The sequence below is a fragment of the Medicago sativa genome, chromosome 8 (genome assembly GCF_051527215.1).
Source record: "Medicago sativa cultivar Bolivia chromosome 8, Bolivia_mono, whole genome shotgun sequence".
Classification (NCBI taxonomy): domain Eukaryota; kingdom Viridiplantae; phylum Streptophyta; class Magnoliopsida; order Fabales; family Fabaceae; genus Medicago; species Medicago sativa.
The window spans coordinates 17,446,119-17,518,207 of NC_140756.1; the positions used below are offsets into that span (position 1 = coordinate 17,446,119).

At 32.6% G+C, this 72,089-nt stretch overlaps 3 protein-coding genes, 1 long non-coding RNA gene and 1 pseudogene across 5 annotated transcripts; 2 read left to right on the forward strand and 3 right to left on the reverse strand.

The window, feature by feature from the left end:
* Positions 1-6,407: 6,407 nt before the first annotated feature.
* LOC146897451 (rho GTPase-activating protein 3-like) lies at positions 6,408-10,371 on the reverse strand. The gene is made up of 5 exons (XM_085731937.1): positions 9,671-10,371; positions 8,682-8,802; positions 8,459-8,578; positions 7,704-7,934; positions 6,408-7,314 (listed from the first exon to the last, which is right to left on the reverse strand). The coding sequence occupies exons 1-5, from the start codon at positions 10,123-10,125 to the stop codon at positions 6,757-6,759; spliced, it is 1,485 nt and encodes a 494-aa protein (XP_085588063.1). The 5' UTR covers positions 10,126-10,371; the 3' UTR covers positions 6,408-6,756.
* A 3,339-nt stretch (positions 10,372-13,710) lies between these two features.
* On the forward strand, positions 13,711-14,209 carry LOC146897452 (uncharacterized). Its single transcript, XR_015023280.1, has 2 exons — positions 13,711-13,786; positions 13,936-14,209. It is a non-coding gene; the product is annotated as an uncharacterized LOC146897452 (long non-coding RNA).
* A 9,482-nt stretch (positions 14,210-23,691) lies between these two features.
* Positions 23,692-27,563, forward strand: LOC146897453 (protein MAINTENANCE OF MERISTEMS-like). The gene is made up of 5 exons (XM_085736422.1): positions 23,692-23,710; positions 25,263-25,384; positions 25,470-25,715; positions 26,082-26,662; positions 26,909-27,563. Exons 1-5 carry the CDS (start codon positions 23,692-23,694, stop codon positions 27,561-27,563), a joined length of 1,623 nt encoding a protein of 540 aa, XP_085592548.1.
* Positions 27,564-59,230: 31,667 nt separating this feature from the next.
* Positions 59,231-60,144, reverse strand: LOC146897454 (auxin-responsive protein SAUR32 pseudogene; annotated as a pseudogene). Its single transcript, XR_015021699.1, has one exon. The product of XR_015021699.1 is annotated as an auxin-responsive protein SAUR32 pseudogene (transcript).
* Positions 60,145-68,985: 8,841 nt separating this feature from the next.
* Positions 68,986-71,776, reverse strand: LOC146897455 (uncharacterized). The gene is made up of 2 exons (XM_085734688.1): positions 70,687-71,776; positions 68,986-69,250 (listed from the first exon to the last, which is right to left on the reverse strand). Exon 1 carries the CDS (start codon positions 71,748-71,750, stop codon positions 71,130-71,132), a length of 621 nt encoding a protein of 206 aa, XP_085590814.1. The 5' UTR covers positions 71,751-71,776; the 3' UTR covers positions 68,986-69,250; positions 70,687-71,129.
* Positions 71,777-72,089: the final 313 nt, after the last annotated feature.

The following is a 72,089-nucleotide window of genomic DNA, read 5'->3' on the forward strand; positions in this document are numbered from 1 at the left end:
AAACAGATAAAAATTGCAAATCTCTAATCCTTTAACTCTTTTATTTTCTATCATTTATTTTTCCGCATTTTATTTTTTTGTTTTCAAAAATACAAAAAATATTTAGTCCTACTTGAGTCATTTTATTTTTAGAGTCTAGTTTATCATATAGTTTATTATTACTAACGCAGTTTATTTTTCTGTTTGCATTTAGTTTGTCTTTTCACATTTAGTACTAACCAATTTTCTTTTCTTTTTGTTTTTCCATTTAGGGACTAACCCATTTATTTTCCTTTTATTTTTAGAGTCTTAGTTAGCTTTTTAATTTTTTTCATTGCATATTAGAGAGTCGTAGTAAAAATAATGGTTATTATAATATCTACATTAGGTCGAGTCTAGTTAGTATTAGGTTATTTATTAGTAAGTTTCAGTCCAATTAAGTTTACATTTAGAATTAGGATTAGTATTTAGTAAACATAGGAATAGAGTAATAACTAACATTAGGTAATAACTATAGTAGTTAACTTAAATCAAGTCTGCATTACATTTAGGGAATTTTTTTTTTTTTTTGAAGAGACTAAAATGGAATATATTATCAACACAAAATGTCCTTCCTAGCACAAGGTGTGCCCAGGAAAAACATAAAAGTCTGTACAATATTTACATATCGGGAAAAGGAAAAACAACAAAAAGAAAAGCGAAAGAAATAACAACTATATGTAGCCAAACATTGCGAGAGGACTAAGCCATTAACCATGGTAATTGAAAGAGAACTGAACAATTTTCTCCTTCAACCACGAGAAGGAAAGAGATTTTATTTTGTCCACAATACGCATAATCGAGCAAGGATTTAACGCCTAAGCTAAGCTAAAAGATATTTATCAAGCACAACCTTATCTTTGTTAGGAAATTTTATCGAACTTGCAATTATTGTGTGAAATCGGTAACAATGCAATCAACTAAAGACGCACAAGTAAGGACAACCAAAGAGTAGATAGAAGAACAAAACTGGGAGAACTTGATCTCATTATTCAAAAAGGTAAAGGTGATGACATCCTTTCTGGAGAAACTAGAGAAGGAACCAGGATATCTCGATTTTCAAAAGAAAAACAAAACCAACTGCAAAAGTATAGCAGATCAACACTATTGAAGTAGGGGAAGACACTCGTCAGTCAGAGATTAAGCAGGCAAAGAGATAAGTAGCTGAAATCTTCAAGAAGCTCCACTAGATTCTCGAAAAATACCAAGCTCATATGCCAGTAGAGAAAATGGCGAAGCAAAGTCCGTGCTGCATAATTTTTTTTGCAAGAATTGCTAACAACTATAGTAGATTCGTCTTAGGAGGAGTATGTTTCACATACTGAAGAGTGTCACTTGAACTTCGAGGTACCTACATCTGTCAAGTTTAGTGGTGAAGGATGCTATACACTCCCTGTGTGCATAGAGGAGACATACATAGGCGAGGCCTTATGTGACTCTGGAGCCAATGCAAACCTTATGAGCGTAGAAAAGGCAAAAGAGTTAGGGAACCTGAAAATGAGCCCATATAACGAAACAATTGGATATTCTAATGGGCATGAAGAAATGGCAGTCGACATATTGTATGACTTTTCAATCAACATAGGGGGTTACAAATTCATTCTGAACATCGTAATAACTGACAGCAGAGGAAGGTACGACTTCCATCTAATCTTAGGAAGAGGGTTCTTTTCCATGGTTAGTTGAATGAAGTCACAACACTACTCTTACAGAGCCATCATTAAAGTTTCTCCACACTATGTGAGCTTTTGGTGGACTGTATAATTTTTCAAAACCAATGGCTGTATGTTAAATGAATGAAATCTATGAGTATTTCAATATTGAACATTGATTACATCTCGAATGAGAAGTTATTCTACATGTATACGTCAATTTAGAATTTGACAATCTTTATACAATTTGTCGACTCAGAGAGTATAAACCTTCAAATATCATCATTCCTCACTCAATATTTTTTGATTGTTTGCAAGTTTTTATTTGTTCAATTTTTAATTAAATCCAGTCACTAAGCAATATATTATTGCATGTTTTTATCGAACTTCTATAGTATAACTCATAATTTTTGTATAGTTTATTTGTTTTTTTCTTCATATCACAATATATAATTGCATCTATTTTGTTGAGATTGTCAAGCATCACCTTTTCGCAGGATACCAATTTCATAACCTTTTAACTATCTAAAGAATTCATAGCTTATACCTTTTTAAGTGTTTGTTTATTTTATTTGGTCTTTGACAAATAATTCCTTTTTAAGGTGTGAGGATGGGTCCTAGAATACACTTCTTCTTTATGTAGATTCACTTGCATTCAATGACCTTTGCATGGATGATGGATCTCAGGTTGTTTCACAAGCTTCCAAGCATGATTTTTACCCATAACTTCCTTGTCTGCATATACTTCTTGTAACAAATTGATACTATCCTTTCTCTCCATAGCCTCTATAAAATCCATAGACTCTGACTTTATAACTTCTTCAGCCACATTCAGAACATAGCTCATAACTTCCTCATCATACTATACCTAAGTCTCCTATATTGTACAATGTTCCTCCTAGTCCATCTCTTATCAATTGATAGTCTAGCCTAACCAATGATTGAACTATTTCTTGCATTGGTTGCGATTTTTCCTCTCTAATGTCATTGTATGAGACTCCGCCTTTCTCGTTCACTGTTTATGAATTGCTTCTTTTTAGACCTTTACAAATCATCCTCATTTGTACCTCAACAAATTTGACATCCCTTTTTTTGAAGCATTGATAAAAGATGATTTCATATTTCCTAAGCACAGTGGTATGTCAGTTTTTATCGAAAAATAAAATATCAAATCCATAGAGACTGCGTTTAGCTCAATTTATATTTTTAACACGGATTTTCTGAACAAGAGTTTATAAAGTTGTGTTGGGATTGAATTTCAATAACTATTCCTCATATGTTTCATCTTAATCGATTGTATATTTTTTATGCTTCAGATATAACTCCACCCTTTCCTCGGCGCACTTCTCTTGCTAAGGTTAACGACATGAGATCCATATAAACGACTGACTTATGATGCACAAGTGGAAAAATAGTCGATTGTTTCTATGACATAAGCTTGAAAAGTTATACATGAAGATAGACCTACCCACGATTTCTTGGGTGATAACACCTATACATAATTTAAACCATGTCCTTTCGATATCCAGATTTACTCGACTAAACTAAATCAATAGATCAATTGCGGAACACTGCATCGTTGGCAAAACATTAAGAACATATTTAAACTAAAATTATATTGAATATATAAATCATATACAACGATCCAGATCAGGAGTACTACATAGATTCCTAGCTATTTACATCCAATCCCAACACAAAAGCGAGTTTAGTTACACATGAGATGCATGACTAACACAAAGAGAGTTGATAGATGTTGGAGAAGCATCAACACGCTTGTCCCCAAGCTTCCCTACTCCCTAGCCCTCCAATGACTTCCTTTCCTCTATGCACTCAGTCTCTCTCTACAATGTTTCAAAATTTACAATGGATTAGTTTTTCCAAAATGAAATACGAATCTATTTATATAGGCTATGAAATCTTAAGTTCGCTAGGCAAAGTCAAGCTCGCCTAGCGAGCCGAGGTTTCTTTAAAGGAGGAAAAAATCAGTTGTCTTCAGATATTTTTCTTGAACCACCTGAGTTCATTTAGTGGACCAAATCTCGCCTAGCGAACCGCTTTTGACTTTTCCTTTTGGAACTCCCTGTTTTGGCTCGCCTAGGGAATCAAGCATTTCCCAAACTGTCTTTATGATGTTTGGCTTGGCTTCTGACACATGTGATTTCATTCTTTTGCTTGGTAGTGGTGTAGTCATTCTCAAAAACCTATAAAAATGTATAAAAAATAAATGTAATAACTTTCTGACGCAGTTTACAAATATAAATGATATTTATATCACATTGAAATTTTTTTTATTATGAAAATAATAGTAATTTGACATTTATTAAACATCTTAATTCTTCAACATCCAACTTGTAGCCCTTAACACCATTTAGATAACTAATGAAGACACACCTCGCAGTCCTAACCTCAAGCTTGTCGTGTCTGACCTGAGCAAACACCAAAGCCTCGAATATCCTCAAATTAAAGTAGTATGTCAGTTTACCACTCCAAACTTCCATAAGTTTCTTGAAGTCCAAAGTTGGCGAAGGACGTCTATTACACTGTAGTGCTTGCACCTCCACCCCATAAATCTTAGGCATTTCATCTCCCCAAGGTATTGGTTTGGGATCTAGAAGTATGCTCCTCATCAAGGTTTCAAGTTCGATTTTCCCCGATGCTAATTTGAGTGGGTTAATTTAGCTTCTACGAGAAAGAAAGAAAGAAAAAGTGAACGGAACTCATATATCTTGTACCTTGCAAATAGGGGTGGGAATAGGTCAGGCCGTCCGACAAGGGCCTACGGCCTAGCCTATTTAAAGTCTAACTCGGCCCAACTCGTTTATTAACAAGATCAGGCTCAAGCTTTTTATAAGGCCTATTTAATTAAACAGGTCAGGCTAAGGCTTGCAAAAAAGCCTATAAAGCCCATCGGGCCGGCCTATTAAGTTTTTCATATATAATATATCTTCCATTATTGATATTTTTGAAGTTTTTTTTTCATAAACACAAGCCTTCATATGATTGGTTATTTAGTAGCTGATATATTGGTGTGATTAGACCTTCGTAAGAATTCATTATTTAGTAGCAAACATATTTGTGTGCTTTAGGCCTTAATAAGTTTTGACCTATTTAGGAGTAGGCTTACATGTGTTGCCAGACCTTAACATAAAATAGGCTTTTAAATAGGCTTTCAGACTTCATCAAGCCTTTAAAAAGGCCAGGCCAGACCTCGAAAATGAGCCTATGACGGATAATAGGTCAGACTCAGGCCTAACATTTTTGAAGTAGGCCAGACTTAGGCCTTACAAAGTCCGGCCCGGCCTAGCCCATTTCCACCCCTACTTGCAAACCACTCCACCTTTTAGATCCAAGGTCTAGAAGTCATCATTCCTCCTGTAGCTTTTGAAGCTCCTTGGTCCGAATCGAGGTTTGAACCTCATCCAAAGCAATGGTTCACTCGTTTCCATATAAAAAGTATCATGGAAATTCTCAAAGGACTAAGTTGAGTAGGAGTAAATCTTTGTCTTCATCATCAAGCTTCACATCAATGTTCTCTGAGTCGTCAAGAATTTTATTGAAATCTACTAGTTGCTCCACAATCAATTTTGACTCCACCACCTTAAATGTGTAGAGACGTTACTCTTTCAAATGAGTCACTATAAAACATTGCGGTCTCTCACAAATTTATTAGGCATCTTGAGCCTTTTCTTCTTTGTTTTCGTTGAGCATTGCTCATTAAGGGATTTAATATGGGAGAGAGAGCTACTTTTACCCCCCACCCGTCCGGAAATGCACATACGGATGGAAAAGAAACATAATTTTTGCTCCGGATGCACCATCAGAATGTGAGAATGACTATGTTTTTTTCCCCGCCCGGATGAGTACATCCTTTAAGTGTGAAAAGTTGCGATATACGAAGAAATGGTCACTGCATTTTTCCCTGCCCGGACGAGTACATCCTTTAAGTGTGAAAAGTTGCGATATACGAAAGAAATGGTCACTGCAGTGGGTTACAGAAGATATTATTTTTTTTTGAGAGAAGATATAAACAGTGGTACGAAGATTTGGGAATATGGGAGAAAAAAGAGAAAACTGAGTGAGGGATCAAGGCTTTGAGAGAAAATTCAGATGATGAAAGTTTTGGACATTGTTGAATGTTCATGTTGAACATTGAATTGAACAATATCAAGGATTTTATTTTCTTGCAATCTTGATCCGAATTCTTTGATTGATAGTAGAGGAGTTGGTCCCTCTCGGAAACATAGATATCTTTTTTGGGCCAAATTCTGTAGTCAATTCTCGCGTGCTCTCCTCCTCCCTTAATCTTGCAATTATTTGAGCAAGTTTGATCTTTCAATAGTGTATGCATGATGGTGATTTTGTATGTTTAACCCCACGGTACATAATCTGTGTTTCTATCCTAAATTTGACTTCTGTATATTTATGTTTCTGCTATCAACGGTTTTCTGGTTTATAACATGTCTGCATAATTGCAATTCTGGATTATGCATTGCTGTTTTACTGTCATAGCGTGTAAATCACGGCCATGCACAATCTGATTTATGTGATACTGTTGCGTGAATGTTTCTGCTTCTGTGCAAGTTTCTGGTTATGCAGCTGTCTGCTTGCACTACCGCTGCTACATTAGTGTTTCGGTAATTCTGTACTTTTACTGATTTATTTGTAGTTTCTGTTTTTTCATTTCTTGTTGGAGGCAAAACTGTTGCAATACTAAACATATTTGAAGCTAAAATCTTTGAGGCAGAAACTAAGATTTCTATTGAACAATCATTTGCAAGATCCTTTGTTAACATTTTCAAACATTTTATAAACTTACATACATTCTTCTAAAAATACCAAGTAGCTGTTACAACTTAAACTATGCTTATGCTAAGTACAACTACACACACACACACACACACACATCTATCACAGTCACACAAGCCATAAAACAAGGCATGCATAAACAAGGTTTTAATCGGTCGACCTACAATTGTTAACATTGTGCGAAACTACATCCAACTATACCTGATGCGGTTGCAGTTGTAGTTGCGGTCACAATTGTGTCGCATTACGTTATTTAAAACCTTGTAAAAATGCATTTTCAAGCCCAAGCTTCTCCTCTTCCTTCCCTAGTATTTACAATGGCAAGACTTGCAGGCTTCTTAGATGGCTTGCTCAATTGAAATACCGGGTGCCTGCATAACTTGCGCACGCCGTTTCTCAATCGTGACCAATGTTCGCTGTCATATCTTCGTCGATAACTATAACTATTTTCTAAAGGACCACTTTCGTATCTTGGAGTTACGCCATCACTTGAAAAAGATCTGAATACCTCGTCTCGATTCCTTTTTTCCTCGGAGCTCCGAAGTTTCTCTACACTCCATTCTATTCTTCCTAAGGTGGAAGTCCTTGAGAATTTTCTTTTGGTAGTTGATGAGTTTTTGTCACAAGCATCCTCAATTTGTTCACATGGTGACTCCTCTTTGTTGAAGTTGAAAGGAGGAAATTCATCATTGCAGGAGGCAAAGTCCATGCTATGTGAGAGCAATCTTGCATTATCAATCGATTCTTCTCTTTCTCGAAGCGTCTTCAAAATCAATGTCTTTAAGAAGTTCATAACTTGTACTGCATGAATCAATGCAGTTAAGGGGTCTGCCATCTGGATTTCACAAGAAAGTTTGTTCTTAGTACTCGTATTTTTCATTTCACTTTTGGAGTATGCAAAATTGATTTTAGAGATATAGAGTTGATTTTAACATGCTTGTATATTTTCGAGTAGAATTTCCATCGAATTTTTCAGCTTATTATAGTTCACCGATATGCCATGCTAATTGTACAAAATATCAGGGTTGTCTAAAAGCAACTTGAATTTGCTACTGTTGTGTCAAACCATGAAATATGAAATTTAGATGCAAACTCAGATAATAAATTGGTAAATGAGCGAAACGAGATTGGTTTATGAATAATCAACCAGAAACATTTCTGGTTTTAAAGAAAGTAAGAAACGAAAACAAATATTATTTTCTTAATATGATATTGTTAACAAACCTGTGTCATGTTGGGCGCGAAAACCATAGCTACGTTGCGCGCATTCATCTTATTGAACTGTTCATTTTCAACAACATCGGCCATCAAATTGATTGCCCAGTCAAGAAGAGCAGCTTCTGTGGAAGGAAGTAACTTGACAAGGTTAGTACAATCATCTTCTGTGTTGCATTGCATCACTTGCTCCGGTGTGAGAGAATCAAGTACACCAGTTGGAAGCTCTCTAAACCAGGCCTGAAATAGATAATGATAAAAAGATATGACAAGGTAGTTTCGTTAACACCAGTTTGAGAAAAATAATCAACTTATTTAACAGCAAAAACTCATTAATGCAGTTGTACTTTGTTTTCGATAAGAAAAAATGTCTTTAACTTACTATATCTATTAGAACAGCAACCAGGTTGAAAAATAAAAAGATACGGAAAAACACAAACAGAGAGCACGAGATGTTTGATCACGGACTTCGGCCATTTATGCATAGGTCTCCAGCTGTAGAGTGGATGCAGTACCTTCCTATTAATCAAACTTAGTGTTTTATGTTATAGTTTAGTTTACAAGATTACCCTTGAGCAACCTTCCCCGCTCAGACAAACTGCCCACTTATCAGTAAATTATGAGCCATAGCCAACGCATACAAAATTTTAAGGCATCGTCTACACTCTTTCCAAATAATTTACAAGTTACGCAAATAACCGAAAGGCTTTGGAAATGTTAAGCATGAGTTCAGTCAAATGAATTTTATAGGAGTTCGTAAATACCTTAATCAAGCCGGATAAACAATGAACATCGATTCCATGTGGCACTATCCCTTTGTTTAACTGATCTCGAACGAATGCTTCTTGGCTATTCTCAGCAGTAATGCGGAATATTCCTTCTGCCTTCATCCATGGAAAGCATGAAATTAGACCTTAAAATTCACATGTAACTATTATCAAGCCAAATGAATTTGACAAATACGACAACACAAATTACAGAACATACTTTAAGGCCTCCTTCAGAATACAATTGCTTTTGCATCCTTAGAAGAATTGTTGGAACACTGTTCCCTCTATCATCATAAGAACACTGCATTGACTTTGCAGAAACTCCAAATACCTTCACACTGCATCATTTAAAGACGGTATAGAACAAAATCAAAGAGAGACAATATGAGAGAAAAATACAGATAATCAATCAAGGACAATCTGTTATTGCAGCCACAAATCTGACAAACTAGTTTTGTTTCTTCGTAAGTTGCAAAATGCAAGTGCTGAAAACCTTGCATTGTATTTTGAGTTGGAAATGCAGACATGTTTACAAACTATCTACTGCCGCTTAGCAGCGTCTGAACTCCGTTTAACAGTGTTTTCCATACATAATAGTCAGGATTTAAACCTCTCACCACTAGCTTAAGGTGTCCGAGTTCCTTACCACGCAGATTAACATGTCGAAAGAAATGCATGCATAGTAATTTACTTTCAATTACATAAATTTAATCCTGTTAATATCTACATCAGCTTAACCATTCTACCATTTTATTATAAGTACAATAAAAGATTCATAGGTTAACTGAAGCAACCTACAAGAAGAAATAAAGCATTTTGATGATATCAATCTACTACATAAAAAGCCTAAAATTTTCTTAAGGGGAATCTTCATACTTTATCTAATTTCAAGGGAATCATTCATTCAGAAACTCACAAATTTTTTGATGTGACAATTAACACTGAGTAGATAAATCATCCAGAATCTTCTATACCAGAGACACAAACAAATACTAAACATATATGATTAAAACATTGACACACACACATACTAATCCAAAAATTCTAAACAAAATTGAACAAAACATAAACTAAAAAATCTACACAAAATTGAACAAGACATAAATTAAAAATCTAAGCAAAACATAAATTGAAGAATCTAAACAAAATTGAACCAAATTACATAAATTTCATGTTCTATGAACAACATAGATATAAAAAATTTACCTGGCACTAGGTACCCTTGTAGGAACCTCAGGCTGAAACTCAGAAGGCAAACCAAGAAAACCATTGAATCTATCAAAAGTAACATGTGACACGTGTCTCACTTCGGTTGGCCAGCTAATATCCAAGGAAGAAACATCTTCCCTCTCCACACTGCAAGTTACAATAGATTTCTTTAGAGCAGCAACAACTATATCCAATATTGCAAACTGGTTTTGATGATTGTTGTTGGATCCTTTTGTGAATTGTCTTGAAACATTGTTGCTTGAATATTTCTCATATTCCTCATCATCATCATCATCATCATTGTCATTGTCATCACTTTCTAGTTCTTCTTCCTCTTCTTGTTCTTGTTGTTCATCTTTCTTCTTGTTGATGGTTACTTGTGCAACAGGGTTGAATTCAGACACACTGAAACCAGCTATGTTGCATGATTTTGATCGAAAAAGGCGAGTCATTTGAGTTAACTAACAAGAAAAAAAAAATGAAGGGTTGGTCTTAAATAAAGCTGAAAGGATCTGAATATTTTAAGGTGAGGTAAAACACAAAGAGGGTTGGTTTGTTTTTGTTACTTGAATGAAAATGTGATATGGTTTTGGTTAAGTAAAGGTTGTGGTGAAAAATGGAAGAAGGAGGAATTGAAAGTAGAGAGAAAATGAAGAGTTTGGTTGAGAGGGAAATTATGAAAGACAATTGGATTGGGTGGTAAGATGGTAAGATTGATGGAGACATAAAACATGATGTTGGTTTTCTTTTTGTTTGTTTTAGGATCATGTTGGTGGGAAGAATAAGAAAAGTAAAGTAAAAGGTAAAATGATCAAGGGAGAGAAAATAATCTAGTCCTTAAGAAAAAGACTTGTATAAATATTTTTTTAATGTGTATAATATGGTGCTAAATTAAGTGGTATTAACAATGTGGTGTTAGAAGAGTCGGCAACATGACTTTCCGTCGAAAAAAACTCTAGTTTAACTTTTGGAGTCGCCCATTTGATATGTAGTCTAGCTCTCGTAAGAATAAAAAATTAAATGTTATGTGTTACCGACTTGAGGATTAGTCTCATAGTGAATCCAAAAAGTTTAAATCGTGGAGGTACATTGTGCCCTCTACTGGAGGTCACAGATCCTAGGTTACCGTAAACAATATTTTTTTTTTGGGTACATAATTAAGTGGTATCTACACAAATAATATTGATATTGTGATAAGATATGCACAAAAAAAGAGTAACCAAAAAAAGATATGAACAAAAGATTTTATTTTTTTTTGGTACAAGAAACAAAAGATATTATAATTGCAACTGAAGTAACTTCTAAATTCATTGTATTGCAACTAGAATTTTTAAATGGATTTCATACTTTAATTGCGTCACATAATTATAGACCTCGGTCTTCTGATCTAATATTGATGGGATCGAAATTTTTTAAAATTAATTTGGTAGTTGGGTTATTTGAACCGCCCAATCTATCATTAATAATCAAGATGTTTACTCAGCATAATTTTACCAAACTTCTAGTCTAGTAATGTATGATCGTTCGATCAAGATTAAATGTTCCAAAAAATAAACAGATTTTGATATTCTTTAAATGTGAAATTATCTAACTTGAGATCTATGTTGTTCGATCGAGATCAGATAGTCAAACCTCAATCAAACAGTCACAAATCCTCTAACTGCATAAATGCATGCAATGGTGACAGCAGGCTTCTGGTTCCATAGGTTTAATTAAAAACTAAATATCATTTTCAATATGAATATTTGTTAGTAAAGTAATTGGTTAAGTACACTGCACACATGTGTAAGTTCATTGATCGATTCTGAGCATAAATTTAAGTGTCTCTTCACTAGATCCAACTTTCATAAACATAAACATTTTTTTTTCTATAGAAAAAATTGGCAGGTAAATGAGTGAGTTGGCTAGCTCGTGACATGAGAGAGATAGGCAAGGACAAAAAAAACAGTGAAAGAAGACGTGAGAGTGCGTGTATTTTTGTGAGGTTTTTAGTGACATGTTTTAAGGCTATTAGATACGTGTACCCATCACACATGACACATACTTGCTTAGGAGTCAGATTTCTGTGTGTATGATTGATACTCTCTTGTTTGACTTCATCACTATATTTGTTACTAATTGTTACTGATGCATTGAAATTTGAGGGACTAAAAAGTATGATACCTTACTTTCCAAGTGAAGTATTTGGAAATTGGAATCAGTGATGAGCTATGTGATATTTATGATCTAGAAGAAGTTACCACTTTCTCCAACTACTAAATGCTACTCCCTCCGTCCCTATATGTAACCACCCATTTGATTTTATATTTATCCCTAAATGTAAACCCCTTTTCAAATTGCTAGATGCATTTATTATTTTTTTTCCTAAACATGCCTCTAATTAATACTACTAACTTGTCTTGAAATATGTAAACTCAAATTTAATACACATACAAACAAATGACAATTTGGTAATATTAACACACAAAATAGACACATTAATTACACTAACAACTTTTCTTAAAAAATGTGAAAAAGGCAAAGGGGGTTTACATATAGGGACGGAGGGAGTAGTATATTCCTTTCTCCGTTTACAAAGTTACCTTGTAATGCGAAGATAAATTAACTTATTTAAATTGGTTGGTACCAAAAAGAATCGAATATAGGATTTTAATGATGAGCACACTAAGGTCTTAAGCCTCAAGAAATAATGTTCTTAGTATCAAGATTTCCTGCCACAATGATTTCACTCCTCACCAATGCCCACATTTCTGCTAAGAGAAAGCTTTTAGAACTGACTAACCCAAAAATCTTTTATAAAACGACCATGATGATCACGAATAAGACCACCACAAGCTGAAGCTCCATTAATAAAGAAATCAGGCAAAATAATTAAATATAAAAAAAAATGACACTAAATAATTGGACAATGAGTATGTACTCGATCATAACACCTGTGTGACATATCATTTGGTGATATTAATGACATTGGTCAACCACAATGTCACAAGTGACTTCTCTCTCTCTCTCTCTCTCTCTCTCTCTCTCTCTCTCTCTCTCTCTCAAGGTTTGCGACATTGTGTTAAGAATCCCACATCGGATAGGAGATGATCTGACAATGTGTTTATAAGTGGGGTAATCCTCACCTCACAAGCCGATTTTGTAAGGATGAGTTAGACCCTAAATTTCAACATGGTATTAGAACCTCTTCAAGATCCATTGGACCACATGCTATCAGGTTTCCGCTATCGGACCACCCACCACTTATGTCCACGAACCAAGCCCAATAGTGCTGGTTGTGAGGGGGTGTGTTAAGAATCCCACAGATTGTCTGACAATGTGTTTATAAGTGGGGGCAATCCTCACCTCACAAGTCGGTTTTGTAAGGATGATTTAGACCCTAAATTTTAACACATTGTGGTTGACCAATGTCATCAAATATTATGTCACTCAAGTGCTAGCCCTAAAATACAAGAGTATTCATCTTATATAAATATTATACTCCTACTACATATGTCTCAATATCGTAAGGCTCAATTTGTAAACTTTATTAAGTAAACTACCGTATATAATGATCCACTTATGATTTACAAAGAAATATACTACTTATAACTTACACATCAAATAACTACCCACACCTTATTCTCTTGGATATGGTTGGAGATGTCTCAATTTTCCACATGATCACCTAAGAATATAGTTAAGTCACCTCTTCACAAATCTCTCTATTTATAGGAGATAATACTGCTCTTATATTCATGCATAATTTTGTACGTACATTTTCAGCTACGATCCCTTCATAATAGTGAAATTCACAAGAGTCAAGACTCTAGATACATTCATTCACCTCTTAAATTGTATCTCTTAAAGTTTGTCTATTTACATCAATATTTGGAAATTTTAATTGATTTTTCAACAACAATAAATTATAATTCAGATTGAATTTGGAAGTATTATTATTATTAAAGAAATGATGAATAGTAAGGGCAATATCTCTATATGAAATCTTCGATCTTTTATGTCTTGTGAATAATTCCTTCAAAAAAAAAAACTGTCTTGTGAATAATGGAAGTGTTGGAGTTGAAGGCAACTCTATTATCCTGTTTCGTCACGTTTTCATGAATTAATGATAAGGTACTTGTGTCATCTTATATTACCACGAATTTCCTTTATGTATACTTATGTTGTCATGGAACATTATATAGTTTTGATATGATTAATACACATGACTTGTTGGTCTTTTCAATTGAAACTATTATATTATTGGTTTGGATTTATTGAAGGGAAAAAAAATGTACCTTTGGTAGCACTTCACATGCCAAAGAATGAAAGATACCCAACCTTCAAACGGAGGAAGAACAGGTTGTCAAGGAAATAAAGTTGAAGAGAACAAATTTCAAAAGTAGGATGATCCATTCACGTCAATTTTGCTATGCTTTATGTTTAGATTATTAAACATTCGAGAAAAAGAAAGCTTTTTCAACATTATTATTGTTGAGTATGACTCATCATATTTGATAATTATGTGGAGAGAATTGTAATATTGTAATCTAGCTAGATCTTTATGTTTAAGTAAACTTTGTACCACATAATTCTTATAATTTAGATTGAGTCTAACTCAACAGTTATAAAATTGGTCTCTAAAGTAACTGACGCAAACGAAAGTAAGGGTCAGCAAGCGCTAAACCTAAAAGATAAACAGACAAGTTGCAAACACAAACTTGTCAAAAGGGTTTCCGGAATCCACCGGAAAATAGAGAAAAGTTCTCTGTAATTTGATTGAATGAAAAACTGTCTCTTAGGCTACAACTATTTAGTTTAAATACTACAAAAATAACAAAACCCTAATGAGCCAAAAATCCAAACAGAAAACAAAACAGAAAAATAACAAAAGCGGGCTGAAATATTAAAATTCCGTTTTGGGCTTTTAGAGGACTTCGGATGACTAAAAATTCACATACATCATGGCAAAGCGATATGTTCTACTCGTGGGCTGATTCCATTTTCGAAAAAGTATATTTCGAGTCACTTAAACACCGAATGCCAAATCTGCACTATTCCTACTGAGCCTTTTTTGTGCACCACTTCATCTTCAATACGCGCAGTTAGTCGTCTTACATCAGTAACAATTCGTCATTTATAAACACATTGTCAAGTCATATTATTAGATATAGAGCTCTTAAGAGTAATTTTAATTCACTATATACACTACTACAAAACAAAATTATGGAGGGAAATTAGTGACAAAAAATGAAATGCCTCACAAATTTTCTAGTCGCAAAATTTAATAACGGAATTAGAGAGGGATTTCACATCATCCTTCTCTAAATTTTTCTCACTAATTTTTTTTTTTAGTGATATAAGATAAAACTACTTCAATCGTTCTATTGTCAAAGACATAGTCACTATTGATTCTTGAATGTTTATTTATTATCTGCATACTTTGGAAACAAATTTTCTGTTTTAGCAATTATAAATTATGACTATGAATATTATAACTCGTAATGGAATGAATGTGGAGCTTTGCATTTATATATTTACATAACAAAAAAAAAACGCCTATGTTTGAGGTGTATTTGCGACTATGCTTTGCTTCCAAGAGTCACATGATTACATGTTATTTTGTACCTTCCTTCTTCTGCGGTGATTGAGAAACTATATACTCCCTCCGATCCTATTTACAAGAAACAATTTACTTTTTAAATACATTAAATAATTTATGTATTTGGTTTAAGTTTTTGACTAGATACATACATTTTTCAATGTATCTAAAAAGTCAACTTTCTCTTATAAATAAGACCGGAGGGAGTATCTTTTTTGACAGAAAAACTTTATGTCTTGATGATTAAAAAATTCAACAAAGTTTACCTAAGTCAGATGAATTACATAATGTCGTTTTCCTAACAGTAGGGTATGGGAACGAACCATATATTTTTTACATTAATTAATTAATATAAATTGATGAAAAGATAGTGAGGGCATGCACATGAACATGTCCATGGATATCATGCAAATGCAACTACATATGTCCTGTCATTGCCATGCCATCACCGCGTGATATTGATCTTAGTGTTTTATTTTATGGTCCCTTGTTTCATTTGGATGTATTACTCATGTACTTGTAGTTAGCACCCTACCATGTATTACAATTTCAATCTTAAGTTAGTGTTTTACAAAATTTGTGGGTTTTAGAGATAAGAAAATGAGATATACACCGTAAGTATAAATTGTTTCATACCGACGTCTAATAAAAATAAAGTGGATTCTAGGGTGAGGGTCCTATTAAATCCCTGGCGGACCATTATTTGAAACCATTAGATTAATTAAATTCATACATCTTATTATACACTCTCTACACTGGATCATAAACATCCTCTCTCCAAGCTCTAAAACACCAGCAAAACCTTGAATCTAAAAAACCTTGCCGAAATATCTTTCTTTTGGCGATCAGCGAAAGTTTCCGCGTTGTCATCAATGGTAAAAAAATTCAGGTTGTTCGACAGAAACCATGAGAAAATGGATAGTGGAGAGATTTGATACACTTCGTATACTTTAAAAATCATTTAAAATTAACATTACGTTATTTGCCTAGTACTATTAGAACTGTTTTGCACACTCTGTCTTGTGAAATTGATTACGAAATGGATGGTTGAGGGAATTTCTATTCAAGATTCCACTTGTGATAATAGATCCTTCTGCCCATAACAATTAAGATGGTTGAGAATTATATAGTTTTTTTAGGTTTAATCTGGCTTTAACAATTGATTGAACAATTTTGATTAACGGATATTGAATTGAATGTATGTGAATAGGGTCTTTGATTGCAGTTGTGGCTGGCCGGTGGGTGCAGTAGCAGCAAAAAGATGATTGTTGGTGAAAGGGAGAAGATAATTGTAATCAAGTGTAGAAAGTGTACAATAAGGTGTATGGATTTGATTACTCCAATTGCTCTTAGTAATGGTCCACCAGTGAGGGACATGATAGGACCCTCACCTTAGAATCCACTTAAAAATCAAGTATGTTGCAATTATTTTTAAAATCGTTACAAAGTGGACTTATGTAGCAAAATGACGAGCACAATTAGGATGTCAGTGTTAAAAAAACTACACTGATAGAGCATCATCATTAAACTTGAGTAAAATATTATTTGATGCTAACTTGAATCGTGTATTGTATTATCGTACATGTATAGCGGTTATATAGAAGTTAGATTTAATGAAGATGTATTGATGTCTCACATTATTAAAGTTTTTGGATGTCTATTGTGTTATCATACATGTATAACTGTTACAGAGAAGTTAGATTTATTGAAGATGTATTGAGGTCTCACATACATTTAACATTGTTAAGTATGGTTCGTCAGAGAAATAAATAGAACTATAATTGTTCTATCGTCGTATATGTAAGCACCATTGGTCGAACTACATAAATAAAGGTTGATCATGTTCATTGTCTTTTATTTCCTTTTCTTTAATCTTCTAGTACCAGTTGTTGTTCTAACAAATATGATATCAAAGACAGGTTAAATATGACAATGTGATGATTGGACCCATGATCGACCCACATTATAAGCGTCTGGGTGGGTTATGAAGTTGATAAGGTTCTCGATCGATTAATGTATAAATACGCACGAGTCTTACAAGCTAATTTTTGACTGTGACATCTAAGTTCATATAAAATGATTAAGATTTAGATCATGATCAAACGGCCCTTCAATTGTTGTAAAATTATTTGTTCATCCAATTAGAGGATCTAATTCCAATGATAACTTGTTGAAATATAAATAGATAAAGATGTCTTTTTCCTCTCGTGCTTGAAAAAAGTTAACTGGTTTCTTTTTTTTTTCATCATTATATTTAGGATCTTCTAGCAATGTTATTATGATGACAAAGTGATTCCTTTCTTTGTCATTTCCTCTCGTAACAAAAAAATACTATGAAGATAAAGTTTGACCCAAATCTATATTTGGATACACAATTTCTGGAAGAGCTAGCCTAAGTTTGAATAAACTCCAAAATGATCAATCAAAATAGTAAATAACAATAACTCCAAATGGCATCATCACTTAATTTTTATAAATAATAAAAATGACATCATACTATCACACAAGATATACTCTGTGTCCACAAACTATACTTGTGTCACAAGGGTCTGAATTGAACTCACATTTATATGCATAATTCCATGTTACATGGAGGACCAAGAGAAAGCATTTTGTCAGCATTATTGCATCCACTTCTTATAGTTTGGTTTTGATTAATACGGTCCCCATCAAAATCAAAATAAGAAAACAAAATAAGGATCACAAGATGGTGCTTGAAATTGGTACAAATGCAGAACTAGTTGCAGTTTGAACCATCAATATTCTGAATTAATTAGCATGTCAAAAGTTAATTACTAAAAATAAATTAAAAATATAGTACGTACTTATCTATCTAATTTGGGAAATGTTTGGTGTGGAGTTTAAATCATTGGAATGAATATTATGAAAATGACTGTTTGAATGTTGCATACTTTATGATCGTTGATATGAAGTTAATTGTGCAAACATTCCGTCATAAAGTACCAGTGATCAATTATGATCATCCTAGCCTAATTCCACCCACCATCATTTACTTTACTCATCATCATGTGGTTGCTTTGAAGCATTGAAGAGCATTACCAATTTTAACAAATAAAACTAACAACATTGTCTTTGATGGATATATACTTGAGTTACTTTCAAGACACTCAATGAACCTCTACAAAGTTCCCTATAGACCACCCGTATATTTTGGAGGGTGGGAATGAATTAAATTATAAGGTGAAGTGAAGGTCTTCGTGTGCCAGTGCAAGTGCAATAAAACAATTCTAACTACCTTGAACAAAACTTGTTACTAACAAAAGGTGTGAGTTGTATGGCATTCATTGTACAAACCGTATATTTTGGATAGATAAAATAACAATAGAGGTTGAGACTTTTACTGTAGGACAAACATTTCTAAAAGTTACATAAGGTAAAGGGATCAAACATAAAAAATCATGTTCTGAAAATAAATATGTTTTTATATCATTTACATTTGACAATTTTGGCTTTTTTGAAATAGAGGTTGTTGACCTTCTGCATAGAGTTCAAAGGCTCGTGCATAACAATGTCATATCTTCTAGGTCCATGAATGTTGTATTTACAAAGATTGATTTAGCCATCCAAAAAGGTTTACTGGCGCAACTTATTGCCCGCTTGTCTTCCACTCATGTATAACACAACCTTCATGTAATGTAAAGTCCTCTGAACGGTAGTTAACTGTCGTTGAAGATATTTTATTCAGTTCAGGGTGTTGAGAGCAAACAATGAATGCGTAAAGAGCAATTTTCCAATCCAAATACTTTCATGGGCTGGCTCAAAATGTAACACAAGAGGTTCATTAAGAAGAATATAATTTCACTCTACACCCCCCCCCCCCCCCCCCCCCCCCCCACACACACGCACACACACACACATCCCCTCTAAATTTCAACTTTGCGTCCACATTATTTTTTTTCCCCTTTTCAAATTTTTATTTTTAAAACTCTAAGAATTCAAAAAGCGAAAAATTCGGAACCTTACTTATGTTTTCTCTTTTAAAAAAAATTATATGTAGCAAAGTTTTTCCTATGCTTTTCTATTTTAAATATAAAATTTTATGTTTTGGGTTTTTTTTTAAAATCGTAAGATTTGGAACATTGAGCCATACTTCCTTTTTTCTTTCAAATTATTGTCAGGTTTATTTTTCTTATGGTTTCTTTAAGGGCATAGTATAGAATGCGCGTGTACAAAAAAAAAATTAGTAGTATAAGTTGTGCAAGGAAAACATACCCACTCAGTTTCAAAATAGACGTTTTTTTGAATTTTACATGTTATTAAGGAAATGATTAGTGATGTTAATTTCAATTAAAAAATATTATTTATTTACTAAAACACCTTTATTGATTATAGTTAGTGGAGTACAGTTAAAACTCTATAAATTAATAATGTCAGGACTGGAGAAATTTATTAATTTAGAGAGTTATTAATTTATCGATAAATTAATAATTATTAATTTAAAGAGTTTTTAAGTAATTATACTGTACATACCAAACAAAAAGGCAAATTAGTCTATGCCTCTTAGAACTACGTTGCAGCGAACCTTGGGACTCAACGTAAATTAGTAACTACCGTGTTCATATGCATTGGAAATCAATAATGACTTTTGAAGTACAGTAAATGTAAACAAGAGGAACAAATGTGTTTAATAAATTATTAATATATTTTTTTTCAGTTTCTATGAATTATTAATTTATGATTTTCTTGGGACCGAAAATTATAAAGGGATCTCCCGAAAAATTATTATCTTATTATTTTATCGAGTTTTTCAATTTTTTACATTGACCCAAGTCGGGACCGGACAAATTTATTATTTTAGAGAGTTTATTAATTTACCGAATATTAAATTAAAGAGTTTCTACTGTAGTTAGATGATTGAAATGCAATAAATATGAATATGTTGATGGAAAAGAATAATAAATAGGGTTAAATATATTTTTAGTGCCTACCAAATCATTTTTTTTTTTGACAAAAGTGCCTACCAAATCATGATTTTTTAAGTTTAGTCTCTATAAAATTTTAATGGTAATTTTAGTCCTCAAGAATATTATAGTTTGTAAGAATAGTCCCTATTTGAAAATCTTTTTACAAAAAATGGGTATTTTTAGTCCTAAAAAGTCCTAAAAAATAGTCCCTATAAAATGTAAATAGAGACTAAAAGTGAATATATTTTTTTGTAGGAACTAAACTTGTTTTTTGAGGGAACTAAACTTGAAAGCTTGAAATTTTGTAGGGATTAAAAACATTTAATCCTAATAAATATTGTACTTATATTGTATAAAAAACAAATAATTTGAAGAAAAAAAATTAAATAGGACACATATTTTAAGATGGAGGATTATCTCCAGCCATATGGAGTTTTTGTTAACCTCACAGTATAAATTGAACACACTCGAGATGCATGAAGGTTTTTAATTGAACACTCGAGATGCATGAAGGTTTACCTGATTTAACCGTCTTGAACATTATTTATTTGAATTAATACATTTGTCATCTATTTTACAAGTTATCAATATGAAATATTAAATTTGGGTTTTTGTTTCCCTTTATTTCACATTTTACCATTTTTTGTTGTGAACATGTTACAGGGTTAAATGTAAAGGCTTGTTTTGTTTTGTACTACGTACAAAAGATCATAGTGACAATGATTTTTTCAACATTCTATTGAATTTGTACAAGTCCAAACCATAATGAGTGGTGGTAATTGGAGGTAGCAGTAAATTAGTAATCGCCGATCAGAGCACCGGTCACCCCAGCCGCAACAAATGATGGCCCTGACTACAATCCATATTAATATTATTAAATTGATCATAATACAAGTATTTTTAATACCAAATACAAGTATTGTAATATAATTGTTGAAGTATCATTTAAGAAGTGTGTTAACCGATGCAATTTGTAAAAAACTTGTGATAAAAATAAGGTCAAATACCTCCCTGGGTCCTTTAAGTTTCACGTTTGTAACAGATAGGTCCTTTAAGTTTCAAAGGTTATAGATAGGTCCTTTAAGTTTCTAAGGTTTCAGATAGGTCCTTAACGGAGGTTGATAGAAAGGACCTATCTGAAACAAACTCGAAACTTAAAGGACCTATCTGAAACCTTAGAAACTTAAAGGACCTATATGTAACCTTTGAAACTTGGACCTATCTGTTACAAACGTGAAACTTAAAGGACCCAGGGAGGTATTTGGCCTAAAAATAAAGCAATGTCGGTTAGCTAAAAAAATGCCCATTATAATCATTATCGCTATTATCAATACATTTTTAGTGTTGTTTCTATCGGACATGAGATCCTTGATTTGATGGTGTTGAATGACTTTTGAGTAGGACACATTTGTCAGTTGCTGCCTTCTTCTCCGTCGCTCTTGGCCTTATTCTCCATACAAACGGGGATGGTATATCTGTACGTGATCCGACGCTTAAGTTAGTGAGAGTCAGACTAGAGGTGTATTTATGATTAGTGAACTTACTTGAACCCACGCGTATGAACCAGTATTCATCATGGAGATTTAGGGCTTAGACCATTGTACCTTTGCTTGGACGGCTTTCTTGGAAGGACACTCACGGTCCTTTTAAGGACAACTGGTGTCCTTTGAGAGACAACTATGGGAGCTTTCTCCTTGTGATACGGACCATGTTGGATGTTCGCCTTTGGTTCGTGTGCTCCTGTGCCACATACCATGCTGGTTGTTCACCTTTTGTATCCCATGCACGAGCTTCTTTGGTTGTCCTTTTGTGGGTCCATTCACTCGCATGCCACATCCTCGTGGACTCCTTTCATGAGGAGACCTTTGAAACTTATTGGTGGTTGGGTGTAAGTCCATACCAAAACAGGTGACAAGGATGGCTCAACACTAAACGGTCCCTAAAGCAAACTTAAAGAGAGCGTAAAATGTGTTCCGTAAAAAACGAGTAAACTATCAAATTAGTCTCTAACTTTATAAGACACACTGAAATAGGTCTCTTGATTATGAATATTTTAAAAAGGTTATTGACTCTATCAGGTTTTACGTATAGTAGTCCTTATGAAAATATGTTAGAGACTCAATACTTATAGTAGTCCTTATGAAAATATGTAAGAGACTCAATTGATAGTAAGTGGTTAAAAATATGGACTAAATTGACAGCAAGTTTATAAAATATAAGGACCAAATTGATAGTAAGTTGTTATATTCATGGGCCAACTTAATAGTTTAATAGAGTCGGAGATCTTTTAGAAATATTCAAATTTTCATAGAAAAGAATGTCTTGCAAAATTAGTGACTGCTTTGATGGTTTATTTTATAAAGAAATATACAGCGTAAAATGTGTGTTATGGTAACTACTTTATCTTTGTTTCTCAAATTATTTTTTGACCTTATCTAATGCGGGTAAAAGAGAGTGCAGGAGGAGAAAATGGTAAAAGAGAAGAAAGGATAAATGTGGTAAAGGAGAGGGTTAGGAGAGAAAGATAATCAAGAATGAAGAGTATGGGAGTATGGAGAAAGAGGATGTAGTGAAGTGTATGTAGATACTGTGAAAGTTAATATGGGAGTTTTAAAAAATATGTGGGGTAGAACTAGTAGCTTAGGGGGTACATTTATCATGTCCTAATAAATAATATCCTATATTTCATTAAGCACACAAATATGGTGAAAGACCCAATAATAAAAGAAAAGGTCCAAGTTGATTAAAGCTACGTTCTTTGAAAATTCTGGCCGATGACAGTATATAGAAAATTGCTGTTTACACTCTTGTAAAGGCTAAAAAACACCATAAAATGATAAATTTAACCTCAATTTTCTTCGCCAGTTAACTACCGCCAGTTAAAATTCATCGGCAGTTAAAGGCTGATGAGATTATTTTGGTATTTTAGCGGTGTTTCCCAGCATTCTTTGATGTGGGAACAACATTATTCCAATATATATTGGCCAATGAATTTGGTATTAGTTTCATTTAAACTTTATGTATATGGATTAAGATGTTGAAAATTAATACGAAGAAAGGTCAGTCCAAATCGCAATATATTAAGCATATGAAAATACAACTACTCTAATAAAAACTATTGATTATAAAAAAATAAAAAATAAAACTATTGACTGTTCTACAATGGATAACGGTATTTTTTTAAAGTGTTAATAGATAAAGATTGGACAGTGAAAAAATGTTTATAAGCGGTAGATGTGCTTCATATAGGATTTAGAGCGACGTAGTTTGGAGTTTACATATTTTTGTGTGAAATATGTATCATTTAAGGTAAAGTACAAAGATTAATTGTTGGAAAAGAATGTAATGAGTGATAAAATTCTTTTAAATTTTTTATAACGGTGTATCTTACAGGAGAGTTATTATAACAATATGAAAGTGCATCTATGTTTGGTATCACGGTAAGTGTATCAAAATTACGGTGATCCACCGTCATTTTTATAAGCTACGTTTTATAGCTTTTGTAAATCACCATGAATCACCGTGATTCTGGTATACCTACGATGATACCAAACATACACTCAATAATAAACTTTGATATATCAATTCCAAAATCAATTTTTATTTTATTTTATTTTATTATTCTCTTTATTGGATTCTTCAATGCTTCTCAATGGACACTTCAATGACGAGTTGAAAGTATTAGGCTCATTCCCTGCTCTATAATCATTTTTTATAGAGGCCAGCAATATTTTATCATCTAGATAATATGTCATGAATGGCGATTATTGGACTTGGTGGAAATGTATGTGCAATATCCTAGCACAGAGTCGTGACGTATATACATATTTGTGAGGACTTGATGATATCTCATTAATTTTAGCATGCCAAAACCAATGAAGGATATGTAGAAAAATATTTTTTTTATTTTTTTATTACAAAGAGGTCGAAATCCATACAGAAAAGAGAACTACATATGAAATAAACGAGGGATTTGTTCCAAAAAAAAATTAAATAAACGAGGATAGAAATCCCTATTACATCAGTTGTGAGCAAGTGACTCAACTTAGCTGAACAAAACTCAAAAAAGATAATTTCACCCGTCAAAGAGCATCCAAATTTAGCTAACACATTTGTCCACTAGTTAGCTTTCCAGTAAGAATTCTTCACCACAATCTCCCAATCCAAATTAATCAACCACTGAATCTCAAAAACCAAAGAAAATTGTTGTATACACATGTTGTTTGGTTGAAAAACACATGTAAAATTCGAAAATCCCCCTCGGTAGTTAGGTGCCGAGGAAAAATAAAACCGACGGCAGTTAATTACCGAGGAAAACCTCGACAGTTAACTGCCGAGGCGTGCTGAGCATAAACAGAAGCAGAAACTCAGTTTTGCAGTTTCCTTCTTTTCTTCAAAAATTTCCCAAATTCTCTCCAAATTCCATTTTCACGAATTGCAAGTCAATCATCCCCACATTATCACAAGTAAGTACCATTAATCATTGCAATCTTAATGTTAGTTTGTTTAGGTTAAGTTTTTTAAAAAAATTTGATTAGTTTGCATGTGGTTAGGGTTTATGAATGAATTGACAATTTGATCATTGCATGTGTAGTTTATGTATGGATAAATGAATGTAGTTGTTGCCTATGTTGTTTAAATGATGTATAATAAAAATGTAGTTTTGAATGGTGCCAAGTGAACACATTTTGAGTATGTTTGATGCTTTGCACACAAAGTGTTTGATAAAATGCCCAAATGGAAATTGTATTGATTATTGAGTTAGTTTAGGTTATGGAAATGATGTTAATTGTAGTTTGATAAAGTGTATATTGAATTAGGTTGAATGTAGTTTTGATTTTTCACCGAATGTGAATGTTTATGTTTAGTTTAGGTTATGTTTAGGTTGAATGTGTATGATAATGCGTTTGATTATTTACGTTTGAATGTGAATGATAGTGGGTATGATAATGTTTAGGTTCAATGCGAATGTTTGATAAAGTGGTTGAATGTGAAAGTTTAGGTTATGTTTAGGTTTAATGTGTTTGATAAAGTGGTTGAATGTATATGTTGAATGATGTTAAGTTTTTAAATTTTTGTGTAGATATGTCTGATAAAGACCAAGGGCCACCGATTGATCCATCTAAGATGATTGGTGTTAGGTGTGTGATGACACAAAACCACCGACGGGAGAGGCAAAGGGGGACATCCCAAAGAGGGGAAGAGGTAAAGAGGTAAAAGGAGGGTAGATGGTTCAGGGACTTCTTAGGCTACACAGCCTGAACAGTCACAGGTGGTTGATCCGAGCCAGGTGGAGTACCTGAATTATCAGGATCAGGTACACCACGATGTCACTGATGGAGGGTATAACGAGCAGCATATACCAGACCAGCATGTACCAAAGGAGCATATACCAGACCAGGATAACATTGCAGCAGCGGCTGCCCCAGCGGTGTTACCTTTGCTGCCTCCCTTTCTTGGAGGACCAGAAAATACATCTCTACTGCACTCTTATGCCAGACATGTGGCATTGCCGCTTTGGTATAATTCAAATGATGTAAGTGTAATTTTTAATTGTCTAAAATTATCATATGCAACACAAATTAATGTTTTAATTTTTTTTTATATGTGTGTTTGTTTAATTATTATATTAACTTTTATATGTGTTTTTGTTTAATTCTTTTCTTTATGTTTTCTTTATATTTTCTTTATTTCAACTTTTATTATTTTCTTTATGTTTAATTATGTTTTAAATTGTTTTTGTTGTGTGTTTTTTTTTAAGTTTTACATGTGTTATGTCTTAAATTAAAAATACGTGCGGCAATTTAAATTTGTGATTTTTATTTTTGCATGTGTTAAGTTTTATTTTGTTTAGTTAAATGCTTACATTGTTTAAACTATGTTTATTTTTCTATTATTTCAGGTTCGTAAGGTGCGTGTTGTAAAACCGATTAATCATGGGGCTAAGATTTTGAGTCTCCGGCGTCCAAACGATAATCAGAATTGGTTTTGGGGTCCGCTTAGGGAGAGCGGGTTACATGATTTGCTTTATCTTGGCTACGCCACTGTGCCTCATGCTTTGTTGATGACATTATGCGAGAGGTGGCATCCCGAGACCAGCAGTTTTCACATGGTCTTGGGGGAGATGACTGTGACTTTGGATGATGTCGCATGTCTTATGCATCTTCAGATTAAAGGGCGGATGTTGAGCCATGGGAAGAAGATGTTGAGACATGAGGCATGTGCACTAATGGTGAGACACTTAGGTGTGTCACAGGCGGATGCAGAGAAAAATTGCGGTGAAGAGTATGGTGGGTACATTAGTTATCCGAAGCTGAGGGAGTTATATACGAGGTATCTTGATAGGGCTACCAGATTGGCGGATCCAGAGGATCCAGGGGATCCAGAGGAGCTGGAGAGGGTTAAGACATTTTGTGTGAAGTGTTATCTCCTATATCTTGTTGGATGCTTGTTGTTTGGTGATAAAAGCAACACACGCATCGAGTTGGTCTAACTGACGACCATGGAGGACGGCTACGCGGGGATGCGTAATTATTCCTGGGGTGGGATGACACTGGCATACCTATACCACTGTTTAGATGAGGCCTGTTTTCCTGGAGACAGAGCTCTTGGGGGAAGCGTGACACTGCTCACTGTAAGAAACTTATAAATGTGAACCTTAACCTTTGATTTTTTGTTATATTTTTCGTGCATAATAACTTATAAATGTGATTTGTTTGGTTTGTGCAGGCATGATTTTTGGCGCATTTTCCTAAGTTTTACAGTGTTGATCAAAATTCCAACTACATTGAAAACTATCCGGTGGCGGCGAGGTGGGCGTTACAGATGGGTCATGGAGGGGGTGATGTATCGCTCATTGCTTGATCGTATTCAGTTTTATGACATATATTGGAGGTCGTACGAAGAGCACATGGAGATCCAAGCATTTGAGGAGGTTTTCTGGTATTCAGGCTGGATTATGTGCGGTGTTCATAGGGTGTACCGTGACTTTCCTGACATGGTTTTGCGGCAGTACGGATACGTCCAGACCATCCTTAAACATCCGACAGATGTTGTAGAGCTGCGACCGCCTCAGATTGTGCAGGCATTCCTTGACTTCAACACTTGCACGCTTAAGGAGCCTGATTGGGGTGAGCCGACAGGAGAGCAGACATGGCGTATGAGGGACGACTATGTGTTATGGTACACTAAGGTGTCTTACCCTCAGATTTTGCCACCTCTTCCAGGAGATCTTCCGAGGCCAACAAATGAAGAGCAGATCATTGCAGAGCAGTGGGAGCGGTACGAGGCGAGAAGCTCGCCTGATACTTATGACATGGTTAGTGGCGCTGTTGCCTACGCCGATGCGCAGATGGGCCAGGAGGAGGTCATGAGCCCTGAGTAATGGTTTCAGGCCATGAGCCATGTTAGGGAGCAGATCGCGCCGATATTGACCGGGAGGCGAGGCCAGAGGCCGAGGAGGCGGCAACAATAGCATCAGTAGGACCAAATGTGTCAACAATAATTTTCAAAACCAAATACCTTTGGGTCGGGCTACCACACCCATTATCACAAAGACAATTAACGACTACTAAAAAATCTATATTCACTTCGATGGCCCGAAAATCTAAATTTCTACTCCCTCCGTTTCAAAATGAGTGTCGCTTTAGCAAAAAAAAATTGTTTCAAAATGAGTGTCGCTTTCTGTTTCCAATGCAATAATAACTTTTTCTTTTCAATTGTACCCTCCAATTAATCCTCTGCACACTACTTCCAAAGTATTACTTTTAAAACTAACCAATAGTTAATAAGGATAATTTGGTAAAATAACCATTTTCTTTCTCTTAATCATTGCATTTCTTAATATGTGTGTAAACACCTAAAACGACACTCATTTTGAAACGGAGGGAGTAGCATATTTCATATCTTCCCGGACTCCCCATAATTCCGCTATATAAGCGCAATATTTTTTTTTTACGATATACTATCTTGTTGCTGAAACATTGACCACATTGAATCAAGTTGTAAGAAGTGAAAATAACTACTCAATAAATTCATGCTTGTCTTCAAGACACAATTTCCATGCTGGTCCCATTGGCCTTTATCCCCACACTTGACTCTACTTTTGCTAACGTTTTCAGAAGCAAAAGTCGCATGCATAGTTCTAAAGGTATTGCAGGTTTTTCAACGATATCACAATCGCAATATTGCAGTCACATTTGCTGCATATGCCTCTAAAGTTTGCACAATAATTTCTCAACATCACTATATATATCACTAAGGTCCAAGAATTAATATAAAATAATATTCAGTCAATTGAGAACCCTTTTTTTTCGTATTAATGTTAGTTTTTTTTTTTTTGACATTAGATGTGCAAAAGTGCAACACTTATAAACTTCAACATCACACCCATGTTAATTGCATCCAAGTGATTGGCTCTATATTTCATTTTCAACTTAAATTCAAGCATATACTTCTGGGTAATGATAATATTGTGGGCATATCTTAATGCTGATCTAGCTACTAGATAATTCTTCTGTCTTTTTGGTCAACATGAATTGATCATACTTATCTATTCCTTGTGTCTAGAAAAAATGTGACCTCATATTGATGCAATATTGAAGAAACATATTATAAGGACAGGACGTCTAATTACTTAATTACAAATGTAGTTGAAATTCTTGACTAGGTTGAGAAAATGGCATCATGGGTCCAATTTTTCATCTAAATTAAAATGGCAACCAAAGAATAGAACACTCATACGTTCAAAACCGACAATTTCACATATAATTACCAAAACAAAAGAGAAAGGAAGAGTGATTCAGTGTAGACATGGCAACCTCTCCTAGCATGATAATCTTTCAACAAAAAAAAAAAAAAACCCTCCTAGCATGATAAGTTGGACCTAATAAGTTTTTAGGTTTGTGTTTGTTTGAAGTTATCTTTGTATTCTTAAGAATAAAATGATAGGAAATATATGTATTCTTATATTTATTACAAGTTTATTAAATTTATTCTTATGTATAAAAGATGTTTTGAGAAGAAAAAAAAATGATGGAAAAAAATCGTCATGAACGTGGAAATAAAACCACGTGAACTACCTATAGATCTTCCTCTTAAAATAATTCTCATGAATAATATAAATATAACCCAGACATCTTTTTTTCTAAAAGTACATAGGAATAAAACCATGCCACTCTTATATTCTAAGGAAAAATATTTTCAGAAATAAAATTTATAAACGGATGAAAGTGAACATGGTGAATTAAATTTACCGGTCTAGCATCGTGAACTAAAAAATAACCATTGATTTAATAATAATAATAATAATAATAATAATAATAATAATAATAATAATAATAATAATAATAATAATAATAATAATAATAATAATAATAATAATAATAATAATTCTTGTCTTCTCAAGCTTTTCTAAACTGTCAACAATGGTGTATTTACTTTTCTATCAATTATGCCCTTTTCGAGAATGTTGGGCTCTAAGTTAATGTCGCATGCATGTTGTGCAGATAAACTCTTGTGTGAACCAGGACCAATAAATTTGGTTTGGTCACACATAGAGTTTTTGCCTTCTCTTTCTCTTCACAAATAAATAAATACTTTCCATTTTCTCTCTCTTCTCTCTTCTCTCTCTCTTCTCTCTTTGGTTGTGACCAAAGAAAATTTCTTGGTCCTGGACCACCTAAGAATTTCTCTGTTGTGCACGCAGTTACTTTGACATGTATTGTGCGTGTGATTGCTATGGATCAGTCTGATTATGACAATCAACAACCCTCGAAGTAAGAGGCCTGTAAGGACGAAGTGGTTTGAAGTAACAAGACAGTCCATAGCTGTAACACCCACAACGTGGCTTTCGATATCCCGCCAGTTGGATACGAAAGGTTCCCGCCAGTTGGAACGGGCACTATCCGTAAGGATGACCCCACGTTAATAAGAGGAACCGAATCACATCGGAATGAGAGGGATCCGGAGGCCGTGTAGGTATGGGACTACATGGTTGAAGGAAGGCTTATAAAAATTGTTAGGTACAACCCATATCAACAAGATGCATCTTCTTTTCGGTAGCCCATTCCATAAGAACTCCACAGTTAAGCGTGCTTGGCTTGGAGTAGTAATAGGATGGGTGACCTACCGGGAAGTTTCCCTGTAAGCATGTGAGTGAGGACAAAGCATGCTGAAAAGACTCGTGTTGGTTTGTGGGGTTAGTTGGCAATCCTGAAAGCAGTCTGGGATGCAAAAATGGTATCAGAGCAGACCTCTCCCAGTACGGTGTGGTTCGGGGACGAACCAGGCGAAAGCTGGTGGGCATGTAACACCCACAACGTGGCTTTCGATATCCCGCCAGATGGATACGAAAGGTTCCCGCCAGTTGGAACGGGCACTATCTGTAAGGATGACCCCACAACGTGGCTTTCGATATCCCGCCAGTTAGATACGAAAGGTTCCCGCCAGTTGGAACGAGCACTATCCGTAAGGATGACCCCACGTTAATAAGAGGAACCGAATCACATCGGAATGAGAGGGATCCGGAGGCCGTGTAGGTATGGGACTACATGGTTGAAGGAAGGCTTATAAGAATTGTTAGGTACTACCCATATCAACAAGATGCATCTTCTTTTCGGTAGCTCATTCCATAAGAACTCCACAGTTAAGCGTGCTTGGCTTGGAGTAGTAATAGGATGGGTGACCTACCGGGAAGTTTCCCGGTAAGCATGTGAGTGAGGACAAAGCATGCTGAAAAGACTCGTGTTGGTTTGTGGGGTTAGTCGGCAATCCTGAAAGCAGTCTGGGATGTAAAAACTCCAAACACGAGGTCCGTAAGGATGAAGTTGTTTTAAAGTAGGCTTAATTACACATTTGGTCCCTTAATTAATTTTCAGGTTTCGTTTTGGTCCCTTTGGTCCCTTAATTAATTTTCAGGTTTCGTTTTGGTCCCTTAATTAATAAAAGTTTCGTTTCGGTCCCTTAAATGTGCTTCCGTTAGTCAATTTAGTCCCTCCCCGTTAATTTTAAAAAGAAACCGTTGAATCATGCAAAACTGTAGTATCTTAAAGTGAACCATCAACACTTAATCTTTTTTCCTTTTCTTCTTCATCTTCCTCCTCCTCTCTTCTTCATCATTTTCATAGACCTTCATCAAAACATTGTTAGAAATTTAGGTATTAATAAAAACAGATTTCATAAAACATGTTCAACAATTATGAATCAATAGCGGAAGCAAACAAAACATTGAACATGATTATGATCGGATCTACGACATGTTTGATTTATCAAGGATATTAAGAATTAGGGTATTAGGAATACCTGGAGATGAAGCTTTGATGGCAGCCCTCTCGACAACAACGATAAAGAGAGGAGGTGATCTGAAACCAAACATCAACGTCAACACGGTTAGCGGCGGCTGATTTGGTTCTTCCTCAACCGGTACCTTTATGCCTCAAGTTCTCTTCAGATGGGGAGAAGAGAGAGTTCGCCGTGTACGGTATATTGGGGACCATAGCCTATTTTATATTGGATGACCATTAGGGTTTCCCATTATTCCGTTAATGGGCCATCCAGACATCCACTCATATTGAGTCCATATCCATTAATTAATTAATTAATATTCTAAATAGAAATCTAATAGCCTTATTACTTAATTTGATCACTAATCAACTAAGGCTCACAATTGATAAATAACTAATATAATTATTATTACGATATTTGCCCACATAATGATATTGGAATATAATAAAATAATAAAATATTCCAACAATCTCCCACTTGGGCTACATATCTTAATAATTATATCAGAATTCTTTAGGCGCGCATCCGAATGCTATTTATCTTTAGATTTCAACTTTACAATCTGGTCCACCTCATACATTAATAATGGGACCACCGCGGCTGTCGTCACTGACGTATAACGTGACGGAACCCCGACGACCACCATATCAATGCACTTGATGACATAGATCGATATGGATGAGTGACATGGAAATTTCATGTAATGTGATCTCTAAATCATGTCTATTTCCAACTGATCCAACTTAAAACTTTAGTGAGATCAAAATGAAGTTTGCAAATTCAATATTTGCACAAATGATACAAAAAATGGTTATAACAATAACAACCTCTTACACTTTATTTCTGCAGAAAATCATAACATAAAGTCTGTATCAATACCAAAACAAAAGTATAGAACATAAAATGAAAGAGACTCCCACTAATCCAAGACATCCTTAATGACAACAACAATATGAAAGACCTTAGGTGTCAAGTCTTTGATTAGTGGGTCAGCTAGCATAAAGTTTGTCTCTAATGTTCTATCATTTAACAACAATAATTTATAAGTTAATGAATCTTATCAACTTTGTTATTAAAACATTATATGACTACATTATGTCACTATATAACTTAAGTGGTCTTTCAGTGCCTTTTTATTATGCAACCAAGTGACATAAATACTTACAGTCATTTCCTAAGTTAGGATGTCTATTATATACAAACATCCAAAAAGTCAGATTCTAACACACTAATGATCTCCAAATTGTTAGATCTCTGATGTGAGCATAAGCTCTCTTGTTTTCTTTAATAATCCTTATGGTTGCCTTTTCAACAATTCAAACTATGACTTTTTAAAGTATCTGCCAAACAATATAATTATATGCGTTATTTCCAAATGCGTATAATAAGATCATACATAAGAATCCCATAAGCAAAGCATAAGAATATACTTAAGTTTTTGAATTCATAAATTTCCTAATAGGCAATATTTGAGACTGAAAAGTCTCTCTCGGTGATTATAGTCACCCATAACTTATTATGTCAATTTATTTTCAACTTTATTGATATAAATCTTTTGTGACATCTGAAGGATACCTTGAGAGTAATCTCTAAGTATCTAAAACTTGATACAAAAGAAGTGTCCCCAAGATCTTTCGTCGCTAAACTTTCGTTAGAGATTTTCTTGGTTTCACGTAACATATATCATTGCTGACTAACTAAAATATAATTGACACATTAAACTTGAAATATAAATTTACTCCCACTGAGCTTACTAAATCCACAACTCTCCATAATATTATCTCAAAACCAAATGAGATAATTACTTTATGAGAATTTGTGGTAACACTAAAGAGACAAATTTCTTAACTCATAAGTGGACTTCATGACTTTGCAAACCATCTACTTTGTATCCATTGACACAAAAGTTTTCTTCAGTTGCACCATATTGTATCATTAATGTTGCCATTAATAAACGCTGTATTGCCATCCATCTTATGTAGCTATAATAAGCAAACTAGTTTCATGACTGTCCTAATAGAGTCTTTCGATTAAACCAAGTAGAATTTCTCTTTTCAGTCAATTCTTTATGACACTAGAAGCCCTAGTTCTTGAGGGTGTTGAGTTTGAACTATATGAATTAATTTCTTAACTTTATTGAGAGGAAGAACAATAATGTCCTTATGAGGATCCAAAAATACTATAATAGTAACTACATGAATTAGTTTAGAACTAATTCTTCCTCATTCAATTTTGTTCTATTACCATATCTCTCCCCCAAACTCAATATCCTCAAGAAAATTTAACAATTTATGTCTCAAAATTTCCTTAATTTGTGGGACGAAAAATTTATAGTATTCAAAACCTTAAACAATATAGAATGTCACAATCATAACTGAATCGACTCTAATAATTGAACTTAAAAGACACATTGAATCATCATTTGAAAATAAAACTTAAAATATCTTGATTTATTCAAAGAGAAATTAAAACAAAAATTAATTCAAATAATGATTCACCAAATTGTCTTTTAAATACAAAAATAAGCTAATAACGACAATCTAAAAATAGTTCAAAGATGAATAAAATAATCTTTATCGACTATGTCCATTCTAAATTGATATATCTTTCAACATCATTGGACATAAATCAGTCAAGACTACCTTTCTTTATTTGCCCTTATCTTTTGAGGTATTTTTCTGAATGAGCACCATTTTATTTTCTCTTGCTTCAACCTTTCCTTATTTGCACACTTTATGAATTGATCATTTAAATGATCATTTCTAACTGTAACAGTTATAAACTTAATTGTGCAAATAGAATACTATATACTGAATTCTTGAACAAGTCATATGATAGTCGAAATTACTGAATTTTCGAACAAGTCATGTGATAGTCGAAATTATAGTGTCTTAGCAAGATTAAATATTTACATAATGTGCTCCTAACATTTTCTTTGCCTAATAATCTTAATGAAATACTTACTCTCCAACGAGAGCTTGTCTTTCTCTATATTGCTTTTGAAACCACCTTAGTTTAAGCAAAGAAAATATGACAAAAAAAAAAAAATTGTCATCTTAAACAATACCTCTAATATATATGATATTTTAGCTTTATGATCACACGTGACCTATGGAATTTGGTTTAAACTCACTTGTCAAACTTGATTCTCACATTAGGTACTGAATTTGTGAGAGAATGTGAGTTTCACCATCCTTATCTAAGGTCTTGATCCAAGAACAATATCAATGTTCTTCTTTAAATCCTAAATTAGAATTTTAAGAGTTAAAGAATTTAACTCAAATTAGCAGATACATAAACTATATTAGTTTAGAGAGAACAAGAGTAGCAAAAGCACTCACTAAATTACCTAGTGCATCATCAATATCAAGTCTTTAAACAATAATATCAATTGCTAGTGGTATTCTATAACAATGATCAAACAATGACAATTTACTATGACAGAATAAATTCTTATAATTGTCGTGTGTTTACCATCACAAGTGTAGATGTAAACTCTTAAATACTTGAATGAGTTTACATTCACACAACATTAGTAGACATGTCAAAATTAATTAATTGTAAGACATGCACAATTGATCTTTATTTGTAAATTAAAAGACAAAAAACGAGATACCAAGCGCACCATTAAAACACAATCTTTTGATTGCTAAGAATTAATTGCAAGCAGTACTCTCAATGCAATGATCAAATATTGGTAATAAGTCCTGTCAGATAATGGGTGCCTTTTGACATCCTCATTACCCACATGGAAAAACTTAAAAGTCTTGTCAGATAATGGGTGTCTTTTGACATCCTCATTACCCACATGAAAAATTTAAGAATTACCACATATTTATCATCACAAGTTGTAAATTAAAAGACCCAAAAACAAGATACCAAAGCACCATTAAAACACAATCTTTTGACTGCTAAGAATTAACTGCAAACGGTAATCTCAATGCAATGATCAAATATGGTAATAAGTCCTGTCAGATAATGGGTGCCTTTTGACATCCTCATTATCCACATGGATAAAACTTAAGAAGTCCGGTCAGATAATGAGTGTCTTTTGACATCCTCATTATCTACATGGAAAAACTTAATAATTACCGCATATTTACCATCGCAGGTATGTAATTATCCGGCCAAACTGCGCCTTCCTTTTGGCCGACTAAAACAGCTCGCATGAACAATTACATACTACATCTTTTGTAATTCTAACTGAATCAAATCTACGCAACAGAGGTTACTTTTGCAACTTGTTGTTTCAACCAACTCAACCAAAATTACTAGACAATTCAATAAATGAATTTAAGTGGGAATGATCTTAACTTTACAAGCCAAATGGGAAATGTCTTAAATTTACAAGGCACTACCGACTTAATGTAGGCGGAATTAGTTCATTATGTTGCTAAGTAACCATAAGGTCACTCGACAACCCTTAAGTGTGAAGATAAATTCACGAATTTGAAAGAAGATGAAAGTCACAAATCACACCAATGTGTGTATGACAATACTTAAGTGTGAAGACAAACTCGCGAATTTGAAAGAAGATGCAAGTCACAAATCACACCAATGTGTGTATGACAATACATTTACATATATTGCATAAAAACAACAACAAACATAGCATGAAATATTTTCAAAATGCATGATAAGACAAAATATTATTGTAGAAAACTTAATAACAATAAACTCTAACATCAGAATCATGCTGTAAGCCAAATATTCAATTTTGAAATAGAAGAAAATTGAATCTTATATACCAAAAGTATTCATGCTACAATTGATTCACACAAGTACCAAATGATTCTTTTAAAGAAATGTTTTCTTAAATAAAGAAATCAAACTTTATATGTCTATAAACAAATAAGCAAAACTAGAATTAATATTTTCCAAAATTAAAGAATTTAATCATTACTTTATGTACTACCAAATTAGTTCAAAAATATTTTGAGATGTGTTTTCAAACACTATTCAAAAGAGACAATAAATTTCCACAAATGATATATGATGACCAAATATATATCAAAAAATTGCCTAATATCTCAAAATAAACTTTTAAGTACTAAATCTATGTGAATCAAAACTAATTTCAAATAGAAATTAAGCTGGAAGATATGATAATGGTATTTAAAAAAAAATCATCTCAAAACAAATTTTTAAAACAAATCAAATTCAAACACTTATTTATTAACAATATATTTGGATTTGATATATCAAAGACCGAATAGATATAACAACACAAAAACTTTATAAATAAGTCAAACAAAAGGGAATATGATTATATGAAGTATGTTTCAAATTCACATATTTGATTCAAAAGAATATGAAACCATATATATCCAAATTTGTTTGATTTAAAAAAACAATCCAGTCAATTGACTGTCCTTATTTCTAAATCGGTTCTAGAACTTATGACCAACTTTACCAATAAAATAAAACAACCTATGGCCAGCAAATAAGAACAAATTAAGTAAGAAACAGGTAAGAATTGTTTACCCTTCAAAAAACAGAAGAGAAGTAAGAATAGTTTAGAAATTCTAAAAGGATGACAAAGGTCCACTGTCAATGTACATGAAACTTCCGATGAAGAAAATCACATAGATAATATATTATTAATCATGCTAAACTTAATTCTTAGACTCGATAGCATAGTCTGATACAAGTGACCAGTGCCTTAACAAAACTGAATCTTTGTTGCCGGATAAAACAAAAAATCGTTTGTACCAAACGGAAAACAAAATAATCGCAACAATCGTTTCACTTCTGTTTATAAGATTATTATAAAATATTTTGAAACCAAAAAAATAAAACAATAATCTAATTAAACTCGCAACCTTTCGTGACAAATAATACAACATATGTACCCGTGCAGCAAAATTGAAATTGAAAACTAGAGCATATATTTCCCAACTATGTAAAGGATTTGATTTTCAATTTCAATTTAAAAGGAAAATTAATCGAAACTCAACCATTATGGGCACGGAATCAAACAGAAACGAAACCACGGCCAAATTTATATTTTAGGGTTTACGTACTTGCAAAAATAAACATAAACCCAACCGATCTTAACAAATCAAACATGAAGACCGCTCTGATACCACTTGTTAGAAATTTAGGTATTAATAAAAACAGATTTCATAAAACATGTTCAACAATTATGAATCAATAGCGGAAGCAAACAAAACATTGAACATGATTATGATCGGATCTACGACATGTTTGATTTATCAAGGATATTAAGAATTAGGGTATTAGGAATACCTGGAGATGAAGCTTTGATGGCAGCCCTCTCGACAACAACGATAAAGAGAGGAGGTGATCTGAAACCAAACATCAACGTCAACACGGTTAGCGGCGGCTGATTTGGTTCTTCCTCAACCGGTACCTTTATGCCTCAAGTTCTCTTCAGATGGGGAGAAGAGAGAGTTCGCCGTGTACGGTATATTGGGGACCATAGCCTATTTTATATTGGATGACCATTAGGGTTTCCCATTATTCCGTTAATGGGCCATCCAGACATCCACTCATATTGAGTCCATATCCATTAATTAATTAATTAATATTCTAAATAGAAATCTAATAGCCTTATTACTTAATTTGATCACTAATCAACTAAGGCTCACAATTGATAAATAACTAATATAATTATTATTACGATATTTGCCCACATAATGATATTGGAATATAATAAAATAATAAAATATTCCAACAAACATACCCAAAAACCCCAGATTTTTTTTTTAAATTCAATAAAAACATAAACAACGCTACCTAAAATCCCTCATGACGACGTCGTTCGCTGCAGCGGCGCTCAGAGACCCCAAGCTTCAGATCCCTACCTACCATGGCTTTGTATTGAATGCAAATTTAATGGACTGTATCTTAACAATGCAAATTTAAGGGACTGTATCTTAACTCATGAAAGTGAAAGTAATCTGGAACTGTTTTTTTTATTTTTATTATAAGATTTTTTTTTTTGCCATGCTAGCAATTTCGAGAGGTGTGGTTTCTCGTCTACAACAATTTCCCATGGCGCCACTGCCGTGATTTTTAAGTTCAGATGTGGAGACTATGTGGAGGATTGAAGCAAAACCAAGTGTGATGACACCGAATTCACAACGAACTGGTCTTATAGCTGTAAAATTCAATTATTTTTTTTGGTAGTGAAATTCAATTATTATTTTTTTTGGTAGTGGCCGGGGTTTGAACCCCGGACCTTGCATATTTTATGAATTGTCCCAACCAACTGAGCTAAGCTCACGAGGACAATGAAATTCAATTATTTGATTGTGAGTTATATGTTTTTATTGAATTTAAGAAAGAAAAAACAAACTGGGTTTTTTTGGGTATGTTTTGATGTAGGTCTATGAAGATGATGAAGAAAAGAGGAGGAGGAGGAAGAAGAAGAAAAAGAAAAAAAGATTAAGTGTTGATGGTTCACTTTAAGATACTACAGACTTGCATGATCCAACGATTTCTTTTTAAAATTAACGGGGAGGGACTAAATTGACTAACGGAAGCACGTTTAAGGGACCAAAATGAAACTTTTATTAATTAAGGGACCAAAACGAAACCTGAAAATTAATTAAGGGATCAAATGTGTAATTAAGCCTTTAAAGTATCATATCGTCTTGAAGCATATGATGTTTAAAAAGTGTATTTGATTCTTGTACTGATATTGATCGTAAGCTGGTGGGTTATTTGCTTAGTATGTTAGTATGAATGTTTTATATAAAAGTATAAAAAATACATTTTAATAATTTTATTTACTTTAATATAATTTGTGTATAATAACATCCTAACCTCCATATATTTTATGATGTACCCTCTTATTTGTACCCTTTGATTATTAATCAAATGTTACTGGTCTATGTGTTGGAACACTAGTTAATTCTAGTGAAGAAAATTGGATAGAAAAACACTATGAAAGAACTAGTGTGTGGGTGTGACTTAAAAATGTCCCACATTGGAGGGTCACCCCAACTAGTAAGTGTTTATATATGGGTCGTGAATTAAAAAAAAAATGATATATTTTTTGTCACTTGAAAATGTTAAATTAATTAATTAATTAATTTAATCATTATCCGTAAGCGCTACGCGTAACAAATAAATTTGTTACGATCCGACCCAATCCAAAAGCATATCCAGAAACTTCCGGATATATCCAATTAAGAAACAAAACGCGTTTGCTTAAGGATTAAGCAGACTTAATCCCCAAGTCACTCGTTTTTTGTTACAAACTCTCCCTATAAAAGGAGAGCTCGCCCCATTTGATTCTTTACACCAAAATCTCACAGTTGATGCTTCCTGTGCGGTTTTCTCTCTTCTCCCTTTCGATTTTAACAAATCGTTCTTCTGCTTCTACTCCTTTCTGTCCCTTCGGTATTAAGAGTGTTCTTAAGACCATAGTCCCTTGGTCTTAAGTTCATATTCCCTTCGATAATATATGATTCTTCGGAATATTGAGTATTATTAAGATCATATTAAAGAATGATCTTAACAATATATTTATATTATTTTAATGAGAAATGGTGGTATCACCATATTTGAGTGGTCGTAGTGCCATATTCATGTTTTGGAGAAGTTAGAATGGTGGTAACACCATATTCGAGTGGTCTCAGCACCATAATAGAATGGTAATAATACCATATTTATTTGAACGGTTTCGAATAGAGCGGTTACGTACCGTATCGAGTGGCTTCGATCAAACGATTGAGCCATATTTTGAGGGTGTAATTCTCGAACGATTTTTCTACAGTGCAGTAGTTAATCGAACAGTTGTAGCTGGGCTTGTTTTATCCTGGAGGCGGCGTGGTTGATAGTCTACCTTGCACAAATTTGGGTAGTGCCACGAAACGTCTTAAAGAGAGCGACCTGGTCGTGACTCAACCTAGTAACAACTTCGGTAGATGATAGAATTTGGAAATTCAAATTTAACAGTTTGAAAATCCAAAAACAACAATTTTAAGACGTTTCGATCTGCTATGTCTACCGAAGAAGTTACATATTAAGGTTAAGTTATCCCTAAATACATTAAGGATAAATCAAGCTCTAGATTTACATCTTTCGAATGAAACGATGAAGTGATTGTTGTTTCAATCAACAACACTAAAAATTTATTTGATGAAAACAATAATTTGTTACAAAACAAATTATTAGTTACTAGAAATTTATTTGATGAAAACAATAATTTGTTACAAAACAAATTATTAGTTACTAAAAATTTATTTGATGAAAACAATAATTTGTTACAAAACAAATTATTTGTTACAGAACCAAACAAGTTTAGTTTGTTACAAAACATAAAAAAATTGTTTGGAGCGGAAAATAAAATAATGCAAGGCTGTTATTTTGTTATGGTGAATTCTAAAAGTGTTTTGTTTAAACATTGATATCACGTACTGGTTTTCAAATCTTTAACAAGAATTGATAAACATATGCATCGATCGCTTTACATAATCCAAACTTGTAAATATGCAATAAGGAAAATAAATGGAATTGTGAAATTCTATTTATGTTTAAGAAAGAATCTGAATTTCAGATTTCTATTGAATAAGACTGAGTTGACTCAGACTTAAAGAGAGACTTGTGTACCATGCACTCTTGTGGAAAAAGATTGCACTTTGATGGTATGTTAAAAATTAAATTCTCCTTCTATGTTATTAGTTGTGTGATTTTAATATTTGACATATCAAAATTGATCACGAATAAGTGTTTAAATTTTAAAACTTGAGTAACTTGGACTTAATTCCAAAGTTATATAATTAAACAATTTTATTTATTGCAGTCAAGATATATGAATCAAAAGTTCATATAAATTAGAATTTAGAGGATATGAATCTCTAAACATAATGATATGTGTTAGTTTGATGACACATAAAATAGAAATGATAAAATAATATTTTTATCATATTTATTGATGACTGTGAACTTTGGAAAAATAAAATTGATATGCTTGAATGTTCAATTTTTTATAACGAAAATTGAAATTTATAGAGTACCCAAGTATAAGAACAAAAATTCTAATTAAGAAATTTTTGAAGAAAAGACAATCCAACTTGTCTTATTTTTCGAACTTGGGATTGTCTGGACTATATTAAGATCATGGACCCCAAGAGAGTTGAACTCACTAGTAGAGCCTATGAATGTGTATTCATCGGGTATGCGATAAATAACGAAACATATAGGTTTTATGACCTAAATGTTAAAGTGATCATAGAATTTAAAAGATGTCGAATTCTATGTAAATATTTACCCCTTTAACTAAAGAATAGTGGGGGCACTAGTGGGGGCTCTAATGGGAGCACGACATTAGTGGGGGCAAAATAAATTTCCCTTTAAAAATTAAGAACTAGTGGGGGCACTATATCTAATCACATTCATGTAATTAGAAATAGTTATGAAAACATCATACAAGATGTTATAGAACCTCAAGGAGGTAAGAAAGCTAAAATTGCTAAAGAGTATGAACTTGGTTTATACATTGAAAGAAGATTCATTAAGCCTTAAAGAAGTTATATCCTCATTGGATGCTGAATTATGGCAAAAGCAATAAACGATGAAATGAATTTTCTAGAGTCTAACAAAACATGACACTTGGTTGACTTGTCTCATAGTTGCAAATTCAATCGGTTGTATTTGGATTTTTGGAAAAAAAAAAGGGAACTAAAACCTGATGGTACGATGAATACAAGGCTTTCCTTGTAGTCAAAGGTTTTAAACAAAGAGAAAAATATAGACTTCTTCGACATTCATTCACCAGTCACGAAAATCATATCCATAAGAGTACTAGTCCCTTTAGCCGCCATTTATAACTCGATAGTACTCCAAATGGATGTGAAAGTTGTCTTTTTATGGTGAACTAGAAGAACAAGTCTATATGGAACAACCTGAAATTTTTTTTTTGCAATTCATGGACAAGAAAACAAGGTCTGTAAGTTAGATAATTATTTGAATGGTCTAAAATAAACTCCTGAGGAATGGCATGAAAAATTTGACATTCTAATGTTATCGAATGAGTATAAAGTGAATGAAAGTGACAAATAATATTTGCACGATCATATGTCTCTATGAAGACGACTTGCTCATATTTGATTTAAAGATTCATGTTATGAATTATGTGAAATCATTGTTTATCAACAACATTGATAAGAAAGACCTAGACAAAAAAAAAAAAAAAAATTGAAGTAATTCTTGGTTTCAAGATTACTAGATCAGAAAAGATAACCTTTTTTGATAAATCTCACAAAGTTGAGAAGATCTTAAGGAAATGTAATTATTTCACCGTAAACTTGCAATCATATATTATGATCCAAGTGTAAGAACACTTGAGATGGAATTAGAAAAACAGAATATACGAGCATCATTGGCAGCACTTAGGTATGCCACTGAATGTATTAGATCCGACATTGTCGAAGTCGTGAAACTCTTGTGCAAGTTTACTAGTAGACGGATGGGAAGCATTGCCATGCTATAGAAAGAGTCATGAGGTGTCTTAAGAAGACTATGACTCTAAGATTACTTCACTAGGAGTAACATATTGTACTTAAATGGTACAAGATATAAATTGAACATCTTTCAGATGAATATTTAGCGACTAGTGTTTGCACATTGAGCATCACTAGAGGAGTTATTTGTTAAAACAAATGATATTGACTCAGTCCACTATGGAATGAATCTGAGATGAGAACACTAGATAAAACTAGTGAAGAAGCAAGTTGGCTAAGATCCTTGCTAGCTGAGATCCCTCTATGGGAAAAACTGTTACCTGCTGTGTAAATTCATTGTGATAGTACCGCGGCTATTGCAAAGATTAAGAATCGTTATTACAATGGTAAGAGACGACAGATAAGGCGAAAACATAGCACGATTAGAGAGTGTATCTCTAAATGGAGCGGTTAGAGTTGATTTTGTACGTACAAATGAAAACTTAGCTAATCCTTTGACGAAAGGACTTAATAGAGAGAAAGTCCAAGAAACATCCAGTAGGATGGGACTAATGCCTATAGCCCACAAGTGATGGTAACCCGACCTACATGACTGGAGATCCCAAGAAATAGGTTCAATGGGTAAAAACAAGTCATGAAGTGGTAGAACATGCTATGAGAGAAAGAATATAGAAAGCATGATCCTGCAGCGAAAGAAGGATGAGGTAATAGTAACTCTTAATGAGATCTATACTCTATGTTGAGTGGGGTACACAGCTACAGGAGTACCCTTGATAGACTCACCTATACGAATGTGGAACTTAGGCCAGTCCTATGGAATTTCAAGGCAGAATTCCTAGAGCATTCGTTAAAACCGGGATACACGTGCAGGGCTTTAAAACGCACGGGCTTTTAGAATACACCTATGAAAAGGTTTGTGTGTGGATTCTATGTCTGAGATAGAGTTCAATGCTGTAAGCAACTCTTGTTAAATCAGAATACCTTCCACTATGCTAAGGTTCAAGTTGTTGGCGACACCTTTGTATATTAGCAAATCTTATGGAAATCTAATAGCCTTATTACTTATTGAGTCCATATCCACTCATATTGAGTCCATATCCATTAATTAATTAATGGATATTCTAAATAGAAATCTAATAGCCTTATTACTTAATTTGATCACTAATCAACTAAGGCTCACAATTGATAAATAACTAATATAATTATTATTACGATATTTGCCCACATAATGATATTGGAATATAATAAAATAATAAAATATTCCAACAAACATACCCAAAAACCCCAGATTTTTTTTTTAAATTCAATAAAAACATAAACAACGCTACCTAAAATCCCTCATGACGACGTCGTTCGCTGCAGCGGCGCTCAGAGACCCCAAGCTTCAGATCCCTACCTACCATGGCTTTGTATTGAATGCAAATTTAATGGACTGTATCTTAACAATGCAAATTTAAGGGACTGTATCTTAACTCATGAAAGTGAAAGTAATCTGGAACTGTTTTTTTTATTTTTATTATAAGATTTTTTTTTTTGCCATGCTAGCAATTTCGAGAGGTGTGGTTTCTCGTCTACAACAATTTCCCATGGCGCCACTGCCGTGATTTTTAAGTTCAGATGTGGAGACTATGTGGAGGATTGAAGCAAAACCAAGTGTGATGACACCGAATTCACAACGAACTGGTCTTATAGCTGTAAAATTCAATTATTTTTTTTGGTAGTGAAATTCAATTATTATTTTTTTTGGTAGTGGCCGGGGTTTGAACCCCGGACCTTGCATATTTTATGAATTGTCCCAACCAACTGAGCTAAGCTCACGAGGACAATGAAATTCAATTATTTGATTGTGAGTTATATGTTTTTATTGAATTTAAGAAAGAAAAAACAAACTGGGTTTTTTTGGGTATGTTTTGATGTAGGTCTATGAAGATGATGAAGAAAAGAGGAGGAGGAGGAAGAAGAAGAAAAAGAAAAAAAGATTAAGTGTTGATGGTTCACTTTAAGATACTACAGACTTGCATGATCCAACGATTTCTTTTTAAAATTAACGGGGAGGGACTAAATTGACTAACGGAAGCACGTTTAAGGGACCAAAATGAAACTTTTATTAATTAAGGGACCAAAACGAAACCTGAAAATTAATTAAGGGATCAAATGTGTAATTAAGCCTTTAAAGTATCATATCGTCTTGAAGCATATGATGTTTAAAAAGTGTATTTGATTCTTGTACTGATATTGATCGTAAGCTGGTGGGTTATTTGCTTAGTATGTTAGTATGAATGTTTTATATAAAAGTATAAAAAATACATTTTAATAATTTTATTTACTTTAATATAATTTGTGTATAATAACATCCTAACCTCCATATATTTTATGATGTACCCTCTTATTTGTACCCTTTGATTATTAATCAAATGTTACTGGTCTATGTGTTGGAACACTAGTTAATTCTAGTGAAGAAAATTGGATAGAAAAACACTATGAAAGAACTAGTGTGTGGGTGTGACTTAAAAATGTCCCACATTGGAGGGTCACCCCAACTAGTAAGTGTTTATATATGGGTCGTGAATTAAAAAAAAAAAATGATATATTTTTTGTCACTTGAAAATGTTAAATTAATTAATTAATTAATTTAATCATTATCCGTAAGCGCTACGCGTAACAAATAAATTTGTTACGATCCGACCCAATCCAAAAGCATATCCAGAAACTTCCGGATATATCCAATTAAGAAACAAAACGCGTTTGCTTAAGGATTAAGCAGACTTAATCCCCAAGTCACTCGTTTTTTGTTACAAACTCTCCCTATAAAAGGAGAGCTCGCCCCATTTGATTCTTTACACCAAAATCTCACAGTTGATGCTTCCTGTGCGGTTTTCTCTCTTCTCCCTTTCGATTTTAACAAATCGTTCTTCTGCTTCTACTCCTTTCTGTCCCTTCGGTATTAAGAGTGTTCTTAAGACCATAGTCCCTTGGTCTTAAGTTCATATTCCCTTCGATAATATATGATTCTTCGGAATATTGAGTATTATTAAGATCATATTAAAGAATGATCTTAACAATATATTTATATTATTTTAATGAGAAATGGTGGTATCACCATATTTGAGTGGTCGTAGTGCCATATTCATGTTTTGGAGAAGTTAGAATGGTGGTAACACCATATTCGAGTGGTCTCAGCACCATAATAGAATGGTAATAATACCATATTTATTTGAACGGTTTCGAATAGAGCGGTTACGTACCGTATCGAGTGGCTTCGATCAAACGATTGAGCCATATTTTGAGGGTGTAATTCTCGAACGATTTTTCTACAGTGCAGTAGTTAATCGAACAGTTGTAGCTGGGCTTGTTTTATCCTGGAGGCGGCGTGGTTGATAGTCTACCTTGCACAAATTTGGGTAGTGCCACGAAACGTCTTAAAGAGAGCGACCTGGTCGTGACTCAACCTAGTAACAACTTCGGTAGATGATAGAATTTGGAAATTCAAATTTAACAGTTTGAAAATCCAAAAACAACACTATGTCAATTGTATATTCAACTTTCAGAAATATTGTGCTAATTATTCAGTTGTAGTTGAGACTGAAGACTTTGATTTCGACCATTGCAGTGGAGAGCTTGAGTGCGTAATTTCACCACCTTCTTCACCAGTTGAGAAAATCTTAAGATGTTGCGTTTGTGGCCCATAGCCATTGACCTTTTTTTTTTCTTCTCATTTCTAAACTTTAGTGTTATTAGATTATTGACTCATTCCCAAAACAAAGGTCATGAAGAATTTGAAATCCCAAATTATGACATTTTGTACTCAAAAGTGTTTACTCTATCTGCCCTTACGTACTTATAATTATCATTTGAGGAAAATATAAAATCTTTAAATATAATTAAATATCATTTGAGAAAAAAACTAATAAAATATGATAAGAAACGTGTGTCATATAGAGCATAACGGGAGTTGGCATGTACATATATAAAAATAGTTATAAAATCATTATCTAAATAATGGTCAACCAGTTGACTAATTAATTAAAATAAAAATACTAACATGTGTTCTTAAAACATTGTTTAAACAACTTAAAGGATTAATTTTAGCATAGAAAATGATATAATTATTATTTAGGTTAAATATCTTTTTGGTCTCTATAAATATACAAACTTTTCGTTTTAGTCCCTCAAAAATTTTCCTTCAATTTTTAGTCCCTATAAAATTTTGAATCACTACTTTTGGTCCCTATTTTTAATTCACCTTTTGTATTTTTTAATGAAATTGTGTAGAAATGTGTAAAATATTCTAAAAAAAATTCCAAAAAAAATAGAATTTTTTAACAAAACACAAATTAAATATGAATTTTTAACCTTAAAAAATATAAAAATTCATATTAAATTCATGTTTTGTTAACAAATTCTAATTTTTTTGGGAGAGATTCTTAATGAATTTTTCTGCAAAATTTTATTCAAAAATGTGAATTCTACATATGAGTTTACTTTAAAGGAGGAACCAAAAGTGAAGATGGAAAATTTTTGTGGGATTAAAAGTTGAATAAATTTTTTAGAGTAACTAAAACAAAAAGTTGACATATTTATAGAGACCAAAAACATCTTTAACCCCTATTACTTTAAAAAATATTTTATTTTAACTTATATTTCCAAGCAAATTTCCTATTTGTGTATTCCTTAAACAATGTATTTAGGGTATTTGTTAGCATCAACCTTAAAATATTTTGTAGGTTTTTGAATGCGAAGCTTTGGAGAATTATAATCTATCCAAACTCTCTAGCTGCTTGCTCCTTGCTAATGCAAGTGTGTAGCTAGCTATTCACAAGCTGCTGCTTCTTCTCTTTTGTCCAAGATAGATCACATATACGATGGAGGAGACAATATTTGTTGGGTTCATGTCCTTAGAGAGACGAATTAAGTTACGGATGCTTTGGAAAAGCATGAGTTATCGTTAGATTCATGCATAATTTTTTTTTTAATTTAGTCCATTTATTTTTAATGTCTTTAGGGCAGTGCTTCTTTAATTTGTTGATTTTCATTTAGGTTTTTAGTTTGTTTTCTTTTTTAGTATAGCCTCTTTTTATCAGAGAGGTTGTAATATATAAGCCCTATATAGAATGTGGACGTTCCTTAATTATAGGTTGTATTGTCTTTTTCATTCTTGAAAGTTGCTATTCTCACTTTTGACATTGCTAAAAAACTTACCCGGCAACGGTTAATTGTCGATATACCTTGTTCTGTGGTAGTTAACTGCTAGTGTGGCATCATTTTAAGCATAGATTCGGCGGCAGTTAACTCCCGATGAAGTAATTAAAGGTGTCATTTTCTGGTGTTTCATAGCAAATGTTGAAGTGAGAACATCAACCTTCTTCATCGTTCCATGGGCATCATGCACTAATTGGCCTAATTGTTTACTCTATTTTTTTTGGTCTGTAGATGAAATTGTAAACATCACTGAAACTCACACACACAGCAAGGTCCCTTGTTCAAACTCGAGTGAATGCGTCAAACCTAACAATTTCGACATTGCTAATTGAGCTAGGCTTCATGAACTATTTAACTTTACTTTCCTTTATGAAATTTAATGTCTCTTTATCAAGAAATGATACTTGAATTGAAGCCCCCAGAATGAGTCGTTTATATTATGCCTCAATGAGATAGCACTATTTATCTCCTCCAATTCTGCATGTTATTCTATTTCTAAAGACGATAAAGTGGAATTCCACTTCAAGTCCCATTTCCATACGTTATTTGACCAAATCTAAATTTCAATCTTTCTTCACCACAGCCATAAATAATTCCAAAACAAAATGCCATCTCCATTCCCTTAAAATTGAAGATGCAAGCATGCATTTACTCAATCCATTTATTTGCGAAATTCACTTTCTGAAGTCCTCATCCTTTCTTCAAGCTTGACCCACTTTTGTCCAATCCTCTCTCTTTCTCGTATTTGCTCTCAATAGATTTAGGTCACGTTTGTCAATGTTTTTTTTTTTTTTTTTCAAATGATTTTCAAAGTGTTTCACCATTTTGCTGTAACTTTTTTAAAAGATAATTTTTTTAGAAAAAAGGCTTTGCATAAGAAATCGGTTTGAAAAGATTCTCATAAAAAAATCTTTTTAAGTATTTAATTATTTTATTACGGCTAATTTTGGATTATAAAATTTCAAAAAATGCTTAAAATGTAAAGCTATTTTGAGTAGTTTCTTATAAAATCATTTTCGAGAAATGTCTGTTTGAAAAGAAAAAAGTTATTCTTGTTATGTTAAATCACTATCGATGAATACCTAAGTTAACGAATGTCGAAATTATTCTCATGCAAATCATTTTTAAAATATAATTTTGTCAAAAAAATTTTAAAAATATAATTAAAATCGCTTTTTTAATTTGTACCAAAAAAAATCGCTTTTTTAACAAAAGACCGGATCTTCCTTAAAAAAAGACAGGATCTAGCAAATTTTAAGATAAATAAGTCATAAGAAAAGGAGTTGTCATCCTTCCATATATAAGAAATAAGAAGCTCTTAAGACTGACTTAAAAAAAAAATAGAGGAGAGAGAAAATAAGTGCCAAAAAAGTAAGTTAATTTTGTAACAATTTGTTTTTTATATAGTTGTGGCCAAACATACTAAATTAATATTTTAAAAAAAATAATTTTATTACGATATTTAAACATAAAATAAATTCTGATTTTGTTATAAAATTTCTTAAAAATATTTTTAAATTATTCAATGCCAAATTCACATTTTTTTTTTAATTTGTTAGTTGTTACTAATAGACTCTCAATAAATACATTGATTTATGATTTTTTGTCTCTTTGCGAGATATTTTTTCCGGCGTGTTGGAAAAATGGAGTGCACTTTAACTCTATAAAGGGTATTTGTCTCTACTAATACCGACCTAAGACCATCCCTAATGGTGGTGTCTTTAACAATTAAGACACCGTACCTAATAGGTACCCCCATTGGGGAATTTTTTTTTTGGGGTCTCTTAAGACCCGGGGTCTTATTTAAGACCCCCAACTTTAAACTGGACCCGCACGCTTTTAATATTAAAAAATTGAAATGTAGTGATATAAAGTTATTGATAGTTGATCAGTGGGTCCCATTTAAGAACTTTGTGTGAGATCTGGGTTGGAGGGATTGAGTGCTTATTAGGTACTACTATTAAAAAATGATAAAAGAGTGATGTGTACGTGTGGGACCCATTTAAGTACCCAAAAATGGGTGTCTCCATTGTGGATGCTCTAAACAACCTTTTAGAGCTGAGGTTTCTACGAGGGATTCAATGCAACCAATTAATCACAATAGAGAAATGTTAACTAGTGCCCGGGGCACTAGTTAAAGACTTTAAATGGGGGTCTTGTTAACGAGTGCCTCCAGGGCACTCTTTAAGCATTTTAAATTAAATAGTTATTCTATAAAATGGTCAAAGTTTTCAATTTTCAATGCACTCTATTACACAAACTTTCACAAAAATTACCATTTAAAGTTCTTAACCGGGTACTAGTTAACATTTCTCATAAATAAATCGATCGAGAGTGACACTTTAATCTAAAAAATAACGATCGAGTCATAACTTACGATAGATTTTGTGTAATTGAAAGTTACAATCTAATAAATTTAAAGGATTTTTGAACAATGCAAAGAGTCTATAAAACTGTACCCTCAAGTTTGTCCGATTGTACATTTGGAAGAATCTTTCAAATTGATGAGAAAACAAAATTTGAAGATAAATCCAGAGAAATGAGATTTTGGTGTTTTTGCAGCCAAATTCCTAAGGTTCTCGGTTCATAAGTATGGCAATATTGAAGCTCCATCCACATCCAACAAAAAGGAGTTACATTCTTTCCTCGAGAAAGCTAATTTTTGAGACAATTCATATGTAATTTATTGAGTAAGACGATATCATTCCCCCTTGATAAAATTGAAGGATGGGGAGAATTCAGATGGGAAATCAAACACCGAAGAAGCGTTTGATGAGATTAAAAGGTGTTGTGATGCATGTGGTACCGAGGAATAAGCCTAATCTCATCAAGATCCAATCTTGGTGCATCAATTTCATTGACAAGTTGAACCAATTCGTTGACAATTAAAGAGTCAGATACCATGACACTGAAATCATGGACTAGCACGACTCTTATATCCCTCAGAAGAAGCCTCGAGACTCTATGGAAATTAGAGTCTTGGGAAAGAAAGTTAAAAAATATAGAGGAATGTGTTTGATTGGAGAAGTTGCCCTAAACATTTTTCTTTATGTTTGGGAAAGATTTTTTTTTTTTAAGAAAACGTTTTAGGTATTTAAATAGATTTTTTGAAGCAATTGCCGTTCATTGAAATTTACCCTAGACGATTGCAGTTCTAGACCTAAACCATAGGATAATGGGAGAAGAGAAACCATTAATTTTGTCCCTCTAGTGTTTTACAAGTTTGACATTCAAATTTCAAAAGTTAAAACTTGGAGACATATGTTATCGAGACAAATTTAATTTTTATAAACAAATAACAATGTAAAGGAGCAATCAAGTGCATGTGAGGTGCAAGAGAAGTCTTACACAACAAGAAAGCTTGTCGACCACATGAGTAGTTACCATGCAGACTTAGGCGCATCGAAACAAAATCCAGCAATGTGTAACTATGAAATGTCGAAGACGGTTATTGGCCTAGGACACTTGACAAACAACCATGTCATTGAAAGTTATCATATTGTTCAATAAACATTATATGGATTCGAAGATCAAATCTAACATATAAAACAATTGTAGATTATCAGTACATGATTTAGTATGTTATTTTTATTTTCTTTGTTTAAATTTCAAGTTATTTACTTTTTTCTGCACTTTAATTTTATTGCACATTTACATTTCCTACAATTTTAACTTTATGCAGTTAAATTTATGCACATTTACTTTCAAGTTTTTTAATTTTCATGCAACTTTAATTTCAACATTTTACCTTTCTATGTACAATTTTACCTTTCTTTTCAAAACCTTGAACTCCAAATTCATTGTACGCCAAAAAGTCTTTTCATAAAAAAACTAACACGGCGGAATCTTACTTTGTAACTTGTCAAGGACCTCTCGTCGATAGTATGATTGTTTTATACACGCTTTCTCGACGTCGTTAGTGTGTAAATCCTCACAACACTTGACATTTTTCATATAGAGAGAATGTACAATATGTGTTGTGTTCGGTATGGTGAAGATCATAATCTATATATAGAGTCATGTCTAATTATGATTTTCAATATTTTGAAATGGGTCATCTAGTTAGCTTTTTTTACTTTATTTGATAAGTGGTCAAGTCTCTAAAATAAATAACTAACACAGTTTTTGAGGGAATATAACTAACACAGTTGAACAACTATATATATCCACATAATAAAATTTAGAATATTAAATAGTTCACGCTGACAAGTGTCCTGATGCATTAATTAAGAAAAAAATAGAAGTTTTATATTAGAAATAACAAAATATGAATTTCTAACAAGTTAATCCACTTGAGTTAATTTGATGGTGTTGACTTGAAACTTTGTAGTATATTCCACTTAAAGTCTCAATTCGATTTTCCTTTGTGTCAATTTTGATAGACTTGTTTGACTTTTTTAAAAAATGAATTTCTAACAAGAATTAGTACACCTGAACTTAATACTTTTGTATTTGTTTTTTAGCCAATTTTTTAAAAGCACTCATTAGCATTTTACTATTAAATAAATCACTCAAAAAAATTAAGTAAAATATATAATAAAATATTTCAACAATCTTTCACTTGGACCAATTTCTAAAGTGTAAAATCCATATAGATTTCATCTAACAAGTATTAGAGTGAATGTTTAATAAAGAGTGTTTTTAACACTCTATATCCTTTATTATAAAAGCTAGACTTGCTTGGCTACCATGTTTGCCCTAATTCACCCTATTTTGCCCTAATGCCTAACATTTTTTCCCTCCTAAACAAGTACTAATTGCTACTCTAATCTCACCCGTTCAAACTCTATTTTCACACTTGATCACACCCGTTGATTCAAACTCTAAAATTATTCCCTCATATAACTTCGTTAATGCAATTGAAGACGTATTAAATGCTAATCAATTTGTTCAACAATCCCCTAGACTAATTGCTAATCAAAAAAATCATAAACATCCATTAGAACGAACTTATATCAATTGGTCACAAAAAGAAGTAGGCCTTGAAATATAAACGCAAACCAGAAAATTGATGCATAGAAAAGGATGCCCTACACTTGAAATATAACTTTACATCTATATATCAATTGGTCACAACAATTATAAGAACATAGAAAATTGATGCAGTATATTTTTTGGTAAATTTTCTTTTTCCATTCTTTACGGTAATGACACTTTTTTTGATGCCCTCCGTTTTTATTTATGATGTGACTTAAGATCGAGCAGTGTAGTGCTATGTGCAATTTTGTAAACAAGTATTCAATTTTATCTTAATATCTTTTATTTTAATATAAGATATCTTTTATTCAATTTTATTTTCGTATAGGAATTGCTTTTAATCTCACCCGTTCATTAAATCTCTGTTCTTAAACTCATCGTTTTCTATCATAGGAATTACTTAATGCTAATTAAAAACGAATAACACACTTTTATTGCAACTAAAACGAATGACACACTGTTAATGGCAATAATTGTCGTAGTTAATGGCTTGAAATCGTTGTTAATGGCAATTGAAAACTTTTAACATGCATATTTTCGTATAGGAATTGCTTTTGATTGTTTTTCGGCATTATGCACTAATTACTCTACCAATTACTACCTATTAAAATCAATTATGACGTACTTATATCAATTGGTCACGAAAAAATTAATACAGGGGGAAGTTAATCGAATATGGTATATATGCTATATATCAAATATGCTCCAATAACAAAAAATAACCACGAAAAAATATGTTAAACACATTTGTCACGCTATATAGAAAAACTTTGCAAAGTCATCGTTTTGCAAAAATATGACGTACTTATAGGAATTGCTATTAATTGCTTTTATGCATTATGCGCTAATTCCTCTACCAATTACGCCCTATTAAAAGCAATTATGATGTGGTTATCGCACAAATTGAATTACTGATTTTATGGCTACAGTATCTTTAATTGCTTTAATTGCCCTAATAATAGCTTTACCAATTACGCCCTATTAAAAGAAATTATTCAATTTTATGCTAATCAATTACTGTTGCTCAAATTGCTTTTATGACTGCAATGAATAGTAATTATTACCAATAGAAGACTATGATCATTCACATTTGAAACTAACAAAAAGAATTGTCAATTACCTATTTAAATACCACTTAGTTGTAGAGCGAAATACAACCATTCTCTACTTTAAGCAAATTTAAGCAAATATAACTCTTTCTTACACTTGCTAATATGACAAACATTTTCACCCCCATTTCAACTGTGACAGGTAGAAAGAAGGATTTGAAGTTGATTGTCGGTGTGGCCCATATATGGCTGATCCGTGATAAGGAAAATCCAGACGATATCATCTTCATGAACATGATATTGGTTGATGAGAAGATATATTACATAAATCGATTGAATAAATAAATAATCCTTTTTTCAAGTTGCTACTATGATAACATATACTATGGTTTATATTTGATGACATGTTATTTTTTGTTTAGCGAGGACGGATCCATGCCACTGTTCGTAAGTTCCTGGTGCCAACGATTCAAGGAATGGTTGAAGAAGGAGGAACATATAAGCTAGAGAATGACATGGTAGGATTTAATGAGGGGAATTACAAACTCTTGCCACACAAGCACAAACTTAACATGTCGGCAAATGCGAGATTTACTAAGGTGAATGCAAGCAATTTGCCTCGGAAAGTGTTTGAATTCATGTCTTTCAAAGACATTTTGATCTCTCCGGCAAAGGACGTGGTTGCTGGTATGAAATCCTACCTTTTATTTATGCGAATTTGTTACTAGCTGTAATGATAAGCCAAATTTTTTTTGTTATGTATGCTACCATTTCATTTTGTTATATATGATATAAAACTTCTCTTGGCAATGTATGGTTACATTATTTTCATTGGTTCGATTAACTTCTACGTGGTAGGACCCGTGCGGTAGCACGGGTCATTGGTCTAGTAACGAAGAAAGTGAATATTAAAATCAACATTAAAAAAAATGTTCATAACACTCTACTTTTTATACTGTTACATTTTTACGATGGTGAAAAAACGTTATATTCCTGTCAAAACGGGCTACCCGGCCCACGTCGGGTTGGCCCATGACGGGCTCTGGCTTTGACGGGCCGGGCCTAAAAGGCCCGGATGGTAAACGGGCTAAAAAATATTTGTCCAAGCCCGGCCCTTTGCGGGCTACGGGCTTTCGGGCCAGCCCGGTTATTTAAAGTTTTTATTAAAAAATTACAATAAAAAATACCAATCAATGCTAAACTTCCCAAATTACCAATGATAATTTGTCATGTGTCTAATATTACATATTAAAATGGACATTGCTAGCCAATTACATACAAATCCACAGTAATAGTAATTCTCTAAATGGGTGTGCTGTTATGTGTGGTTCTCCCCATCAATTGCCTTATGAAGGAATAAAAGTATTCCTGTAATAGTTTCGGAACTTAATCGCATAGATTTAAATTGACCCAGGACCTATAACTTATATAAGAGGATATTAACACCTCAGTTTGTTAATCAAATAAAAATAAAAATTAAATGAAAAGGCTTATTAGGAGTTAAATGATTGGTTTTATACTTTTAGATTGGTTAATAGCTTCTGGTGTAAACTAGTAGTTAATTACCTGGGTTGTGAATTTACTGATTTTTCTGAGACTTCTATACATTCAAAGAAAATAACATATAGTTCATTTAAAATTTACAAAGAAAAGCACAAAATAAATATGAGCAAAAAATCTACATGATACAGGTGGGCTGGGCCATAGGAAATTATCATGTTAAAAAATAGTTATAAAATAAACGGGCTACCCTCGGCCCAGTCGGGCTAGCCCGCAACGGGCTCGGGCCTCAACGGGCTCGGGCTAAAAAGGCCCGATTTTAAACGGGCCCAAATTTTTATGTCCAAGCCCTACATTTTTTCGGGCTTTTGCGGGCCGGCCCGGTAGGCCCGGCCCGTTTTGACAGCTCTACCTGAACCATAACATCAGGTGAATTAAGTTGAATATAAAGGGATCCAAAATCCAAATAGTGTTCATTATTTGGATATTTTGGTTTAATTTTCAACCATCAAGGAGTGCAAACAAACAAGGGACTAAGGTTATACTTCAATTGAATTAAATGTTGTTTTTGGATGCATATAGTATCAACTAACATCATGACCCTCACCAAACGTGGTAGTCATGCATATCAACCCACTGACACCTTATAATCTTGTACGGTTGTTTGTCTTTCTCAATCACCTAACCAATTAAATGAATTTCAAATACCAACAAACCAATTCTCTATGAAAATAGAAAAACACTCGAGATTCTACCTTTCCCACTCATTCCTATGGGGACCCCGTTGATACAGTTAAACTTTGATTTCAGAAACAGTAATGGTCCACATACCCTATTGCTTGTCTTTGTCTACCAATTATTCTACATATGGAAAACCCATTTTTCTCTCTCTAGGTTCATATGTTTGTTCACTTGTTATACATTCACAAGCTAAGGTGTTTTTTTTTTTTTTTTTTATTATTATCATCATCATCGTCGTCATGTTAGTGCGAAATTTTCATCGTCATTTAAAAGTGACAAATCTCTATCTCATATTGCTACAAAGTTTCCACTGTAGTTTAGAAATGACTAATCTATGTCAGAGAATTTGTGGAACACATTAGATGGGTTCTTCCCTCCCAGCCAGATATTTTTCATACGCTAGAAACGAATCCCTAAGCCCCTACCCACACGCTTAAGAAGCTCAAGTCTCTTACCACTTGAATCAATCCAATGTTGGTCAAGCCAGAGTTATTCTAATACATACGTTAAAAGACACACATTTGAGATTGAGAATGAGAAGTAAGTGCTCGAATTAATTCAATAACTAATTCAAACAGGAATGTTCATACAAAGATTATATATAAAAGTGTAAAATATATATTATATATATATCTATAATTATGAGTTTAATAGTGGTGGTCGTTAGTACAAAAAATCTTTGCACACACAACCAATCAAAACATTTAGAATTATCATATCAATTAAAATTTTTACATTATGTGACAATTCTGAATATTTTGATTGGTTGTGTATGCAAAGTTGTTTCAAAGTGTGAACCGACCACCATTAAACTCATAATTTTAATCAAAATCAAAATAATTTTAATCAATATTACATAAAAATTACTAATCGCAATAAAAAAATGGAGGTCTAAACACTAATAATTAAATAAAGTATTTCAACATTGAGCACTTACCATGCTAAAGAAAACAAAATCATTTTTTTAAGGGAAAAGAAAACAAAATCTTAGAAAAGAGAAAAAGTGTAATATTTGATTTTGAACATCATTAACGGCTGAGAAAAGAAGAGGCGTGCCATTTGATGTGGTTTGATTTAAGTTAGTGCTTGACTTTAATTTGCATTCACTTTTATCACAATTTCGATCATATTTGACCTTAATTATATGGGATCCTAATCTTTTGCATCAGTCATTCTACAGTTTAGTTTGATCCTCCTCAAGCATCGCTCTCAGAAAGAATAGTTAAGAGTGAAATGAGATGTTCTAGAGAAATAGAGAGAAAATGAGTAGATAGAGAAGTTTCAATTCCCTTCAAATTAATTTGTTCTTCTTTATGAGTGCACATCACATAGTGGCACAAGAGAATAAAATAGAAAATCAAGATATAGTGAATTTATGAGAGAAATAGAGAAACTAATGAAGATTGTAATCAAGTAATTAGATACCAATGATCAGTATCAATTTTCTTAATTAATTAATTGAGTTTAAGTGGTTGATCTATATTTATACCATGTATAAAGAAAATACAAGAGTTTGGGCAAGTCTTTTTCCTTTCCAATTGTATCCTTCATTTAAAGTATTTTATTTACTATTTCATCATTTTTATAACAATATTTAAATTATTAATTAAAAAAATAGATAAATCTCATTAAAATAAATATGATTTGTTACAATAAGTCATAAACAACTTCTGTACATACATTTTTTTATTATCAAAATCTAAATTTTATAAAAAATTATTCATAATTTACACACGTTAGCCAAATAAAAAGAGCATGTACACGGACAAGGAATCCTAGTGAAATACAACATTTTATTACTTACTTCTAGGTCAAATTTTAAATTACTCGAGCTTCTTTGCCTTAAAAATTTGGGTATTAATATAAAAAAAAAATCAATTTCTTTTTTCAATGTTCTCTCCTGTTTGGATCCTTTACCGCTATAGTAGAGTGTTGAAGTAGTTCTCGTGAGCATACCTCAGTTGGTAGAAACAGTACATAAAATATGTAGGGTCCTCGAACCCTGGCCACCCGGGATTCGAACCTCGGCCACCAAAAAAAAAAAAAGAGTGTTGAAGTTAGATTTCGAAACAGAAACATAAAGTTGTTTCTCTAGCTTTTATATTTTTTAGGCAAAAGTTGTTTCTCTTCATAAATTTTAGGAAAATGCTAACTTGTGCCCTTAGGGCACAATATAAGGATCTTAAAATAGAATTAAACAATAAATATTGTATTGAAAAGATAAGTTTTCAAGATTTTAAGATTATGAATGCACAATTTTCAAGGTTAAATTTCTTTAATTAGTTTCTTATCTTGTGCCCTTAGGGCATAAGTTAACAAGACCCTAAATTTTATGGTCTCTACATTTCTTCTCAACCTTTTTTTGTGTTTTTGTTTTTTGGCTTAAGGCGGTACACAACTCAAAATAACAGAATTCATTAATTTCTAAATGGCCACATCTTCTATACAATCTCTCTCTAGCCAAATTTCATTCCTTAGATCTTATCCTCTCAAACGAAACATCATCCTTTGAAATAATAATAATAATATCTAAGAGGCAATTTTTGGCCGAATTTGAGTATCCAGAATAATTAAAAATGTAACCCCAACTTCTTAAAAAAAGAATAATGTAACCCCAATTCTTTTTTTTTTTTTTGGTACAAATTATGTAACCCCAATTCTAAACCATCGGTTATTGAATCACTTTATTTTGTGATGGACCAATTTGATAATGGCAATTTCAATCAATGACTCTTCAAAAAGGAAAAGATACAAAATATTAGCCCTACTTACAATCAATTCATTCTTTTCGATTATCTTATCTTTCCAAAAGAGTGGTGTACCAATTATTCTCACCCGTAAAAGAAAAAAAAAAACTTCACGAAAAGTATAGAAAAGCATCACTATCTTGCATTAAAGTTCCAGTCAAATTAATAAGAAAATTAACTACAATCGGAAAACTAACATTCTTTGGTCATTCGCCTTCAGCAAAAAAACAAAACCTAACTAAGGTTTATACTTTTACTAATATAATTAAACAAAAAGAACTAACAAAAAAAACCTAAAATCTAAAAATTTACATGACCAAATCATTGGAAACATGAAACCACGATTCAAGGGTCAAGACTCAAAAGAAGATAATTTTTCATGAAAAATTCTTGTTCTTCTTCTTCCAACTTCGTGGTTTTCTCACAAACCAAAACAACCAACATGTTGATGAAGATTTTTGTCTCTATCAATCAAACCACGAACGTTTCTAAATTCCTCAACATGACAAGGAATAGTAATGGTTCCTTTTTGATCAAATCCATATTCTTCTTCAGCCTCTTTCAATAGTTGAATGAAAAGAGGGTGATTGAAGTACATCACCGGCACAACAAACCTTTGTTGTTCTTCCCCTAGACCAACTTTTATCGCCATAAAACCTTTTGGAACACCTTTGAACTCTTGCTTATGTTGAAGATGATGTCTATGCAAATGAAGACTCTTTGGACTCTTTTCAACCAAACCCATTTTTGCAAAACCAAGAAGGAACACAAAGAGACCAAAAAACTCAAACTTTGAAGTGAAAATATATTGAACCTAAAGGAAAACTGGTTCTGGATATTTTATAGCTTTGTTGATGAAGATAAGGGAAGAGTATCCCATAGGGTTTGAAAAGATGGTCATGGTTTGATAATTATAGACTAAGAAATAAATGGAAAACGCATAAATAACATGAAGACTTGGAGAATATATAAGGAGGGGAGAGAAGGGCCAAGAATTCAATAAGTAGGGCCACTAGGTTTTAGACTTTTAGTAGGATTCTACACCGTTTGATCTTGGTTGGTGATGATAATCACCATATTTTGTGGATTAATCGGATTACTCCAACAAATGTAGAGAATGAATAGGGAAAGTTAGTTGGAATTCCATTTAGATAAGAAAAGTCTTGCCAACACTTTAATACTTATTTATTCACAAAAAAACGATTTTTTTTTTTGGTGAAATACACACAGAAAACAACTGAATACTTGATTTTCTTTTAAATATTATAATTTGAAGTAAAATAAGAGATTGCTACGAGAAAATTTGGAACAAAAAATATTCAACTAAAAATAATTTGTTTTTAAGTTTGATATTATTTAGGCACCTTATTAGTGACTAATCTTACTAATGAAATCATACTTTATATGTAAACAAAGTCTTATGAGGCAGAATCTAGTGGCACCTCTAAACCATTATTTTATTTCTTGAGCCAAGTGTGTCATGCTGAACGCATGATAGGTTTAGTATTTTGTGAAGCCCATAATGGTAGATCATGAATAAATTATTTCACGAAAAGCAAAGTCAACCTAAAAATTGCCATTCTGTTTTTGTAGCAAGTTAGGGTTGTATACTCACATATCCACAAAGATTCCTTTCCCTTTCACGCAGAAAATAGTTTTTTTTTTTTTTTTTTTAAGGAACGCAGAAAATAGTTAGATAATGAAAAAATTAAAGGAAAAATATAATTGAATCTATTTCTTTTTATCTTTTTTTTTTTTTGATAATATGAGTATATTCATAAAGTTGTTAGCACTACTACTTCAGCATTAGAACCTTAAATTATGGCAAGATATTAATGAGTTATGCGCACAAGTGGTAGGGTGAGCATGTCATTTGATAGAGGAATGAAAGTTAGAAAATGTCCCAAAGAGCATATCAATTATGGTCGGTACGCTTAGATCACAATAGTTTCAATGGTGATGCCTTCTACTGCTGAACCAACAAGACAACTTCTCAATGAGCCTCAAACTGCCGACTCAAATATAATATTGATGGCTCTTTTTTGAGTCATCTCATCTGAACAGAACAGGGATATATGTATGTGTCTGTGAGATGGTGTTGTTTTGTCCAAAGCATTGTGTGTTACTATGTTGTGTACCGTAGATGTGGGTGAAGCGCTAGGTTTATTCCATGTGTTTTAGTGGATCAATGATATGCAATTTGATAATGTCGACTTCGTGCTTGATTTAAAAACAACTACATATGTTTTCCATATGAACCGGGTTGATGCTATGGAATTTGGTCGCATCATAATAGCTTGCGGAAATTTTTTCGCCACCCAATTTACAAACTATAAGGTTGCATTTAATAGAGACAAGCAAACAAGGTCGCTCATGCTTTAGCAGGGGTGGCCATATTATCACCTAGTCTCACTACTTGTTTTAATTACCTCGTTGTATAAACACTCTTATTTTAATAAAATGATATAAGCATCTTTTATTTAAAAAAAAAAAAATTATATGTACTGAAGACGTAAACTTTTTGTACATATACTTCATATCAAATTTTACCATGTAGATACATAATTTATGGAGATATTTTAGGAAGTAATCTAAGAATGTGTGATCATGAAAAGATGTTATTGAAAACATGCGTAAAAAAGTTTTAGAATGTCTGTGTAAACGAATTAAACCCTATTTTTGTTTATAAAATTATCATTTTAGTTTCAATTTGTTTTCAGTATTCAAATATTTGAAAGAAGAAAAACTAAAAATCATTGTATGTTCAACTATCAGTAATAATTTATTTCCCTTTTTTATGTAAACGAACTTAGGTTGAAGGGATGATATCTCTGTTTAAGGCATGAAAAAATTTAAACTGAAAGAGCACTTAGAAATATATTTATATTTTTAACTTCCTTCAAAAGTACCGTTGAGACTTTTTTGTTTGTTGAAAGAAGGTACTAGTGAGACTTAAAATGTGACCTTCGGATCTAAAGCTTATTTTTACCATTAGATCAAATTTTTTGAGTTAATAATTTACTTCCCTCTAAATAGACAGAAAAATATTCTCATTACTTTTTTCTTACCATAAAAAAAATAAAAAATTATATTGAATTTGTCAAAAAAATTATATTGAAAAAAGGAAGAACGTTGAAATAGCAAAAAGGAAAGGAAAAAGGTAAAGGGCTCTTTTTTTTTTCTGTACAACAAGAAGCCTATCTATTTTATCTATTTTTTTTTAGAGTATTTTACCAATTTTGTTTTTTTAAAAATGCTTTTCAAGGATTTGCATAAAAAGACTGATTTTTAGTATACATGTCTTTTTCTTTTTCATTGCAATTTTATTTGCGTCCAGAAATTCACATACAGGGAGAAAATTATACACAATTGTTTGCAAGAAACTAGTATTAGTTGATCATCATTCGTGACCATTGCTTTGGTGAAAAAAATAGTCAGCCCTAATCATTGCTCAATTAATATATTATATATTGATCATTATTGATAGACAGAAAGAGTAATAGAGAGTTCTTTACACTTGTTTAATATAATAGAAAAGTGTTACGAAAGTAAAGAAACAAGAACAAGAATAAAGAGAAGGAGAATGAGAGCGGGGAGAGAGGAAGAGAGAATATGGTCTATTATTCTCTTTTTTATATGATTTATAATTAGGTTACATTTGAGCGTTATTTATAGAGAAATACAATGACTTGGAAAACAAAATTAAAGAAACAAGAACAAGAATAAAGAGAAGGAGAATGAGAGAAAAGGAGAGGATGAGAGAATAAGGTATTCTATTATTCTCTATTCTTACGTGATATATAATTGGGTTACATTTGAGCTTTATTTATAAAGAAATACAATCACTTGGAAAACAAGTAACAATGACTTGAGAAACAAGCACAATAATATGCATGAGTTAATAATATGACCTAATAAACTGATTGTTTTGTGGACATCCACTTATAATATTCATAACATATACCATATTCTCTCTTTCTCTCCTTCTCTCTTCTTCTCCTTCTCTTTATTCTTATTCTTATTTCTTTAGTTTCATAACATGTTATGCAATTATTCTTAATCTATTTTTATATGTAAATAAGTTTTAATTTTTGTATCGATGATTATAAGCTATGCTCCAATTCCATCAATTGAAATCAGTGTCTTATAAATACATATTAACAATTTCATTCTTATTGAATTTCTAGTCTTTGTATCGATGAATATAGGCTATACTGTTAAAACTCCAACAACAACAACAACAATAATTAAAAATAAATAAATAATTTGGCATCATGTTTTTGTGTATTTGGATGTTCCATCCTGTTTGCGCTTCATGACCGGCATCATTACGGTGAAGCATCAACACTTCAATCGTATACTAACATAAACATGTTGATCGATTTTATTTATATGATATATATTTGGATATTTGATGTTGTTTGAGCTTCGTGACCGACATCAGTATTGTCAAGCATCAATACTTCGATCATCCAAACTAACATAGACATATTGATCTATTTTTATTTATACGATATAGATATGTTTTTGTGCAAATCATATTCAATTAGTGTTTATTTATTTCTTATGAATTTCTAAAGAATTCGACAAACGTTCATCCTTAAAGGATTGCATGAGGAGTTGATCTTATATTATAAAGTCTCAAATTTATATATTTCTTGAATAACTTAAACATCAAAGTCTCGAATTTATTTTCTATGAATCATAGAAGAATTAAAAAGTCTCAATTATCACTCATTGTCACTTATCCATTCATGACATAACTTATCAAGATCTCTTTATTTTCATAAATTTTAGGTACCTGGTCAATTCTTCAAGAACTGAAAAATCAATTATATCAAACGACTCTTCTAAAGTTTCTACATCCTCATTTGGGGTTATCTATCCTTTTAGTTCCTTTTGAATGTCATTTGAGCTAATTTTAGAAGAAAGACAAAATTGAGTGTCAATTGTATTTAATACAAAGTGTTTTAACAAAAACTTTATAAAATGAACCTCGACTCTAATAAATGACTTCATTTCAAAATAATTCAGGGACATACATTTTTTCTAAATAGTCTTATAATTAAGACAGAGAGAGTATTTGAAAGTGAGAGACAATGTAGCAATGACTGTTTTAGAAATAAAAATATTTTAAACTCTTCAAATGTAAATTTTCGTCTTTGTTGTCAAATACCTTCTATTTTTCGATTTGTAATTTTTTTTTTCTGCCTTGTGATCTTAAGACACAAGTTAGTCCTCTGACCACCACCATGGTTTTAGAGCACAAGTTAGTCCTCCACACCCAATAATGTCTTTCTAGAGAGTAATATATTTTTGAATTTGGACCATTTGACCTAATTTTAGAAGAAAGACAAAATTGAGTGCCAATTGTGGTTAATACAAAGTGTTTTAAGTATTACAAAAAATTTATAAAATGAACCATACAACTCTAATAAATGACTTCTCTTTCAAAATAATTTAGGGACATGCATTTTTTTTAAATAGTATTATAATTAGACACAGATAGGGTATCTAAAAGTGAGAGACGATGTAACAATGATCATTTTAGAAACAAAAACATTTTAAACTCTTCAAATGTAATTTTTCGTCTTTGTCGTCAAATACCTTCTATTTTTAAGTTTGTAACATTTTTTGTTCTAAGTTGTGATCTTAAGGCACAAGTTAGTCCTCCGACCACCACCATGTTTTTAGAGCTGCCCTTGAATCCATACCATTCATATTCATTTATGATTGTTCAGAGTTGTCAGGGACGACCCAAGGCATAGGCCAGGGGTGTGACGGCCTAGAGCCCAGCCTTGTAGGGGGCCCAAAAACAATTTTGCATGGAGGGTGTATATAGTAAGGCTTCATTTTTTGGGGGTATATATATAGTAAAATGTATTAAAAGTCCCCAACATACTTAAGCCCGACAACTCTTCACTTTTGGGGGGTATGTATAATACTGAAACGTATCAATCTACCAAAAAAAATTGATATGATCAGTATTCAGAAAATTGGAGTATTAAATCTCAGAAATATTTTGTTGGCCAAAATTTTATGTAGGGTGTGAAGTGAAATGATAAAAGGGTCAAATTGGCATTTTAAACAATTTGTACATGTAAATGATTAAATGTAGGGGTATCAGGTATAACTTCCATTTTCTTTGCAAAACTACTTCAAAAGGCCCCAAACACTACAGACTTAAACCCAATTGACCTTCAACTTTTTTACTAAAATTTATTTTCTCACCCTACTAATTTCCTAAGCGCCCTCAAATTGATCATTTTTTTCCGTTTGGATTTTATAATTCGGAGCTTGTTTGTTGTCTTTCAGATTTTATTATCTAAATTGTGATTAACTAGTTTTTTCAAAACAGTGAAATTAACTATTAAAATGACATAAATGAAAATGACAATTTAAAGAGACATAATACAAATTGTCAACAATTGAACACATTTTATTATTTCATCAAGAATTTATTATGCATTTAAATTAACACGATATTTATTACAACAAATTATTTGATCAAGAATTCTTAAGAATCAACTATTTTCTTATCTCTATTATATATATTTGCCTTAATTTTTTTGAAAAGTACACTTGGCGCTCTTCTATGTTAAACTTCATTTAATGTATTACACACCTAAGCATCACTAATACACATGTGCACCTCATCATCTAATTGTAGCTTGATTATTGGCTATTGACAAATCATTGTTACATATTAACACATGTTTGACCTTGCCATTTATTACAATTGATACCGATATGAATGCCAATACAAAAGTGGCATCCTATAAGAATATGCTCTCTATTGAACCTACAACCATTTCATTTTGTATTAATATTTCCACTAATCAAACAATCGCCCTTTAATGTCCATAAATGTCTTATAATTACATGTGAAAAAAGTTCTAATTTAAGATCTGCATCAACAATTTTATTGCTCAATTTTTCTCTATAAATATTGGTTCAATTTTCACCATTTCATATTCATTCAAAGAATTCAGAATTCTTTCCAAATATCGTAACGAAAGTTGTATATGATGGTGGTTCAGGTAAAAAGGTGTTTTCATTTATACTATTTTCTGTTAGTTTTCTCTCATTGTATTGTTTATATTTGATAGTATTATCTATCATTTTTTTTAATTCACTTATAAATTCTAGACTTCTTTATCAAAATCCAGGGATTATGGATCTAATATGTAACGTGGAGGCTAGACCTAGCAATTAGACATCTAAATTTTGAACTCACACCTTTCAAGCGATCATTTGATATCAGGATCAACACGTAGCAGCAGTACAATTTCGTCCAAGAATTTTAGAAGAATAAGGTTGAGAAGGATTGATAAGGATCTATGAAACATGGAGATTTTTTTTTCTTTCTATGAAACATGGATATAAACAAGTACTAATGTTCTTTTTAGTGTTTACTGGCATTATCATCAAATTGTTTGTTGATCATTTATTTCTTTTGGCTGAAATATATAATTTAGTTTTTTTTGAAGGAATAATTTAGTTGTTTCTCCTTAAAAAAATAATCTGGTCGTTTCAAATTATAATTTTGCTACGTTAATGTTGTTGGTTTTTTTTTTTTGAAGGAATGTTGTTGGTTGGTTTTTATTGTCTTTGTTTATTTTTTCATATTTTTTAATTATATTTTAAAACAAAGCAATTTGATTAGATGCACCAATAAAACAAAGTGATTTGATATATCAATAAAAAAAATTGTTGCTATATACAAGTTAACTCATTCACTATATATGAAATTATGAATCTATATTATTATAAAGATAAAAAAAAAATATTACACGTGACATTTTAATTTGCTTACAAGACTTAATTGCTCTTAATTCTTCATTTGTAAATTTCCTACAATAAACACGTTACTTCTTTTTTGTTATTATTACTTACTCATATTAATTTAGTAATTTTTACGAACATTCAAAGTTATTTTACTTACTCATATTAATTTAGTAATTTTTATGAACATTCATAATCAAATCAAGAAAGAGAAGATTTTCACGTGCCAAAACAATTGTCCTTTTTTATGGTGAAAATTTTATAATTTTTTGTCAATCATTTCTATACATGCTAACAATTCAATTAATAATCTTAAACAAAATAAAAAAAAATATCTACTTCGAATCTCTATAATAAACAAAAGGAATGCACAACAAAAATAAATCAAAATAGGCGAATAATTATTGATTTAAATTGTACTAAAAAAAACTGATTATGATTTTATTATACAGTTTCAACTCTATTTTATTACTCAATTATACCTTTTTTTCTTTCTAAAATATATTTTGTTGTCATATTTACCTTTTTTTATGTTGATTTATTCTTTCTTTTATATAAAAAAAAAAAGAGATTCATTCTTCTACCAAAAAATAAAAGAGATTCATTCTCATATGTTTTTATCTCTTTCAATTATTCTTCGTTATCTATACCTTTTTTTACACAATCAATTTAAATAAAAATCACACCTTATGAGAAGGAGAATATTACTAAGTGTTCATGTTTTCTTGAACAATTGTTCTCTTTTACATGTTAAGGAGCAACATATATTTTTAATAGGAAATGACACTTCCAACCAACTGTTTTGTTCTTCATTATAGGATTGGTTGAATTTTTTTCTCAGTTCACTATTAACTTCCATGTGTATGATGATTTTGAGATATTTTGTTTTTAATTTGTTTAATAGTGTATATTTTTAGTTTAAATTAGTAGCTTAATGGATTTGGTTTTGAATCCACCTTTTTTTTGGGATTTCCTTTTTATTCGGAGTAAGTTGGTCTAAAAGAAGCTGTATTTATCAGATAATGTTAAGTTGTGTGTCAATTTTATAATCCTATATGATAATCCCTTCATGTATATTTGACTTCTTCTAGATTCTTTTTCACAATTAAAAGGTCTTTTGAAATTAGGAATTCGCCTCAAAAGACAACAAATAAGATGTTGATTTCAGGAACGAGTGAGCGATGATCAACAAAAAGTTATAAATGTGGAAAATTATCAAGTTACAGCAAAATTTTACTTTTGCAAAAATTTGCATCAACAAATTAATCAATCTATATAATTTGTTTTTTCTTTTTCATTGGTAATTTTTTTTAACATATCTTTCTTAGTGTGAGACTATCTACGTTTGTGATTTGGTGACATAGTCAAATAAGGTCAAGCGGAGGCCTAATATGGTAAAAAAATGTGGGTTAATGATGGTTTGATAGAGGTAGGTTTATGTTCCTATCCTTCGTGAAAAGAGCAAAAGGAAGTATCAAAAATAGAATGAGTTACTGGTAATTTTGTAAGTTAGTTGAAGGAGTTGGAAATTTATGATTAATTATTTTATTAAAAAATAGACTTAATTAAAAAATGCCACGTTATTTTAAAAGAGAAATGCTTCTTAGTACGGAACGAAAAGCTAAGGGAAGAAAATGCATTACGTGGCAGCCAATTTTTACCCCATACTGCCTTTACTACATCTAAAACGGAATTATGATTCTCCCAACGTGAAACACCTATGAGTTTCGTCTTTTTTCGTATGCAAAGCTCCGTACCATATAGCATAATTGATTTTAAAAATGTCTAATTAGCATGTACTTTATCAATTCAGCATAACATATCTACATTTTTTCATTGTTAGACCCCACCAAAGATCAAAAGTGAAGATATTTAAAACATGGAGGTTGGATAAAAAAATTGCATGAAAGCGAACGACATCCAAAAACTTATATTTAATATTATTTTTTTAGCAAATGACATCCATATTGTAACACCCCGTTCTCCCAACAACGTAATATTAATTATTATAATCAGAGTAATCACACAACGGAGTGTCACACTACTTTTCAAAAATTCATAAATAGAAAATATCTATTTATTTATTGGCCAACATAAAGAATCTTAATAAACTGCAGCGGAATAATTCTTTAAAAATATAATTTCAACCAAAATTCAACATCAATGAAAATCTTGGCACAAAGGCCCCAACATAATTCAACTTTATTTTCAACAACGATAAACTCTAATAGCAAGTCTTTTCCAAAACATGTGATACATAAAAGAAATGAGAAGACATTCGCAACGATTTCCCCATCCTAGTATGTATCAGAGCCCTAGACACTTGAGCCGACCAAACCTACAAGTCATCAGTACCTGCACATTACCCACGGTCGAGGCAACATATACGCAGAAGGGGTGAGAAACTTATCCAATAATAATAATATATAATTCATCAAATTAATGAAAACAACAAAGCATATCACAACAGGCATCATTAATAATGTATTTAAATAAACACATAGGCAACGACATAATTATTTTCAGCAACAAGGTACAGCAACAACAACAACAACAACGTTATCCACAACGACACCGACAACTCGACAATGCGACAACGACAACAACTCGACAATGCTACAACGACAACAATAACCCAACAATGCTACGACAACAACAACTAATGCATCATGCAGGTGGTACCAATCTACGCGCGTTGAATGCTAAGCATTCCAGGGCATAAGCCCCCAACGATTTGGATGGTTAAAGCATCCCAGGGCATAAGCCCCCAACAGGTGAATGATAAACATTCCAGGGCATAAGCCCCCAACAATTTGAATGATAAACATTCCAGGGCATAAGCCCCCAACAGAACATGAGTATGCATATGGACTCGACTTGTGTATATCAACATACAACTTCAACAACGACTACAACAACAACATATGTGCCTACAACAATTATGACACACTCCCCAACTTCGACATCAGATGATACAACGACATCAACAACGGAAATCAACAACATAGCATATATATAAATCAATTACATTCATCTCTAAGTCTAAAACATCCTTCAAAAGCAATTAAGTTTTGATCAATGGGACATAAGCCAAATACCCATAAAACACCTCAACTAAGTCCCTAACACTTAAGTTTGAAGTTGAGAAACCAACCATATGTTTTTGGACTAACTTGGGATTAGTTATGCTAAGTTTTCTTAAAGTTTTCTGAAGATCCACTTGGACTATTTTCATCATAACTCAAAATCTACAAATCTTTTCCACTCCAAACCAAGGCCATTTTAAAGCTAACTTAATTATCTACAACTTTCATGTTTACACCTAAGGCCAGTTCAAAACAGAAACGGGTGAAAAAGACGCAAGAACACGAAACAGGGGAATGCTGTCACTATTACATCGTACTACGATGGAATGCATCGTACTACGATGGGATACACTGAAAAAGTCTTGTTTGCTGCTGGAAAAATCGTAGTACGATTTCCCAGCATCGTACTACGATGGAACATGGACAGTTCTACGGAAACAGACCAGTTTTCACTCCAAAAACCCCAATTTCATCAACCCAAACCCCAAATTTGATCCCATAATCACCCAAATTGTTTTAGAAACATGTTTACAGGTTTATTAGACAACATAGGGGATAAAACCACATATAATCATGCAATTCAACAACAAGTTTCATCATAATTCATCATCTAACATAACTTCTCAAACCCTAAAATCCAAGAACAACAAATTCATCAATTTTCAAATTATATATCATGATTATTGAAAGGAATCCCACCCTTACCTTATCTCAGCAAATTCTACAGCAAAAACGATTGGATTCTCTCTTCCTAGCTCTTCTCCTAGCTTTCTCTTGGTTCTTCTCCTTTTTCTCTCCAAAAACCAGTTTTTCTATTGTTTGTACGTGAAACTGTTTATCTCTGCTTCTCTTTCTTTTTCTCCCAAAAATATAACTCCTTTCTTTTCATTTAACTCCCACTAAACTCTCATAATTACTAATTAACTCCCATTAACCAAAATATTAATATTTTACTCCTATTTTTATTTCTCCTAATATTTCCACAAATAATAAAGCCATATTCATTTAAATAATATACAACACATCAAATACCAAATAAATCATATAAAATTATATAAAACACTCAAACATCCACTAAAAATAATAGAATAAAAATGGGGCGTTACAACTCTCCCCAACTTATAGAATTTCGTCCTCGAAATATTACCTCAAGCAAACAACTCAGGATATGACTCCTGCATCTTACTTTCCAACTCCCAAGTAAGATTTTCACCAGTTGCTCCTCCCCAAACAACCCTCACTAGAGGTATCTCCTTGCCTCTCAACGTCTTCACCTTGCGATCATCAATCCTCAAAGGTAAAGTCTCCACCGTAAGGTTGTCTCTAACTTGCACATCATCTCTAGGAATAACATGTGAAGGATCCGCTACATACTTCCGAAGTTGCGACACATGAAACACATCATGCAAGTTCGAAAGATGTGGTGGCAAACCAACTCTATAAGCCATCGTGCCAATTCTCTCAGATATCTGATAAGGACCAATAAACTTTGGAGTCAACTTCTTGGACTTCAATGCACGACCCACACCGGTCATAGGAGTGACTCTCAAGAACACATGGTCACCCTCTTGAAACTCAAGGTCCTTCCTACGCTTGTCATGATAACTTTTCTGTCGACTCTGCGACGCTTTCATATGCTCTCTTATCATCTTGACCTTCTCCGTAGTCTGCTGAACTATTTCAGGTCCCAACACAATACTTTCACCCGACTCAAACCAACATAAAGGAGTTCTACACCTTCGACCATATAAAGCTTCGAAAGGTGCCATACCAATACTCGAATGGTAACTATTGTTGTACGTGAACTCTATCGATGGTAGGTGACTGTCTCAAGCTCCACCTTGCTCAAGTACACACACCCTCAACAAATCTTCTAATGATTGAATCGTCCTTTCCGACTGACCATCTGTTTGCGGATGATAAGCTGAACTCAACTTCAGCTGAGAGCCCAAAGCTTCTTGCAAGCTCTTCCAAAATCTCGAAGCGAACCTCGGATCTCTATCCGACACAATACTCGACGGGACACCATGCAACTTCACAATATTATGAATATAAATCTCCGCCAACTGAGCTACCGAATAAGTGATATTAATTGGAATAAAGTGTGC

Bases quoted from the DNA above. Each gene is read 5' to 3' on its own strand.
- LOC146897455 (XM_085734688.1), bottom strand. From the start codon at position 71,750: ATGGCACCTTTCGAAGCTTTATATGGTCGAAGGTGTAGAACTCCTTTA.
- LOC146897451 (XM_085731937.1), bottom strand. From the start codon at position 10,125: ATGACTCGCCTTTTTCGATCAAAATCATGCAACATAGCTGGTTTCAGT. The intron at 8,579-8,681 runs GTATGTTCTGTA...CCATGGATGAAG, and splicing joins ATTCTGAAGGAGGCCTTAAA to GCAGAAGGAATATTCCGCAT. The intron at 7,315-7,703 runs GTTTGTTAACAA...TGTGAAATCCAG, and splicing joins TCGCGCCCAACATGACACAG to ATGGCAGACCCCTTAACTGC.
- LOC146897453 (XM_085736422.1), top strand. The intron at 25,716-26,081 runs GTAAGTGTAATT...CTATTATTTCAG, and splicing joins TTTGGTATAATTCAAATGAT to GTTCGTAAGGTGCGTGTTGT. The intron at 26,663-26,908 runs GTTGGTCTAACT...TGGTTTGTGCAG, and splicing joins AAAAGCAACACACGCATCGA to GCATGATTTTTGGCGCATTT.